General features: G+C 41.9%; 1 protein-coding gene and 1 pseudogene across 1 annotated transcript; both read left to right on the top strand.

The window, feature by feature from the left end:
* Window positions 1-2,822: 2,822 nt before the first annotated feature.
* On the top strand, window positions 2,823-28,653 carry LOC139458924 (uncharacterized; annotated as a pseudogene).
* Window positions 28,654-35,024: 6,371 nt separating this feature from the next.
* On the top strand, window positions 35,025-53,371 carry LOC139471613 (sacsin-like). Its single transcript, XM_071253996.1, has 7 exons — window positions 35,025-35,086; window positions 43,205-43,280; window positions 43,527-43,627; window positions 45,007-45,132; window positions 45,454-45,598; window positions 46,089-47,609; window positions 48,102-53,371. The coding sequence occupies exons 2-7, from the start codon at window positions 43,256-43,258 to the stop codon at window positions 53,027-53,029; spliced, it is 6,846 nt and encodes a 2,281-aa protein (XP_071110097.1). The 5' UTR covers window positions 35,025-35,086; window positions 43,205-43,255; the 3' UTR covers window positions 53,030-53,371.
* Window positions 53,372-60,948: the final 7,577 nt, after the last annotated feature.

Below are 60,948 nucleotides of genomic sequence, written 5' to 3'. Positions count from 1 at the left end.
ATGTCAATCCACCTTCAGGAGCATGTCAATGCATGTTCATGAGCATGCCAATCAATCATCGTTCAGGGGCATGTCAATCCACTTTTACGAGCATATAAAAAAATCCACGTTCAGGAGCATGTCGATCCACGTTCAGGGGTGTGTCAATCCACGTTGGGCGTCTCAATCCGCGTTCAGGAGCATGTCAATCCACGTTCAGGAGAATGTCAATGCATGTTCGTGAGCATGCCAATCAATCATCGTTCAGGGGCATGTCAATCCACTTTTACGCGCATGTCAATAAATCCACGTTCAGGAGAATGTCAATCCATGTCCATGAGCAAGTCAATCCACGTTCAGGAGCATGTCAAACAATCCACGTTCAGGAGCGTGTCAATCCACGTTCAGGAGCATATCAAACAATCATCGTTTAGGGAGATGTCAATCCACAATCATGGGCATGTCAATCCACGTTCATGAGGATGTCAATGCACCTTAACGAGTATGTCAATCCACGTTAAGGAGCATGCCAATGTAAATTCAGGAGCATGTCAATCAATCCACGTTCAGAAGGATGTCAATAAATTATCGTCTAGGGGCATCTCAATGTAACTTTCATGAGCATGTCAATCCACCTTCATGAGCAAGTCAATCCACGTTCAGGAGTATGTCAATACACGTTTACGAGCATACCAATGCACGTTCATGAGCAAGTCAATGCACGTTCAGGAGGATGGCAGTCAATTATCGTCTAGGGGCATGTCAATGTACGTTCATGAGCATGTCAATCCACGTCCATGAGCATGTCAATCCACGTTCATGAGCATGTCAATCCACGTTCATGAGCATGTCAATTCACGTTCGTGAGCATGTCAATCCACGTTCAGGAGAATGTCAATCCACGTTCAGGGGAATGTCAATCCACCTTCAGGAGCATGTCAATGCATGTTCGTGAGCATGCCAATCAATCATCGTTCAGGGGCATGTCAATCCACTTTTACGCGCATATCAATAAATCCACGTTCAGGAGCATGTCGATCCACGTTCATGGGTGTGTCAATCCACGTTGGGTGTCTCAATCTAGGTTCATGAGCATGTCAGTCATCGTTCAGGGTAATGTCAATCCACGTTCATGAGTATGTCAGTCCACGTCCATGAGCATGTCAATCCACGTTCATGAGCATGTCAATCCACGTTCAGGGGTGTGTCAATCCACGTTGGGCGTCTCAATCCACGTTCATGAGCATGTCAATCCACATTCATGAGCATATCAATTCACGTTCGTGAGCATGTCAATGAACGTTCAAGAGCACGCCAATCTGTGTTCAGGAGCATGTCAGTGGGCGTTCAGGAGCATGTAACTCAATCAACGTTCAGGAGAATGTCAATCAATCGTCCTTCAGGGGCATGTCAATGCACGTTCATGAGCATGTCAATGCACGTTCATGAGCATTCCAATCCACGTTCATGAGAATGCCAATCAATCCACGTTCAGGAACTTGTCATTCGACGTTCATGGGCATGTCAATCCACGTCCATGAGCATGCCAATCCACGTTCATGGGCATGTCAATGCACGTCAAGGAGCATGTCAATCCACCTTCGGAGCATGTCAATCAATCCACGTTCATGAGCATGTCAATCGACGTCCAGGAGCAAGTCAATGCACGTTCAATAGCATGTCAATCCACGTTCAGGAGCATGTCAAGCCACGTTCAGGAGCATGTCGATACAGGTAAAGGAGCGTGTCAATCCACGTTAATGAGCATGTCAATCAATCCATGTTCAGGGCCATTCAATCATCGTTCAGCAGTATGTCAATCCACATTCAGGAGCATGTCAATGCACATCAAGCAGTATGTCAATCCATCTCCGGAGTATGTCAATCAATCCACGTTCAGGAGCATGTCAATCATGGTTCATGAGCAAGTTCATGAGCATGTCAATCAAACCACGTTCATGGGCATGTCAATCCACGTTCAGGAGCATGTCAATCCACGTTCAAGAGCGTGGCACATATATTGTCGGTTATAGGAACATCAGTGAATACATAGATGAATCAATATACAGTACGATGTAAAGACACACACACACACACACACACACACACACACACACACACACACACACACACACACACACACACACACACACAAGGGTCCTAACAATACAGCGTCACTTTGAACGTAGCTCGATCAGCATTGTTACTCCCAAGTCATGCTTACAGAGCAGATGATGTTTACTTGAAGCAGTTAAGAGGCGGGAATAAACAACCCATCGACTAATTGAAAACATGTACTGTTAGAGAAGGTAGGCTCGTTAATGATTGCAAACATAGGATAAATACGAACCAGGTTATGAAAATTAAACATTACTCCACAGTGCCGGTGTTATGGAACCCGCCACAGTATAACGCATTGGCAGTTCTACAAAGGCTGCGACTGAAGCCAAGGTCGGGTATTTGTAGGTATGGTAGAACACATGCTGTGTCAATGAAGCGCACCATACAACGCCGCTCTATTCAGTAATCCAATACTCTATTAACAGACGCGTGTGTGACGTGAAGTGTTTACATGTTGCCTTGGTAGCAAACAGCTTGAACGCATCACCGAACTCCTGCTATAATACATAGGTATCTGTAGGGGGAAATCAAGTGTTTCCATTGCTATGGCGACCACGACAGGGACTGGCCGACACGCAAGTCGGGTTAGTTCTGCACGGCGACAGTCACTGTGAGGTACATACACAGACGACATACGACATCGCGCACACGAGCACTGCGCCACACAGCAAAGTGTTCACGCACCTGCACATAGACATATGCGGCTAATCGGATAATGGTGTATGCGATCAAGTATTAACTGTTTGACGCAACTATATCGGACCCTCAAAGGTAAATGTGTTCATGATTTGCTCATAGACACATTTCACGGTTGGTGTGACATCTGTACAATCCCTGCATGCATTGAACCTGAGGCAACATGAAAAGCGCTATATCAGAAATAAATAAATCGATAGTTTGAAAGAATAGTCGATGCCACATCGCACAATAACCCAACCTCTTGTCTCTATAGTACCCCTCCGTTAACCTGCAGTGCATCCGCAATGGTTATTGTAAACTCCAGTTACTAGAAATATTGCCACAGAGTCTGTATAGAGCACCACGCATCATGAGCAGCATGTGAAGTGAACAAATATAATATCCAAATAGTCGGTACACTGTAACACCAGAGTAGATTAAATGTGATAAAATGTGCATGTTTGATCATACTATGTATGCAGACATAGTGAGTTATGAATATTGGAATGTCAGTTCATTATTGTCACGCAGTATGCCTCTCTCTAAAACGTCTTAGACGCCATGCAGCGACAAGTCACGTGTACTCAGGACTAATTACCTTCTTTTGGACCTCTTTACACGAGAGCCTCGTTAAACCGGATATAGAAGTCCTTTTCCGCACATGAGATGATTATGAGGCTTGAAAAGTCAACGCCTGTTGCGCTGTTCTGTGTTTTGTTGGTATAGTATAAACTCGTTAATGGGGGCGTGTAAGGCAACGTGTGTAGAATCTTATCTTTTTAAAGATATTTATCAATACCTGTACAGAATAATTTCGTAAATTGCGAACCTTGTTGATCTGAACGACTAATATGGTATCTTTTCGCTTGAGCATTCATTTTATCTAAACGTCTTCAAACCCAACCTCAACTATTAATAAATCCCACTTCATCGACTAACAAAACCATTTTGATCATCAACAAACCCCACTTCAACCACCCTCAAACCACATCCAACCTGCAACAAACCCCACTTCAACCACCCTCAAACCACATCCAACCTGCAACAAACCCCACTTCAACCACCCTCAAACCACACCCAACCTGCATCAAACCCCACTTCGACCACCCTCAAACCACACCCACCACATCCACAACCAACTTCTCCCAAGCAGTGACCATCAACACACCCACCCGTTCATCCCCTCACCCCCTCTCTGCATCCAGTGATCAGTGACAATCAACACACCCACCCGTTCACTCACTCACCCTTCCCTGCATCCAGTGATCAGTGACCATCAACACACCCACTCGTTCCCCCTCTCACCCACTCCCTGCATCCAGTGATCAGTGACCATCAACACACCAACCCGTTCACCCTCTCACCCACTCCCTGCATCCAGTGATCAGTGACCATCAACACACCCACTCGTTCCCCCTCTCACCCACTCCCTGCATCCAGTGATCAGTGACAATCAACACACCCACCCGTTCCCCCTCTCACCCACTCCCTGCATCCAGTGATCAGTGACCATCAACACACCCACTCGTTCCCCCTCTCACCCACTCCCTGCATCCAGTGATCAGTGACCATCAACACACCAACCCGTTCACCCTCTCACCCACTCCCTGCATCCAGTGATCAGTGACCATCAACACACCCACTCGTTCCCCCTCTCACCCACTCCCTGCATCCAGTGATCAGTGACAATCAACACACCCACCCGTTCCCCCTCTCACCCACTCCCTGCATCCAGTGATCAGTGACAATCAACACACCCACTCGTTCCCCCTCTCACCCACTCCCTGCATCCGGTGATCAGTGACAATCAACACACCAACCCGTTCACCCACTCATCCCATATCTGCATCCAGTGATCAGTGACCATGAACACACCCAATCGTTCACCCTCTCTGCATCCAGTGATCAGTGACCATGAGAACACACTCACCCGTTTACCCACTCCTTGCATCCAGTGATCAGTGACCATCAACACACCCACTCGTTCCCCCTCTCACCCACTCCCTGCATCCAGTGATCAGTGACCATCAACACACCCACCCGTTCCCCCTCTCACCCACTCCTTGCATCCAGTGATCAGTGACCATCAACACACCCACCCGTTCCCCCTCTCACCCACTCCCTGCATCCAGTAATCAGTGACCATCAACACACCCACCCGTTCCCCCTCTCACCCACTCCTTGCATCCAGTGATCAGTGACCATCAACACACCCACCCGTTCCCCCTCTCACCCACTCCCTGCATCCAGTGATCAGTAACCACCAACACACCCACCCGTTCACCCACTCTCTGCATCCAGTGATCAGTGACCATGAGAACACACTCACCCGTTTACCCACTCCTTGCATCCAGTGATCAGTGACCATCAACACACCCACTCGTTCCCCCTCTCACCCACTCCCTGCATCCAGTGATCAGTGACCATCAACACACCCACCCGTTCCCCCTCTCACCCACTCCTTGCATCCAGTGATCAGTGACCATCAACACACCCACCCGTTCCCCCTCTCACCCACTCCCTGCATCCAGTAATCAGTGACAATCAACACACCCACCCGTTCCCCCTCTCCCTGCATCCAGTGATCAGTAACCACCAACACACCCACCCGTTCACCCACTCTCTGCATCCAGTGATCAGTGACAATCAACACACCAACCCGTTCACCCACTCTCTGCATCCAGTGATCAGTGACCATCAACACACCCACCCGTTCACCCACTCAACCCCTCTCTGCATCCAGTGATCAGTGACCATCAACACACCCACCCGTTCACCCACCCACCCCTCTCTGCATCCAGTGATCAGTGACCATTAACACACCCACCCGTTCACCCACTCAACCCCTCTCTGCATCCAGTGATCAGTGACCATCAACACACCCAATCGTTCACCCTCTCTGCATCCAGTGATCAGTGACCATGAGAACACACCCACCCGTTCACCCACCCACCCCTCTCTGCATCCAGTGATCAGTGACCATCAACACACCCACCCGCGGCCATTCCCCAACTCACCCCTCTCTGCATCCAGTGATCAGTGACCATCAACACACCCACCCGCGGCCGTTCACCCACTCCCTGCATCCAGTAATCAGTGACAATCAACAAACCCAGCCGTACACCCACTCCCTGCATCCTGTGATCAGTAACCACCAACACATCCACCCGTTCACCCACTCACCCCTCTCAGTATCCAGTGATAAGTGACCATCAACACACCCACCCGTTCACCAACGCTCTGCATCCAGTGATCAGTGACCATCAACACATCCACCCGTTCACCCACTCACCCCCTCTCTGCATCCAGTGATCAGTGACCATCAACACACCCACTCATCCCATATCTGCATCCAGTGATCAGTGACCATTAACACACCCACCCGTTCACCCACTCAACCCCTCTCTGCATCCAGTGATCAGTGACCATCAACACACCCACCCGTTCACCCACGCTCTGCATCCAGTGATCAGTGACCATCAACACACCAACCCGTTCATCCCCTCACCCCCTCTCTGCATCCGGTGATCAGTGACCATCAACACACCAACCCGTTCACCCCCTCACCCCCTCTCTGCATCCAGTGATCAGTGACAATCAACACACCCACTCATCCCATATCTGCATCCAGTGATCAGTGACCATTAACACACCCACCCGTTCACCCACTCAACCCCTCTCTGCATCCAGTGATCAGTGACCATCAACACACCCAATCGTTCACCCTCTCTGCATCCAGTGATCAGTGACCATGAGAACACACCCACCCGTTCACCCACCCACCCCTCTCTGCATCCAGTTATCAGTGACCATCAACACACCAACCCGTTCACCCACTCAACCCCTCTCTGCATCCAGTGATCAGTGACCATCAACACACCCAATCGTTCACCCTCTCTGCATCCAGTGATCAGTGACCATGAGAACACACCCACCCGTTCCCCCTCTCACGCCCTCTCTGCATCCTGTGATCAGTGACCATCAACACACCAACCCGTTCACCCCCTCACCCCCTCTCTGCATCCAGTGATCAGTGACAATCAACACACCCACTCATCCCATATCTGCATCCAGTGATCAGTGACCATTAACACACCCACCCGTTCACCCACTCAACCCCTCTCTGCATCCAGTGATCAGTGACCATCAACACACCCAATCGTTCACCCTCTCTGCATCCAGTGATCAGTGACCATGAGAACACACCCACCCGTTCACCCACCCACCCCTCTCTGCATCCAGTTATCAGTGACCATCAACACACCCACCCGCGGCCATTCCCCAACTCACCCCTGTCTGCATCCAGTGATCAGTGACCATCAACACACCCACCCGCGGCCGTTCACCCACTCACCCCTCTCTGCATCCACAGTGATCATGGAAGCCCTGGTGAGGAGGTACGACTTCATGACGGCGGACTTCAACGCCCGCCGCGATTTCGGCAAACGCCTGCAGGCGATCTCCCGTGACTTCCAGGCTATGCCAAACGAGCAGGATATGCTGGGTGCGTTCACGGTGCTGAGGGCAGGGGTGTGTCGGCCAGACTTTCCCGGGCAGTTCACTGAGCAGTGTGAATTCGCAGAACTTGTCTTGCACTCCCTGATGACGTGGTCACAGTAAGTCGCTTTTGCATTTTGAATTTTGATCTTGAACGTTTGTTTGTTTGTTTGTTGTTTAACTCCGCAATCAGCAATATTCTAGCTATATGACGACGGTCTTTAAATAATCGAGTCGGGACCAGACAACCCAGTGATTGATATCATGAGCATTTATACACGCATTTGGGATACGATGACTTGCATCAACTAAGTCAGCGAGCCTGACCACCCGATCCCGTTAGTCGCCTCTTACGACAAGCAGGGGTTTCTAAAGCTGATCTTCACGGGTCAATTGAGGTTTCGAACAAAGATGTCATACCTGTTAATATCATTCGAAACCGTAGGCTAAAATCATGATGTAACGTTTATAATATTCCTCTGGTGGAACAATTGATATGCAGGATTATTAAACATCAAGTGTCATTTGAAAATTAACATTCATAATATTTATTTACAATTATCTTAGAATTATGCTTTTCTTTTGCCGCAAATGCAATTGTGCATAATCAGATTGCCAGCCTTTTTATTCACTCTTTTTCTTTTTATCCGAGTTACGTTTTGTGTGGAATTCTATTTCAAAGAGGGTCGTTTTCTATAAATAGGTTCTCCGAAACCGACTTAACCTTAATAGTGTCTTGCACCTTTTAGTTTGTTTAGATGAATAATTCCTAGGTGAGCTTTAAAGGTGATATTGGATAAAGTCGCAGTATAACATGGGTTTAAGTTCACACAGATAACGCGGGCTGGACACAATGTAATTATTGATTTTTATGAAGTAGATACAATGTATGGAAACTTCTTTAATACTGTATCCATTACTTGTGTCTACTCTGTCATCCGTCAACTTCTAAGTAATGCCTTTCAAACAATTGATTTTTATAAACCAAACAACTTTTCAGGAATTTTGCTGGGGCGGGAATGACGACGTCAATGACCAAAATCCACGACTTCTGCCTCGACTTCCTCCATGACATGCTCCAGCAGGGGCCGGGGACGACACACATGGAACTGTGGACCCGGTTGATGAACATCACCAAATTCGGATTTAGTGATTACTATTATGTACGTTCACCTTAACCTGTGACTGTGCGTTATTTGAAGAGAGCACTTGTTCCACCAGTTCATATCCACATACAACCTAGGTCTAGACTTTGGCGTTAATTGTGATATTAAGAAATTCAATCAGTTAATATACAGTACATTTTTTTTTAATACAATTTGAGACTTCGTTAGCTAGAATCCATTTTCTTCAACATATTCTTTTAGACTATGTAAAGACATACACATAAAATTATTATCCTTGTCATATTATTTTTATGACCTAACCATTCCTAGAAATCAAATAGTCCCTTAAGCCCACGATCCCTACATGAACTTAGTAGACGCGAAGATGGTACGCCTTAATAATAATGATTATCCGATCGGGTGTTCTCGGTGGTCGAGATAAGCATGACCTACATGGATGCAAAACATATAGATTTGGGTTCCTGTTGCAGAACCTGACGGGAGACAAACTCAAGAGTCACATACGAATGTTTATGAGAGAATTCTGGAACTCGGAATCCAATTTTGAGACAACGTTTATGTCAGCTATCAGATGTCTGATCAGCAAAGACTGCTTCAGGTAAGTTGGTTGGTTTGTTGTTTAACGCCGTACTCAGCAATATTCCAGCTATATGACGGCGGTGTGTAAATAATCGAGTCTGGACCAGACAATCCAGTGATTAATATCATGAGCATCGATCCACGCAATTGGGATCGATGACATGCATCAACCAAGTCAGTGAGCCTGACCACCCGATCCTGTTAGTCGCCTTTTACGACAAGCATAGTCACCTTTTACGGCAAGCATGGGTTGCTGAAGACCTATTCTACCCCGGATCTTCACGGGTAGCCTCATTTACGTGTACATCACATCATACTCCACGACTCAACTACGTTACTCCGGGCCATACTAACACAAATAACCGTTGATCTCGCTCTTGAGTGATGGCGAGTCCCCTGGCCCCTGGCCAGCATTCAAAGCTGTTCGGTCCCAGATTCGTCCTCTGTGTGATTGTTGCTTTGGCAGCACCACCCGTGTTGGTGTGTTTCATCAGAATGGTAAACGTCTTCAATATGAAAACTCACAGATTTATCCCTACTCAGCTGACGCGCCGTGATGTTTGTTTGTTGTTTGTTGTTTAACGTCGCACTCAGCAGTATTCCAGCTATATGACAGCGGTCTGTAAATAATCGTGTCTGGACCAAACAATCAAGTGATTGATATCATGAGCATTTATCGCTGCATTTGAGATACGATGACATGCATCAACCAAGTCGTCGAGTCTGACCACCCGATCCCGTTAATTGCCTCTTACGACAAGCATAGTCGCCTTTTACGGCAAGCAGGGGTTGCTGAAGACCTATTCTAAACTCACATAGGGGCGAGAAGTCTATCCTGGATAATTCCTTATGTACCAGAATGAATAGAATGTCAGTCATTGTAGTGCGCTAATTAATAAAATATTGATAAGATATTATTTTTCTACAATGTTTTGAAATATTTTGTTAAGACAACCCATCTTCATCATCTTCATGTTCAGCATGCACTACGTTTTCACCCTCGTAAACCTACCCAGTAGAATCAAGATCTCGCAAAACTGTAGTTCCGTAGATGGAATGATCATGGTCGGTGACTCTAGGACATACAAGGGTCAACGTTTTGGTAAAATCAAAAGCATGCGGACTCAAAGTATCAAACAAACCTTTTCGAAACTATCTCATATAAAGTTTCCCTGGTCTAGGATACACGTCAAATGATAAACGCACTGATTCACTGACTTGTTTACTACATTTTATATCTAGCATAGCAATAGACCCATACCATGCCATCGCTGGGCGTGTGATACTGCTTCATCTTTGATTGGTCCATACATGCCATTCACGCGCCATCCAGGAGCCCGTATAATTAGATTTCGTTAGCGCTAGTACATGTGTTCAAAGACACAACACTGGCTGATGCTTACAACATATGCTTAGTAAAAAAATGGAAAAGGTATCAAAGTCAATCTACGAAAACGATACGAAGTGGTGACAATTATTCAACACGCATATGTTTGGTTTTCCGGTGGGAGTACGGCAAGGATGTATACTCACTACCTTCTTGTCTACCCTTTCATCAAATGAATAAGTTCATATAATTCTTTCGAGGTGCAAACGTGAAATTCAGCTATATTCAGATATTACTGAATTGGTTATCATACTATTTGCTGATGTTTGTCGTGCCTCTCAATGATACGGCTATTGGACTGCGATTAATTTGAAGAAATAAAACATTCTTGGAGGACATTTATCGAAATTGAGAAATGGACAGGTTACAGGTTACATGTTATTTCGTATATCTGTCTTGGACTAAACTTGGTCATGCAGTTCTTTTGCTCGTGAATATTATAACTAGTTAGTCGACAATGAGTGTTGTTATGAGTGAGTGAGTTTGGTTTAACGCCACTTTTAGCAATATTCCAGCAATATCACGGCGACACCAGAAATGGGCTTCACACATTGTACCCATGTCGGGATTCGAACCCGGGTCTTCGGCGTGACGAGCGAACGCTTTAACCACTAGGCTACCCGACCGCCCCGTGGTGTTAGGAACCAACCCATATCGTTCATGCAGCCTGGTGCAACGTTTGCTTGAATCGGATATGAAGACGATAATTGATAGTGATTCATTAACAAATGCTTGATACACTCCGAACCGTACTATAGATTTGGAGATTCCTCGTACTCATGTAAAGGATTTGTCGCTTTTATTGCCAGACCGTTTAGTGCTGTCTGGCATCACATGACATCGGAAGGATGTGGCAACCACTAAATTGTAACTTTATTTATGTTACATTCGCTTATAATTATGATGTGACACGTTCTGTCGATTCTGTTGACTGGGCACTTATTCTGCCCTGAACTCCACACGAGGTCGATAGGCTGGACGATGACAAACAGTTAAAGCTTCATTAGTTATGAAAATGTGTGAAACTTGAATTATATGTCCTTAATTGCAGAGAGCAGGCTTTCAAGGAGGCCCAGGCTGAGTTCGTAGAGCTGTACACATACACAACCGTGACTAACTTGAACCTTCCCGAGCATATACGGAACATTCACAAGTACATTTCAGACGCAATTTCGTACATATACGACGGAAATGTACTCAAGGTGGGACATTTTGTTTTTTTTATGTTAATCATAATAAGACAGCGAAGTTTGAAGAATATATAAAAGAAACTGAAAGCGGCATGTCTGATATGCGATATGAATCTGAGCGTACCTGGCAACGCATTGTTGATGGTCCTACCATTCTTCCTCGGGGGACGGGGGGGGGGGGGGGGGGGGGGGGGGACGGGTGGCTTTTGAAAAACGTCCTTTTAGAAGCATTTTGAAGTTGTAGTAAGTGGAGTAAAGAAGTTGTTCTTCTAATATATTATGCTTACTCCCTTTGTAAAGACCAACAATATATGTTAAAGAAGAAAACCTTTTTACCAGATGATGCATGAAAGTCATATTTAAAGACATATATGAATTGCTTCTCAGAAAACCGGATGGCCCAGTCGTCTAAGGCGCCGCGATTCGCTGTGCAGAGTTGCGTCCCTTGGGCACGCCAGAAACCTATGATTGTGGGTTCGAATCCCGGTTCGCCCCGATTATGTTTCTAGGTTTGTCAGCACCATACCCGTGCTCGTGGGTTTCACCGAAGTGGTAAACGTCTGAGACCTGCATCGGGCTTTCCTCCCACATTAAGCTGACACGCCGCGATATAACTGGAACACTGTTAAAAGCGGCGTTAAAACCCAACTCACTTACTCACTCAGTCTTCCTCAGGGCATGGATGACTCTGAGATGATGAAACAGTCACTGAAGCGTCATGAAAGGGACATCCTCCGTCTCAGTCTAACCACGAAGGACTCCAAAAAGGTCGTGGAGAAAATGTCGAGTGGTCTCCATGTGGTGTTGAATGGTATCAAGTGAGTTGACCCTGTTTCTTCAGTCCGTCCGACACATGGTGTCCACTGACCACATCATGCGAAGCCAGTTTTATAGTGTTACTTGTCAAACCAGTACTCAATTGACCAAGAACCTCTCGTCAAATACTATTCATGAATTCTATAGCTCCACTGAAAATCTTCATCACCTAAAATGACTTCATGCCTATTCCATGCTGTTTCTTGTTCATAGTTGTTATCTCATTAAATAATGCATTTACTTCACTTTGAACAAGAAACAGTCAGTTTCCATTCCACAGGAGTTTGGCATTACAGAAAATAATGTATACAAAAATATACATTTACTGTCAAATGTTTGTACGAGTACTTGTTAACGAGGGTCGGCCTTTTTCTTATTCTGGCTGCTCGACAGATATGCTGTTTCATATCTGTAACCTACATCGCTATCTATGTGTTGTTTATCTATGTAATGTACATACTCCTGCTACTCATACATCTACCCTTCAGGTACTGATTGTCTATCTAGTGAGTGCCTCCTAACTAAACACCCGCTCCGTGGTGTAGTGGAAAGAGCCTTCCCGGGGAGGAAACGCCGGTGGTTCGATCCCATCGCCGCGTCCCACCAGAATACATTAGAATATAGTACATGTACCTGTAATTACCCTTCCTGACGCTCGGCATTATGGGGATATAACGATGACTTGCCAGATAATGTGTCTGCGTTGGGTATGGCATCTCCGTGGGCTGGCACTATAAAACCAAAGGGGTAGCAATACACAGCGTTATCCCCTCTGCCATCAGTGTCTTCAACCCCACCTAATCCTCTGACCACTCCCCTTCCAGCAATGCGTTCCTGTTTCACAAGGTGTACGTGGAGATCATGGACTTCGTGACTGTGATCTGCTACAAGAAGGCAGGCAGCCCTATCCATCCTATTGTAAAGGCTGTAGGCGATTTCCTCTATCACGTCAAAGAAAAGGAGGGGACTCAGACCATCACGGTAATGATACAACCGGTTATTTGTTATGTATCTCGATACTGTAAGTAAAAAGAATCATGTTCTGTAGTACATGCCTGTACCGCGAGACAAGGTATCTCCAATAAAACCCTGCTTTGGCCGAAGGGCTCTAGCTGTTGGTCCCATATAACGGTTTATTGAAATAACCGATATTTTAACATTTAATATTTTTTCTAGGTGATTCAATATACTTAACAAAATGTCATACTCTTCAAGGGCAACTCCGAGCTGTTCACTGTGATGACGAAGAAGTTGATTACATTTTTGAACAACCTGGAGGACCACACCCTGATGAGGGTTACATTTGTTGATGCAGCTGTAGGCAATGTGCTCACGAAGAGCATGAACAAGTAGGTGACTACACTAATGTGCTACTGAGTCTCCGCCACCTGTCTCCGTCATCTTGTACCATCATGTACCATCTTGTACTATCTTGTACCATCTTGTACCACCACATACCCTCATGTACCCTCTTGTACCATATTGTACCCCCTTGAACCATCATGTACCCTCTTGAACCATCATGTACCATCTTGTACCATCATGTACCATCTTGAACCATCATGTACTATCTAGTACCATCATGTAACCTCATGTACCATCTTGTACCCTCATGTACCATCTTGTACCCTCATGTACCATCTTGTACCATCATGTACCATCTTGTACCATCATGTACAATCTTGTACCATCTTGTCTCACCATGTACCATCTTGTACCCTCATGTACCATTTTGTACCATCATGTACCATCTTGTATCATCAGATGTAGTGGATGTCATTCACAGGTTTGGGAAGACGCATGTTGACGATTCTTGAAAGGTGCAGATGCGATTTTGTGAACGTCTTCAGTAAACAGCGAAGAAAGGGAGTGGTTTGGTTTTAGGTGTGGTAAGTTTGGTTTGGATGGAAGATTGGGAAAGTGGGGTATATGAAGTGCTATGTGTGGTTCGTGTGGAAGACGGAATAGGGATTGGGTTAGAGATGTTCAGTTGGGTTGGGGTAGATTGGGGAGGTGAGTGCTAGATTTGGGAGGTAATAAGTTGGTGTAGCTAGTGATTTTGAGTTAGGAGTGAGGTAGAATTGGGAGGTAAGTGCTTGATGTGGCTAGGGTTGGGATGGGTTAGGGTAGAATTGGGAGGTGAGTGCTTGATGTGGCTAGGGTTGAGATGGGTTAGGGTAGAATTGGGAGGTGAGTACTTGATGTGGCTAGGGTTCAGATGGGTTAGGGTAGAATTGTGAGGTGAGTGCTTGATGTGGATAGGGTTCAATAGGTTAGGGTAGAATTGGGAGGTGAGTGCTTGATGTGGCTAGTGTTCAGATGGGTTAGAGTAGAATTGGGAGGTAAGTGCTTGATGTGGCTAGGGTTGAGATGGGTTAGGGTAGAATTGGGAGGTGAGTGCTTGGTGTGGCTAGGGTTGAGATGGGTTAGGGTAGAATTGGGAGGTGAGTGCTTGGTGTGGCTAGGGTTGAGATGGGTTAGGGTAGAATTGGGAGGTGAGTGCTTGGTGTGGCTAGGGTTGAGATGGGTTAGGGTAGAATTGGGAGATGAGTGCTTGGTGTGGCTAGTGTTGAGATGGGTTAGGGTAGAATTGGGAGGTGAGTGCTTGATGTGCCTAGGGTTGAAATGGGTTAGGGTAGAATTGGGAGATGAGTGCTTTATGTGGCTAGTGTTGAGATGGGTTAGGGTAGAATTGGGAGGTGAGTGCTTGATGTGGCTAGGGTTCAGATGGGTTAGGGTAGAATTGGGAGGTGAGTGCTTGGTGTGGCTAGGGTTGAGATGGGTTAGGGTAGAATTGGGAGGTGAGTGCTTGATGTGGCAAGGGTTCAGATGGGTTAGAGTAGAATTGGGAGGTGAGTGCTTGATGTGCCTAGGGTTGAGATGGGTTAGGGTAGAATTGGGAGGTGAGTGCTTGATGTGGCTAGGGTTCAGATGGGTTAGGGTAGTATTGGGAGGTGAGTGCTTGATGTGCCTAGGGTTGAGATGGGTTAGGGTAGAATTGGGAGGTGAGTGCTTGATGTGGCTAGGGTTGAGATGGGTTAGGGTAGAATTGGGAGGTGAGTGCTTGATGTGCCTAGGGTTGAGATGAGTTAGGGTAGAATTGGGAGGTGAGTGCTTGATGTGGCTAGGGTTCAGATGGGTTAGGGTAGTATTGGGAGGTGAGTGCTTGATGTGGCAAGGGTTCAGATGGGATAGGGTAGAATTGGGAGTTGAGTGCTTTATGTGGCTATGGTTGAGATGGGTTATAGTGGGTGGAGCCGGTGGGGTAGGTGAGACGCACCTGTCTCTGTTACAGTCCAGGTTGCCGATGTACAAAGCGATCTTAGCGATAAGGTGATCGTGACCATATCTTAAGAAAGACTTAGGACAGTCGCAGCGCTTAGGCTGTATTGTTCAATGTCACCCTGATAATCAACTCCGTGGACCGGTTTTGCAAAGTCTGTTAATGGCACGGCTGCTCCTAACCTCGACCTGACCTTGATCCAGAAGCCCTGAACACTGCCAGCTGATGATGGACCTGATCAAAGCCTGTCTGAGGATCCACCAGCTCGAGACGGCCAGGGCGATCTACAGTGCCGCCAAGGAGATAGGGAAGCTGCTCAAGTGGAAGGTACACCCTTAACCATGACAAAATCAGATGTTTTTTTCTGCGGCAATGATTGGACTTATACGCGTATGTTGACGATTATCGTTTATCTGAACGATAAAACCACCTAACAGTAATTAAATAAACAGGGAAACCTCGTCCGATATTCGCTTTCGACAATATCACTTTATGAACCCGAAACGTCTTCATTGCACTATGATTCCCGTTTGCACAAAACGACAGATTTTCGATTTTCCAAAGACGAAGAGGAAACATTATTTTAGTGAAGTTTAGAAAGGCAATGCTATACACAAACTTTCACCATATGCGGATGTTTAATCCCATTTTTTTCAGGAGCACGTGAAAGATGCACGTGAGATACTAGACCTCTTGATGAAAGTGCGATTATTTGGGAGTAAAGAACAGACCAGACAACCGGCTGCTTTTTACATCAACTTCGCCTCGGATTTCGCTAATCAAATGCAGTAAGGCCCATGTTGCTTCTAGGGACTGTCAGCAGTCTCTCAAGAACACACGACCCGTAAAGATCCGGGTTAGAATAGGTCTTCAGCAACCCATACTTGTCATAAGAAGCGACTATGCTTGTCGTCAGAGGCGACCAACGGGATCTGGTGGTCAGGCTCGCTTACTGGGTTTATGAATATCATCGTTTCCCGATTGCGTAGATCGATGCTCATGCTCATATCATAAACTGGTCCAGAGTCGATTATTTACAGACCGCTGTCATACAGCTGGAATATTGCTGAGTGCGGTGTTAAGTAACTATCACACAAAAAAACAAACAAAATGGGAGTTCATCAATGCAAAAACACCTTTAATGTTATGAGAATCAGTAACAAAATCGTGTACCTGTCTAGCATTATCGTAATGTATTCCCCTTCTTTTCAAGACGGGACCGCATTCTTCCTGATATGGTTGAAAAAATGGTAGAATGTTCTTTGATAATTCTCGAGAGAAGAGAAACAGCGCTGTTCCAGGTCTCGTATGCAATGGCGACTTTTGTATGCTTTAATGGAAAAGTAAGTGTTCGAGCCTGAAAGAATTGTTCCTTACGTTCCTTGTAGTTCAACTAAGGACAAACATAAATCATTGTCAGTGTCAATAATGTAATATAAGGTCATAAAAATAATATCATCATGACATATAGATTGAGTGTACCAAAATAATGTATTGTGAATTTACAAAATGTGTTATTGGTCGGATGTGATACATTAGACTAAAGTATTTAAAGTGTCTTACCAATCCGTGTACTGAACTGAAGCAATAACCGGAACCAGATCAGCTTTTTGTTTACCATGACCGTATATGTATCTGGTATTTACCTCTAGAATTGTATGTTACCAGAAACACAAAGGCCTGATCATGTCGACCTTGTCCACCATACTAATGTTCCTCAAGGACTCCGCATATCCCTGGGACAAGGGCACTTCCGGGAGCTCGAACGTGGCCGTTTACAGACTGGCAGAGCTGGGAATGGATGCTTTGTGAGTAGACTGACAGATTCACAGACACACAAAGACAATTACAACAGACGTTGTAGGTATCTGTATACAAGACATGCAGAGACATACACATTCAAATACACATGTAAATCGGCCTTGCACGCAGGTAGACACAGTCAAAGATCCCGACAACACCCAAAACAGATAAAATAGACTGGCAGACAACCAACACAGATTCAAGACACTGACGAACAACCACCATAACTTAAATATACTCTAGAAAAAAAGAAACGCAATACGGATATTTTTAGCCATAAAAGCAAAATTAGCGGACCAAGAGGTTTTATAGTGTCAATGGCAAATTCCCGGATCAAAATGATCACAACATGGACATGCAATCCATCAGTCGCGAAACCCCGTGCATTAACAAAGAGATCATGGAGTTACACGCACTGCACGTGCAGCAGCACTATGAAAGGTATAACAGTACAGGCATATGAGCGCCTGGCATCTGCGTCAATCAAACAGTGACAGTTCAACAACATGTCAAAATTAACAGAACTGCAAAGAAACAACGTCATAGGCCGGTTGCAGGCAGGGGAATCCCGATCAGCTGTAGCCAGGGTTTTCAATGTAGAGCCCAGCACCATCACAAAGCTATGGGATCGGTTTCAACAGCATGGGTCAACACGTGATCGACCAAGATCGGGGCGACCAAGAGTAAACGACCCCGCCCAAGATCGCTACATCCGATTGTGCCACCTGCATGAAAACACGACCTCAACCATATCAACCGCATCCCAAATACCCAGACTGTGCACAATCTCCGACCAGACCGTACGAAACCGTTTAAGAGCAACAGGTCTACGAGCAAGACGTCCTGTTCGACGCGTCATATTGAATCGACAACATCGTCAACAACGACTACATTGGCGTCGTCAACACAGGGAATGGCATCAACTGCGATGGAGAGATGTCTGATTCAGCGACGAATCAAGACTTCACCTCCGTCGAGGGGATGGAAGAGCACGGGTCCACATACGTCGGGGAGAACATTATGCCGGAAATTGCGTACAGGAAGTGGACAGTTTTGGTAGGGGTAGCGTTAAGATGTGGGCGGATATCTCTCAACATGGCAGGACAGGTTTGGTCCATATCCTCCCAATTGCAGACAACGGCAACGGTGTATTCCAACAGGACAGCGCTCGACCGCTTACAACACGGATCCCCAGAACCTGTTTACACAACAACAACGTTGATGTTCTCCCCTGGCCCTCCAGATCCCCGTATTTGAACCCGATAGAGCACCTGTAGGATGAATTGGATAGACGGCTGCGCCGACGTCAACTACACTATCAGACGTTGCAGCAGTTGGCTTTTGCATTGCAGCGTGGGCTACCATTCCCCAGGAAGTGATTTGCATACTCGTCTCTTCCATGGTCAGGAGACCTCATACCATTCTGGCTCAATACCTTGGACGGTTCCTCGTATAAATGTATTTTCCTTCCTCACACAAATCTGGTATCCACTGATAGACACCCAGATTAAAGACAATGTTGGAGGACCAGCATTGAGTAAAGACAGGCAACCAACATAGATAAGGCACACTAACAGACAACCAACACAGATAAAACACTGACAGACAACCAACACAGATAAAACACACTGACAGACAACCAACACAGATAAAACACACTGACAGACAACCAACACAGATAAAACACACTGACAGACAACCAACACAGATAAAACACACTGACAGACAACCAACACAGATAAAAAACACTGACAGACAACCAACATAGAAAAAAACACACTGACAGACAACCAACACAGATATAACACACTGACAGACAACCAACACAGATAAAACACACTGACAGACAACCAACACAGATAAAACACACTGACAGACAACCAACACAGATAAAAAATACTGACAGACAACCAACACAGATATAACACACTGACAGACAACCAACACAGATATAACACACTGACAGACAACCAACACAGATATAACACACTGACAGACAACCAACTCAGATAAAACACACTGACAGACAACCAACTCAGATAAAACACACTGACAGACAACCAACACAGATAAAAAACACTAACAGACAACCAACACAGATAAAACACACTGACAGACAACCAACACAGATAAAAAATACTGACGGACAACCAACGGATTAAAGACATGAACAGACGAGCAACACAGATAAAAACACTGACAGACAGCCAACAGTTTTGATCATGATCTGAACGTTTGATACAGGTATTTTAATAGTTTTGGCCAGGGCTGCGGTAAAACAATTCCCAATCAGACATTTTGTTCCCAACTCTTCAGACCTGCAGTGGGTATCCGGGTAGGGTCGGGTAATAGGGGGACAGGTACCCGGGTAGTAAAGTTGGACTCGTCCCAGCACTAGCGACGGGCTTGCATGCATGTTAGACTGCTGATGCTTTTATTCAGGTAATGAGGCCACCGGCCCATTATACACGTGCAGAGCATGATGGCATACAAATATGACAGAGCGCTGAATTATAAGATTTACAATGCAGTGTTCAAACCTTTAATATTGGGGTTAATTATATGACACAGGTATTCCCTTGAAAATGGAATTACGTTTCTTACCAGCAAGAAATACATATTTTGCTAAATTGTTGCAAATACTTTGATTAGTAGAGCTGAATAATAAGAACATTTTCTCACGACTTGAAAACATGTGATAATAATTGGGTATGAGATTAGACCGCAGATCAAGATAGAACGGACAGACCATACAAAAGTGGAACTCATCTTCGATAGCACTTACAACACAGAGGGGACAGAAACGTTCATGTCTTGGTATATTATGATATCTGCCTGTTTCAACCATAAGACGATGATTGGATCCGAGAAAATTCAAGATATTAATTCGAAATAATGTTACATCAATTAATCGAATCCAGTTATTATACTGCTTGTACTGGTGCCAGCCGACTGAGATACCATGCCCCAGTGGATGGATAGCCTACCACTCAGACACGGTATACTGACTCCGAGCCGACCAGTCCTTGCATTATCGCCTTAACGCCGAGGGCCAGGCAGGGTAACAACAAATCACAATGCCTCCAGTGGTCAGCACCCAACAACGGACAGACGCTCTTCCACACATGATTTATAAGTTATGGACATATTTCAATAAATAGATAACTGTTAACTGATACCATCACAACACAGTAGTTCTATCCCGTTCTAAAAAAATATTAGGCTGTGATTACGGTAGAACACGTAGTTTGGCGTAACATACGATGCTAGTTCGTTCATAAGCAGTCCTCAATACGTCTATCGCGTCCTTATCTCGTTCTTGGCCAGTCTTCAGTCCGTTTGTGTCCCGTTCAGATTGTGTAAAAGTGCCCGTTCACCTAATGCCGACAACGTTTCGAAGCAGTTCGAGCATGTGCGTAGCCGTTCTCAACCCGTTCTTAACCAGTTCAACTTCCTTCTACCGCGTTCACAATACGTCCAAGCCAGTTATAACTAATTCTTAACCCGACCAACTCGTTCGCAGTACGTCCTCATCTCGTCAATAAAGTGTGTGTATTCGCGTCCTGGCCCGTCCTGTCCTATGAATACCGAGCGCGTTGTGGCCAGTCTTCATTTAAGTTCAGGGCTCCGAGCTGTACACATCATGCCTCCAAAGAGAAGTCGACCCGTTCGGTGTGCAAACACATACTGAAATTTATGTCCGACTGCACCACGTCGAAACACGTCCCTAGTAGGTTCGACGTACTGCAATTCCGTTCGTAGTATGTCTTTCTCGTTTTAAGTACGTTGTCAATCCGACTAATTTCAGAACGGCATAAAATTGTGAGCAGACTCATAGTTCCTGAGCACCCTTACCGTCCAAGCCCGTCCATGAAGTTCGTAAAAAGACTGTCAATAGTTGCTACTACGTCCACTACGTCCACTACGTTCATACACAACATCAGAGCTCCAGATAAGCTTTTGGTGTTGTGGGTATTATACCCATGCATTTTAAAATCATTGGGTATCAGTAATTCTATCTGGGTATTCAAATTTCTGTTACCCACTAGTTTTTACACAATTGTGGGTATTTCAGTTAAATATTTAAAAACACCATTCATCTAGTCCCTGCAAACTGGTGTTGTGTGGGTTCGAGAGCTTTATAGGACTCAAAAATACCATGACACTTCCACAAGAAAGTGTGATGGCAAATGATCATGATGTAACTGCTATCGTGGAGTTTGGCAAGGTTGACGGAATGCCCTTTTATAATTTCAAAATAAGTTGCTGATTTGCCAATCGAATACGCAGGGTTACTTGACAATATTTTGATGATACGCACAAGTTTTATTTTCGTAGCGTATCTGTAATGTTCGTTGCGTATTTAATACGCTGGAATATTATTTTACTGCGTATTTGTGCATTTCTGATGCGTATTTTACGCAGATACGCAGCTTATCTGGAGCTCTGCAACATTTCACGAACATATTGAGAACCGGTTTGGTGTGATGGGGGTATAACTGATAAATGCCGCTGCTGCAGGGACGCCAAGACTGTTACCGAAAAGGACCTAAGCGCTCTGTCCTACTTCATGAAGACAGTGATGAAGGGAGACTTTGTTCTGGACGAGGAGGAATCTAACAAGCCTGACACGGTCTTCTTTGCACTGTACGGAAGCTTGGGGACAAGGTTTCTCCGACTTGTAAGTAGTTCGAGGCGTTATTGTTATAGGGGGATGAACCTCTAGTCAACCTGCAGCTTTAACTCTTCTCTGTAGGATTCCCTTGGGACAGTTGAGGTATAGAAGACCACGACTGGTGTCCACGCTGATGAAGCTGGATTATTGCAAAAAGTAACGTAAAACCCAACCGTTTGTCTGTTGTGGTTTAAAGCAGTAATAATCCAGCTGTATAAGGGAGGTCTATACATAACCGAGTCTGGACCAAACAATTCAGCGCTGGATGTTACGATCACTGATCTGGGATACGATGACATGCATCGACCAAGTCAGCGAACCTGACCACCTGATCCCGGCGGTCGCCTCTTAGGACAAGAATAGGTTGCTGGAGATCAGTTCTCATCTTCACGGGACCAACCCTTTTGGTTCAGGAGGTATTCAATGCTTCCTAATTCGTTCCTACTTCAGGGATACAATGTGCACAATGCTGTTGTCTGTATATGTATATATTCATTTGCCTTCTTAACACTCTGCTGTCAGTTTGTAACTCATCGTTACAACTGTTGTAGAAACTAGAATAACATTAATTATTCCTTTACCACTTTCTCCAGCTGGACGACCAGGAAAAGACACAGAGAGCTATCCTGGTGGTGAGGGAAAGTGTCAACCTACTGTCCAGCCAGCATACAGGGGTCTCAGAGCTCGCACTGTCACAAGTTTCAACACTGATCCTGAATGGAGCAAGGGTCATGGCACCATTCTTCCCCCAAATCATGGACTTGTACATGGACACAGAAAGCCCAAGATTACTGAATAAGTCTTAACCATAATATAAACTCGTTATGCCAACAAAACAATAAACTCTAAAGGCAACAACTTCTCCAGTAGTGAGTGAATGAGTTCGCGCGTCGTTCACTAATATTGGGCTTAAGTTAATGTCATAATTCCGGGCATTTTACGATGGGGAACATCAGAACTAGGCTTCACGCAATGTAATCACTTTGGGAATCGAATCTCTGATGTGTCAAGCGAACACTTCAGCCACTAGGCTACCACCACAACGTCTCAAGGATAAGCTGGATTATAAACAATGTCTAGACAAAATGATGCATCATTGCGTATTCACATAGTGGTCTTCAGTGGATATGCTATAACCGTCAGGTATTACAATGCATACTGAAGTAGGGGCGGTTAGGTAGTTTAGTGGTTAAAGCGTTAGAAAGCCAAGTCGAAGTTCCGGGTTCGATTCCCCCCTTGGTACAGTCTGTAAAGCATATTATCAGTATCTTCCACTAGGATATGATGGCAGCAATACTAAAAGAGGCATTAATATTCACTCACTCACTAACTCACTTCATTGAAGGATATCGGGACAGATTAGTTTTCACACGACAAGCCCTGGCAAACAGCCTTCATGGTATGGAGGATAAATCTTTTTTGAGTGCTACCCCTTTCGAGAATACCTGGTGTCATCATTGATTTTCAGTGATCCATTCGCATATTTTTCAACGCTACTTTGCCGTTTAAACCCAACTTGATATGTTTCGTCTGAAAATCGAGACTAATTATTTCCTGGCGTTGACGTTTTATATTTGCCTGTTCAGTTGTTCCATGTCTGTCTGGAACCTTGACTCTGAGACGACCTATGCTCTTTTCTACAGCCATCGTCAGTGCAATCTACCCATACTACCCAGAGCTTGAGGAGAAGCAGTTCCAGGCTCTCTTTGACTTGATAGAAACACACGATCGATCGTATGTTTTACCATGGTTTACACACATTGCCAAGAATCAACCATCTGTAAGTTACAGCCTTGCACTCATAAATCGTGGATCATTAATTACTGTTAGACGCATGTAATATTAATCGTAAAGTTTACGAGAAATACTTATCAGATTAAGATGCAGTTGCTTTTTCCCAGGTGTTCAGGATTCAAGAGTGAACATCTTTTGTTTTTGTTTACAGTAAACTACGCTTATAACGAACACGCTTATAACGAACTGATCGATATAACGAACTTACTTTCTAGTCCAAGCCATTGGTGGTGTATATGCTGTATATATGCTTATAACGAACTACGGTTATTACGAACTAAAATTAGTGATCCCTTTGAGTTCGTTATAACCGTAGTTTACTGTATTATGTTCCCACCAGGGAAGTTAGTGCTTCATGGTTTAGCCGACTGAAAAACAATTTTGACAGGTACATTGAAGATAGAGGTGGTTCTATAGTCATACATACCTTGATGATATGGGCAATTATTCACCAATGCATAGAAACAATTGACCTGTTAAACTGTCTTATCAAAATACAATGAGAACTGTTTATCACTTTCAGCTATTCACTGAGAGAAACCTTAAGAAGCTGATTGCAGAGATGTTCGAAGGCGATGACAAACTTTACATTATGTATCTGACGATCATGGACCAACTCTCCAAGACGATGCCCAAGTCGTTTATACCTCACCTGCAAACCATGATGCAAGATGACATGGAAACTCAGCCTCATGCCAAGATCCAGCTGTTCACACTCCTGAAGAACGTAGCCACCAGGAGCGAAGATCAGGTACCGTTGTTCTTACCTTTGAACATTGCAATTCACTTTATAACTAAACTCTGAGGCGTCAATGAATACTCTTTTCATACTGTTACTGTCACATACTTGAAACAACATATCATCATTCATGTTAATGCGTAAAATATGCATTCTCGCTGACAAAACTGGACGGAAGTTTTAAAACACAAAATGGCTTATTGTTATGTAATGTGTAGGCAAGGCAAATTAATATAGTTCGATATTTATATCAGCGTAGTGTACATCTAGTGGGATAAATCAAATCACGATCATCATGCTTGTAACACAGGCTGCCGCAGAGGAAGTGATGGCATACCTAGAAAAGGTCCTTCGAGGTCCTGAAGATGAGCTTGTGACTCCATTCTGTCTTGGCGCCATGCGTGCTATAGGAGGTGTATACCGACCAGTGTTGGAGCGTCGTAAGCCCGCCATAGAGGACTTGAGGAAACGATCTACTGTCCAGACAACAAAGGATCATTGTATCTTTATTGTGGATGTGCTAGAAGGCAGAAGGTGAGAATATTATGGCACTGACCATGCTTATGTGCGTTAAGGTAGTGTCGAAACCCCTTACGTTAATGATTAAATTCATTGTCCAGAACGCTTGTCTTAGTGCTTAAACTTACTGTCTACCAAAATATATTCTTCATACGTGTGTTAAAATCTCATATTGCACAAAACAATATCCATGAAACCACAAACTTCCTATTCACCCTCGTAGTTGTATGACTTGATTCGGTGATTTGAGAGTTTAAGCTGTTGTTGTGGTGAGATTTAAGCACCACTATGGCTTCTGCTACCATAATAACGATAAGGTTATTTATGTTACCAATACATGTCTCACCAGCATGAAATCCCTGATCGACGAGATGAAGGGGGACATAGCCAAACTGGACACACGAGTGACCAGAACCGAGGTGGGCCTGGTGCTGCTGCACCAAGATGTGGATGAACAGAGGATGGAGCTGGATGGCGTCAAGGTTGATGTGAAGAAACAGGGGAATAAGATGGTCAACCTGGAGAAGACGGTGAAAAAGACCAAGGCTAAAGTGGAGGAACTTGACGGAAAGGTAGTCTGTTGTTTTGCTTGTCTCTGGGAAACAAAGGGTGGTGGTACTGGGTGAGAGGTTGAGCAATAAATCAATCCTGATTGACAAGAAATAATGGGTCATGTCTTACATGACGTTACTGAATATGATTTGTTTAGATTATTACATGCAAATGATATATTCAATATCATTAATTTCTTAACTTATATTCATACTCATCATTCGCACAGACATTGAGTCATGCTCCCTTCTGGGCAAGAGACGTGGCCAAACTACTCAACCCTGAAGACCTTCTGGACTGGACGCTTCTCTCTAGTCGACTTGGCTACACCAATGATGACATCAGGAGCTGGGCTCAGATGCACGACCCATGTATGGCCATGCTGAATGAATGGTACGCCACTCGGAAGACAAGGGAAGCCACATATGCTGTGCTGACAGCACTGCAAGAGATGGATGCTGCTGTCATAGTGGAGAATGCGATGAAAAGGACACGTACATACATGTATATATTTCACCACATGTACCTATATATTAATCCTCTGACAAGCGTAATTGATTATGAATGATTCTTCTAATATTGACAACTTGATTTATGAAGAAATCTCTCCAATGGCCCTAGTTTATGGAAGGAATTGTTCCTTCGCTTATTTAAATATTTTCAGGAAAGACATTATTTGTATACATGTGTATAACACATTATCTGATTATTAACGTTAATGTTATGAAAAAATAATTTTCCATAGTCTGATAAAGGTATTGTCTGTTTCTTTTCAGAAGCTGTAGTCGAGGACGAAGAGTTTGAGTACCCGGGGCCTCCAGAGGTGTTCATCAGCTACCAGTGGGGAATCCAGAACGAGGTGAATCTTCTGAAGCTGCACCTGGAGAAGGCGGGCTTCACATGCTGGATGGACATTGGTCAGATGGGAGGTGGAGACAAGCTGTTCGAGAAGATTGACAGATCGTCATCTGTTGTGTCACTGGGAAATATGCCAAGTCTCCAAACTGCAATAGAGAGGTAAACACTGAAACAGTTTAACCTTGTACAAGTGTCAACGTTTCTATGAGGACAATAACTATGTCATTCCTGTGTGCACAGGTTCTAAGTGTATGGGTTTCGATATTGAAAGTAAGTAATGTAAAGTAATACCCTGCAATACCTGTATTGACCCTCCTTAAGATGCAATAGGACTGAGAAGGAGCAATGATGATATTGAGAAAAAAATTGCCATATCCGTTCTGAATACGGTTTCATTTGAATCGTCAGGGAGAAATGGTTCAAATGAAACTTACTTTAGAACATACTCAGAGTTGCGTAATGTTTCACATTGCAAATATATTTGTCTGAACACAAGAATTGCAAATAATGAGTCATGTGTAGTTGGGGACTTGTATATGTTTACGATTTCAGGTGAACCTCTCAGTAAGCCTGGGTAAGCCCATCATCCCTCTGTTGATGGAGAAACTGTCTTGGCCACCACCAGGCTCAATGGGGCCAATCTTCAGTGAGTATCTGTTCATCCGATTCTTCACCCGGCCTGGGGAGGAGACTGGTGACATCAGCTACTGGTCAGCAGCCAAGTTCCAGGAACTTCTGATGCAGGTCAACTACAACAACGTCAAGCCGGAGGAACAGAAGGTTGAAAAAGGTATAACTCAAATATGCAATTTCCAAGTGTAGAGAAATCATGAGTAATATGCCACTTGCCAAGAACTGGTGATGCCAGTAGGGCAGGTCATGTTTATTATAATAGCGTACGTCTGGTTTCATCACTGATTTTCAGTGATCCATTCATATAATTTTCACATCTATTTTGCCTTTTAGGCGCAATGGAATCTGATTTGGAGGATAATCGAGACTGGATATTATCTGTCGTATATTTCCAAAGTGGTTGATATGTTTCAGAACAGTTTTGTCTGTTATTTTAAAACTTAATTGATTATGTTTATCCTAATCCAATAGACTTGGTATCACATACTTTCGTGTACATAGAATACAAGAACTGGTGGTGTCCTGTGGCTGAAGTCATCAAGATAGAGAAGAAGGACGTGAAGGCGATGACGGCCGCCAGTCAGCAGAAGCAGGCGGAGGTTGAGGTAGGTTATCTGCACCAACCCAGAAAAACCAGACATGAAAGATGTACTCATAATTAAAGTGACAATTGATGAGATAAATCTACCTTCGATGTGTGAACATTTATAAACAAAAATATGTTTCTTACAGCGGGGATCAGCCTCTCCTGATATATTCATCTCCTACCAGTGGGGAAAACAGAAGCAGATTCAACTCATGTACAAGCGTCTTACTGAGATGGGCTTCACCGTCTGGATGGACATCTACCAAATGGGAGGTGGGGACTCCCTCTATGACAAAATTGACAAGGGTGTGCGAGGGGCAAAGATCGTGCTCACGTGTGTCACCTCAAAATATTCCCTGTCGGCCAACTGCAGGAGGGAAGTCAGTCTCGCTGATGCCCTCAAGAAGCCAATAGTGCCTCTGTTGCTGGAGAAGATGACATGGCCGCCATCTGGTCAGATGAGCATGGTGTTCACTCAGCTTTTGTACATCAACTTTGGGAAGGATGAATCTGTTCAGGAAAGATGGGATGGAGAAAAGTTTGATGAATTGTTGACCTCAATAGATCAATATGTGCCGAATATTATAATATTGGGAAAGGAAAATACTGGTTCCCAATCGATATCTCGACCGCCACAACCACAAAGGCATCAGCAACAACCTCAACAGCAGCAACCATATCAACAACCCTATCATCACCAGCAAGTACAACCTCAACGATACCCCCAATACAATCAACCTCAAAAAAGTTCGTCCTGTATAATTTTGTAGAATCTACGGGTACACTCATGCGAAGCAACTGTGATACTGTGATGGTAATGTTTTTTTCTTGGACTTATTTGTGAGGATAATTTTATTTATTTCAGAGTAGATTTCCACACCTATGCTGTGTATGATAAGTCATGCAATGTTCTGTGTATTGTCTCAGATTTAGTACTAAATGATAACTGAAGGCTAATGGTAACTGTTTTACACTGGCGTTATTTTTGGTTGGCTGACGTTAATGTTCTGGCTATTTTGTATGATGATCTTCACAATTTAATTTGTAGGGATACTTTAAAAGCATCTATGTTATTTAAATGCACCTGGGTTACGTGCTTTAAACGAGTGATCAAACCATTTACCTCTGCACATGAGAAAGACATTCAAAGACACACTGGACTATCAAACACCTGAACTATTATGTAAGGGAAAATATTGGATGAATGACAATGTCAGATGTATAATCGCAGTTTGCTTTTAGCCTTCGTAATATAGTGTGAAAGACGGTATAGAAGAGTCCCTACCTTTCCCAAGGACTGTGACAATCACGCGGGTCTTACTGCTGGTGAGATGTACTGATGGCCTTAAACGTTGACACAATCGTCATCGTTTACCACTTTCATATAGGTAGAAATTATATATTTATGTTCATTTCTCTTTTGGTTCTTGTGAGGGTTGACCCCAACCTATATGATGGCTTGGAATAAGCATCTTGGATGAGCCTGGTGAAGAACTGACTCACCGATCTGATTGATTGATCTATTGGTCGAAAATATTTAGTGCTCATGATACACTGCTTTTGACAATGTGGTAGCGTAATGTTCCAGGACTCATTGGGATGAAGAGACAGAGGAACACCGTCGTTATTTGCTGCTGGCGAGGGCTGTGACAGATGGTGACGTGTTAGGGAAACTGTGCAGTCGGCAGTATCGTGAAGGAGTTGTTTGCTCATTGAGATCAGTATGTGCTGGATACCATTGTTTTTAAGGATAATTTCCCGATCACATTTATCTCATCCGCTTAACACCAATAATAAAACCCCATCGCCCTTCAGTGTAGCCAAGCTCCACAGGAATATGATGCCAAAGGGCAACCCGATGTATGAAATATGTTTTTCATGTTGTCATCAACCATTTTTATGTATCTTTTAAAAAGCAAACTGTGATGGATTTGGGATGTTATGATCTGCAACATTCTTGCAATTTCTGTTTTCCAGTGCACGTGTTGTTGTTATTGCCGTGATCACGTGTTCATGTTTGTATTTACTTGTGTTGAGTAGGTGAAATGCGCAAGTAAGAAGTCTTTCTTATATCTGTATGGTGTTTAACAGTGCATGATACACACTTTCTTATATCTGTATGGTGTTTAATAGTGCATGATACACACTTCCTTATATCTGTATGGTGTTTAACAGTGCATGATACACACTTTCTTATATCTGTATGGTGTTTAACAGTGCATGATACACACTTTCTTATATCTGTATGGTGTTTAACAGTGCATGATACACACTTTCTTATATCTGTATGGTGTTTAACAGTGCATGATACACACTTCCTTATATCTGTATGGTGTTTAACAGTGCATGATACACACTTTCTTATATCTGTATGGTGTTTAACAGTGCATGATACACACTTTCTTATATCTGTATGGTGTTTAACAGTGCATGATACACACTTTCTTATATCTGTATGGTGTTTAACAGTGCATGATACACACTTTCTTATATCTGTATGGTGTTTAACAGTGCATGATACACACTTTCTTATATCTGTATGGTGTTTAACAGTGCATGATACACACTTTCTTATATCTGTATGGTGTTTAACAGTGCATGATACACACTTCCTTATATCTGTATGGTGTTTAACAGTGCATGATACACACTTTCTTATATCTGTATGGTGTTTAACAGTGCATGATACACACTTTCTTATATCTGTATGGTGTTTAACAGTGCATGATACACACTTTCTTATATCTGTATGGTGTTTAATAGTGCATGATACACACTTTCTTATATCTGTATGGTGTTTAACAGTGCATGATACACACTTTCTTATATCTGTATGGTGTTTAATAGTGCATGATACACACTTTCTTATATCTGTATGGTGTTTAACAGTGCATGATACACACTTTCTTATATCTGTATGGTGTTTAATAGTGCATGATACACACTTTCTTATATCTGTATGGTGTTTAATAGTGCATGATACACACTTTCTTATATCTGTATGGTGTTTAATAGTGCATGATACACACTTTCTTATATCTGTATGGTGTTTAATAGTGCATGATACACACTTTCTTATATCTGTATGGTGTTTAACAGTGCATGATACACACTTTCTTATATCTGTATGGTGTTTAATAGTGCATGATACACACTTTCTTATATCTGTATGGTGTTTAACAGTGCATGATACACACTTTCTTATATCTGTATGGTGTTTAATAGTGCATGATACACACTTTCTTATATCTGTATGGTGTTTAATAGTGCATGATACACACTTTCTTATATCTGTATGGTGTTTAACAGTGCATGATACACACTTTCTTATATCTGTATGGTGTTTAATAGTGCATGATACACACTTTCTTATATCTGTATGGTGTTTAATAGTGCATGATACACACTTTCTTATATCTGTATGGTGTTTAATAGTGCATGATACACACTTTCTTATATCTGTATGGTGTTTAATAGTGCATGATACACACTTTCTTATATCTGTATGGTGTTTAATAGTGCATGATACACACTTTCTTATATCTGTATGGTGTTTAACAGTGCATGATACACACTTTCTTATATCTGTATGGTGTTTAACAGTGCATGATACACACTTTCTTATATCTGTATGGTGTTTAATAGTGCATGATACACACTTTCTTATATCTGTATGGTGTTTAACAGTGCATGATACACACTTTCTTATATCTGTATGGTGTTTAATAGTGCATGATACACACTTTCTGAAGGAAGATCATATAAAGTACTCATGCTCTGAGCACACAGAATGATTTGTTGACTCCTATACTATCTATTTGTTAAATAATCAATAAATCAATTTTTAAATACTCAATACTTAATTTTGAATGAATAATGCTATAAATGAAGTTTTTAAAAATTCTTTTCCTGGAAGGAGAGCCTGTAATTGTGTCATCTGTCTGTACTATATTGTATATTGTATGTAGTTTATAATGAAATGAAAAGCAGAAATGCAAAAAAATGTATATATTATACAAGTGACCTGGCTGAAATGATGCCGATGCGACATTACATTTTAACTCACTCACTCACAAGTAACCTGTTGTCCATAAATCTACATATATACATGTATGTTACATTGCTTTTAAACTGATTATTTTAAATGACTTGAAATAACCTTTAACACCGAAGATTGCTTATTTACTTATTTTTTAACCTTTATAGAAAATAAAAATTGTATGTCTATATATTACATACCTTTAAAAGTGTTTCATTTTAACTGAGATGTCACTGTCACGAAAACAGACATTCAACTCACACACACAGACACACACACGCGCGCGCGCGCACACACACACACACAATTGTAAATGAATACAACTAAGTCTGAACCTCATGCTTTCTTGTTGAATGCCTTATGTATATTTGCAATATGTTAATGTGGACGTTCATTTTCTTAACAAGTGACCATTTAAAAGTCAATCCATAGAATTCGTATCCGACTTAATAAGATCAGTGTTGTGGTATCACGGCAGCCACCTACGACCTAAGTCACATTCCTCACACCCGATGGAGGCTGGTCAGTTTTTGTTTGTTTGTTGTTTAACGCCGCACTCGGCAATAGTCCAGCTTTATGACGGCGGTCCGTAAATAATCGAGTCTGCACCAGACAATCCAGCATCATGACCATCGATCCACGCAATACAAACACGATAATATGCATTAACCAAGTCAGCGAGCCTGACCACCCGATCCCGTTTGTCGCCTTTTACGACAATCATTGTCGCCTTTTACGGCAAGCAGTGGTTGCTGAACACCTAATCTACCCCGGATCTTCACGGGTGTACACTGTATGAAGCCTTTGGTGTCCCCGTCATTATATATTGATAAGAGCGGCGCAAACCACATTATTTCAACTCAGAAAGAATGCTTGGTTTAAGTTACACGCGTCGCAGTTCTGTTCAGTGCACAACATTGATCAGTCGGGCCCCCTCTAGCGTGGAGGAATACGCTTGTAACACGTAACTACGGTAGTTGCATGACATAGACAGCAATCACGCTATAGGTATTTCCCCAGTATGGCGTTCAGGTAAATTGTAAGGGAAGCCGACCGGTTTCAGTTCATATGCTGGAAGACAGCGTGGATCACAGTGTTGAGCTACAGATAGGGAGGTAGCAGAATGTACAAGGTGATTGTAAGTCCCATACTTTAACATAGGGAATAACCCTCACCTTTTAGAAAACACCTGGTATCATCACACATACTAATGATACAGTCGGAATCATACACTGTTTTTTAGCAGAGTTTTCTTTTACCATTATGGAAAGGGTTGTGTCCGTTTTGCCTCAATTCATCTTCTGCTAGCTGCCTCCTCTTCGTTTTCATCTTGCTTATGATCCGTGAAGATCCACAAGATCCGGGGTAGAATAGGTCTTCAGCAACCCATACTTGCCGTAAAAGGCGACTATGCTTGTCGTAAGAGGCGACTAACGGGGTCGGATGGTCAGGTTCGCTGACTTGGTTGATGCACATTTCATCATATCCCAATTGCGTGTATCGATGCTCATGATGCCAATCACTAAATTGTCTGGTCCAGACTCGATTATTTACAGACCGCCGTCATATAGCTGGCATATTGCTGAATGTGGCGTTAAACAACAAGCAAACAACAAAAACATCTTGCTTCTTCCCAATATATTGTACAATTAGCGGCGATTTGATGGGACCCAGCCCAATTAACTTGGACAAACGAATGTCCGGTAGGGCAGGACATGCTTACACCCCTTGTCATCACTGGTTTTTAGTGATCCATTCATGTAATTTTGACCACTAGTTTCGCCCAATTGAACCTGTTTCGGCGGATAATCGATAGTTTTTCTATTTATATATATTTGAGAAAGAAGGAAAGGCTAATGAGAAATATCACGAAACCTCGACTATGCCGCATCCAAGTAGTGATCTTATTATTCTGTGAATTACGGTATCGGATATAATGAAATGATTGTCTACAGGAGTTTGTTATACGTGGGGTTTACTGTAATGTGAATAGTGTTCATTGTTGTGATGAATGCACATCCCATATGGTTGATAATTGTTCATATTTAATACATACATGAGTTGTTTATATTTAGTACATGTCTCGTTTAATACGTATATTGACTGTTTGACAACAAAACACTAATAGACACAGTGTCACATTCTGTTACCCGGAACTGTGATCTATCAGCTTATGTGCATTACACCCACAGCTGACATTCGAAATCGTCTTCCTGATCTCAGTACTGTTAACTTCTGTCCATCGCCATTCTCTATCTGTTCTTTAGTAAACGATCACATTCTACTGTGTTGGAGCTCGAACTGCTGAATGAAAACCGCAGCATGTGTGTTTCTTTGATTACCCTTCACACCTGTCCAGCTGACCAAAAGCCAAACATGGAACAATGCCTCATCTATTGCCTTCAGGCGGGAACAATGTTTCTTAACTTTCGACTGGCCCAGCCTCAAACATACAAACCAACGGCGATGATGAAATTAACATTCCTGAAAAAAATACCGATATACATCACCTCCTTCTTCCGACTTCGCGCTCTGCTAACCACTGATTTCTACGTGTATCTTTGTTCAGACATAACGATCTCGATTCCCCTTGTCATGAGAACGTCCCCCCCCCCACACACACTTTAGAATAAATCATGTGACATCATTTACTCTGCATTTACTTTTTATTAATATATCAAATATACGTGAATCAATACGCAACGAGAGGACAATTCTTTAAGCTATGCCCGTTTGTGCTTACACAGAACCCAGTCATTCGTGACCAACTCGTGTTATTCCGGGACAAGCCGAACAGCGACTCGTGGCCATATGTGCGACCGGGTTCCGTCTTAGCGCAAACGGGCATACCTAAAACAACATTGTCAACTCGTTGCGTAATGGTTCACGCATTTTCCCCATATATTATTTATATTTTAGATGCAATTTAAAGCACATCGGGACGTGCAGAATTATACAGTATGATTGAATACATTAAACTGTGTCTTTGGTATATTTTTAGATGCAAGACATTTGTAAAATCAAAAATTATTTCTGAGGGATTATTTGACGAAGAACTTGAAATCATACGCGCATTCTGATAGGTTTGTCGTATTTTCGCACATAACATTCATCGATAGGGGGACGGGTCTTCTTGCAGCATATGACGTAATTATTACTTCATGGAAAAGGCATACCTTGTGTGGTCCCCATATTCTGTAGGCAGTGCAGACATCTTGCTGGGACGTGAACGTGAGTATGTCTATCTTGGTAAATGTATGATGGTAACATTGTTTTTACAGCAATAATATTTTAAACATTTGCCATATATATTTTTCTGTAAAACAACGTCCAACCATATTCAGCGCATATCGATCTGAAGTGCAAGCCCCAAGCATATGGTGCTATTGTGACGCCATAACATACACGCAACATCAGGCGTGTCAAGCTGACATTGAATGTATAAAAGTCAAGTTGCCTCATTGTCAGGTACCGTTGACAATATGGTTTGCATACAAATGTTTAGTTATCGTCTAAATACAGATTCGGCTCAAGTTGACAACTATAACTCCTTACACGTTTTAACACCATCCATATACACAAGCCATGACAAATATACTCAACAACAGAAATTTCTGTGGCACCAATATTTAAGTGTATTTTTCAAACAAAGTAAAGTTTGGTTTTCAATTATTCAACATTACGAAATGGCCCGCCTGTCCGAAAATGAGTGTCTGCGAGCCATTGATATGCTTGAAGCAGGATCGAGTCAACGTGATGTTGCAAGACAATTTAACGTCCATAGAAACACCATTTGGTGTTTATTTCAACGTTGGCAACAGACGAATGCAGTCAGAGATCATCCTCGGGGTGGCAGGCCACGCGTAACCAATAATCGACAAGACAACTGCAGGGCTCGAAAAATCCACTCGTCCGCTCGTATTGACGAGTGGTAACTGATGTCGGGCAAGCTAAAATTATCAAATACTCGTCCTGACGGACGAGCAGATACTCACAGCAGTTTAATTTATATTTGTTTTGATGTGCGATATATTGACACGGAAATCACGGCCATTCAGCCGATCGATATTTATGTCGCGCATAGTATTAACACATTAGGCTGAGGTTTGTCTCTTGATGTATCTTTGCGCAGGCTTTGCGCTGAAACCAGTCTTTATTTATTGATGTAAGCGGCCGGTTGCTAACTACCGGTGATTCGGTCAAGACACACCCAAATGATATAACTTTTAATGCAAGGATCGTCAAAAATTGTATTTGAAACTATTTTTTTTATCAGGAATAAAAGCCATATATTCCAATATCTTGTTTATTTAGATGCAGCTTTTACTCAACATTTTAAAAATAATAATAACCCTAAGCGAAGCAGCTGATCGCTATTGCCGGGTATTATTTTTTACATGGAACCAGTCTGACCAGTCACCGTCAAGGCTCCCGTGCACGTGATCGCGAGAAATACGTGTTGACATAGAATCGTCCAACAAAAACAAATATGACTTTTAACGAGTCGAAGTATGTCATTTATGATATATGTATCCATTCTCTGTCAACTAAAGTTCGTTTCAAGGCGTCAATAGCGGTAATCTGACCGTGGTTGCTGTTAATAACGGTGAGTTGTGCGATCTTCCGATCGCTTCACACACGATTAAAAGGAATTTTGAATAAAATTAATAAAATAAGTTACAAACATAAGTCCAGATATACAAAGAACACTTTTTACAGCCAGACAGTGTAAATTACATGACTAATTTGCGTACTTCAGTATGGATTTGTTGACATGGTATTTCCGGTGTTCAGTGCTCACGCTCTTTCCATGGGGGAAAAAACATCAAAACTCATTATTTCGTGTAAAATGCGCACCCCCTTCTACACAGCTGTGTTTTTTGGATAAAAAGGTGCGCACTATTCTCAAGAAAATACGGTAAACCAAAATGGCGGAAATGAGAAAGTTTTTCTCGTCGGAGGGTCGTGCTGACAAAAAGTTGACTGCACAGGCGGAGAAACGAAACCTTAGTCAAAAACAATACGATACACAAAAGCGAAAACGTGTTGTACAATCTGCGTGGTTGAGTGAATTTGAATGGGCAAAATTTGACGATGATGACAGCAAGTTGTATTGCACTGTCTGTCGAAAATACCCCAAACTATCTGATCCCAAATGTGGACTCGTAACTGGTTTACATCATAATTTCAGAAAAGAAACTTTGAAATTTCACGCTAAAAGTAGGAAGCATATTCAGTGCTGTGAACATGATAAAAAATTTAACAAACCCCAGACTGCGCAGTTTGCCAAGTCAATGCAAAAAGTTGACGAAAAAACCTGGGAAGTTTATGAAGTGTTATTTTAATTAAAATATATTTTGACGGTGTACCTAAGAGTTATTCCCCTTAGACCGCAAATTTGCATTCTTTGTTCCAAGTGGCTCAGAGTTATCTCCCCCTAGTTATTAGAGGGCGCAGCTGGCAATGCATGGCGTCACGTAAGGCAGAACGACACAGCACGCTTGTTTATTTCCCACCCACCCTCCCAGTAGTATTATTGGTAAGCGGTGTTATACAATGTGCATCGTATGCTGAGAGGAGTTTATTTACTCAATTACTCAACTTTGGCAAATTGGTCACTGCTGTTTGATCAAGCTTTGTATTTTTGTGAATGCATATTAAAGCTTCCAGACTTTTGAAAGTGTTGCGTTTATGCTGTTCATTTTAGCATCTTGATTAGCATTACTCGGGTTCAAGTTAAAAAGCTATTCACAACAGCCTACTATATTGCATTAGAAGGGGAACCATTTTCAAAATTTCCAAGTTTTTGTCAGTTGCAGTCTAAGAAAGGTGTAATACTTGATACAAATTATTTGAATGATCATGCTTGCAAGGCATTCACCCAATCTATAGCAGATGTGTTGAAGAAAGAAACTGCTCAGGATTTGGAAAACAGTAGGCTTGTCAGTATTTTAGCAGATGGTTCAATTTATTTACTTTGTTTTGAGTGGTTACATGGTACATGATATTGTCTGTTCAGCATTGAGCAATAGGGCAAGTGAAAATTTGGCAGGACGAGTACAAAATAAAAAGTACTTGCCCTGCAGGACAAGTAGGGTTGAACAAATTTTTCGAGCCCTGCAACTGGATTCGAACAACACACCTACGAAATCAATTCTAGCCAGCAACTGTGACTGCAAGAAATTTCTTCACAAACCGTACGTCGCCGCCTCAGATGTGCAGGGATTGTCGCCAGAAGACCCGCCAGACGTCCCATTTTGACAGGAAACCACCGTCCAGCACGTCTACAGTGGTGCAGACAGCGCCTACGCTGGGCGGCCATGCAGTGTGGACAAGTTCTATTCACTGACGAGTCGTTTTCACCTCAGCCACAGCGATGGATGGATTAGAATGTACCGTCGTCGAGGTTAACGTTCTGTCAATCATTGTGTCATGGAAGAAGATCGGTTCGGTTGGCAGCGTTATAGTATGGGAAGGAATTACAGCAAGACAGAGGACCCGTTTGATGCTGGTAGAGGGAAATCTCAATGGACAGCACTCATTGAGATCATCGACCCTGTTGTTCTACCGTTTTTACGTCATCATGGACAAGGCATTACCTTTCAATATGACATCGCCCGGCCTCATATTGCTCGACTTGTTCAGGACTCTCTTCAACAAAACAACGTAATTGTATGTCACCCCCTGGCCGGCTCGCTACCCTGATCTCTCACCACTCGAGCACATGAGATGGATTGGCGCCTTCGACGTCAACCACGTGTTCCACAGACACTCCAGGAACTTTGAAACATGATCCAACAGATATGGACAGATATCCCACAGGACTTTGTGCGACGCCTGGTCCATTCCATGAGACGACGATTTTTTTAATGAAATCACACATTTTCTGAAGTCAGTATGGCAAATTAAACCATTTGAACACTAACAGGAGTCTTTTTATCTGTTGCAAACCGAAATTGTTTCAGATTTTGTAAAAAACATAACTTTGCATTAAATCTTATTCAATGTCACAGGAACTTTTTTGTTCAGTATATATGATCTCTGATATAAACCCTTAAAAAAGAAACGCAAAGCCAGATTGGTGTGAGATAGGAAAATACATTTATAAGAGGAACCGTACAAGGTATTCAGCCAAAATGTTGTGGAGAGAACACTTGGTGAGAGTAGTCATCTCAGTCATCGGTACATAGGAAAAGTCCAAGGTGAAGGTGAGCTACCATCAAAAACGCGTATATCCCCCGTTGGAATCGATAGCAGCCTGACATCTCTTGCCCGTGGAAGAGACGACTATGCGAATCACATCCTTGGGAATGGTAGCACACTCAGCCCGCAACGCAAACATCAACGTTGTTGTTGTGTAGACAGGCTCTTGTCATCCGTGTTGTATGCGGTCGAGCGTCGTCCTGCTGGAATACATCGTTGCCGTTTGCTACAATTGGGAGGAAGTGTGGTAGGAGAATTTCGTTGATGTATCTTTGAGCCCTAAGACTGCCATGGATATGGACCAAACCTGTCCTGCCATGATGCGAGACAGATCATTACGTACCTCCCACCAATCCTGTCAACTTCCTGTACTAGTCTGGTCATTTTGGTCGAAATAAATGGCCAACCTCAAGAAAATTGCAACAGAATTAATTCATACTTTATGTTACTTGGTAGCATGTCAGCTTTCAGGAGAAAAAAGTCTACCAAAATCAACTCATGGGAATGACCTTTCTCAAGGTCACAAGATATAGGCCTATATAATTCGTATTTTCGTATTCTTGGATATTTGTAGGAAGGAAGAGATTCAAATTTATTATAGTTTTCTTTCTAATATAACTAAATTAAAGAACAGTCTGGGTATACAACTTTTATTTACTTTATAAAAAATATCACAGGGACCAATTTAATGCATTATAATAGTTCAAGGTCAAATAGAGGACATATATGAAGAGTGGCCGAGAAGTTAAATGTTGCCATAGATTTTCAAATATTGGAATGAAGTCATACATATTATATTCAAATGTAAGATAATATATCATTTTAAGAACTTAATGTACTAATTGTGGAAGAAATCACCTAATTGTGTGGTGTGTGTGTGTGTTGGGGGGGGGGGGGGGGCGGTGTGCGCGCATTCATACAAAGCCATTAATAATTGTAGCCAGTGACAGTCTGAGGTAACAATGTGCAAGCCTCCAAGCCTCCGACTGAAATATTTGCTACTTTATGTTATTTGGACGTTTATATAATTCAAAAGACAATGGATGATTTTGATAAGTCAAGAGTCCTTCAATACAAGTTTTACAATTTCGTACAAGTAATACTATTTTGTCCGTAGAAACAGGTCGTGGCAGAATGTTCCTTTGATTGAGACTCTGCCCGAATTGTGACTCGCGTCAAGGGGAAATGAATATCATATGTTCCAGTATACATGTTTAAGATTTGAAAGAAAATTATTACCAAACTATTGTTGTATAAATCCTCAACTTTTATAAACTCCGATGCTCATTCACAACTCATTCGTTAAGTAAGTATATTGGTTGCATATTTCAGAAGTTAATTTTTTTTTTTTGTATAATGCCGCGCTCAGCAATATTGCAGCTATATGACGGCGGCCAGTAAATAATCGAGTCTGGGCCAGACAATCCAGTGATTGACATCATGAGCATCGATCCACGCAGTTCGGATCGATGACATGCATCAACCAAGTCAGCGATACTGACCACCCGATCCCGTTAGTAGTCACCTTTTACAACAAGTATATATGATACACTGATGTTGTGCTAGATGTAAATAGTATAACGTAGCTGTAGTTTCAAAAGATAATCCAGTAATAAAACAGTTACAGAACAATAATCATCTTTAATGTCAATTATATCATGTATGCTATTTCTCATATTACTTTAATACATTGTAATTTGTATGTGTATCATGTTTGGGAGAGGCATTCAGATAAGCAAAATTTGCTTGTTTGCCAACCCCTCCACTTTATGGAAATAAATCTGTTAATATCATAAAGAACTGGAACTTGGTAACGCAAAGGTAGTTGGCCGACCATAGTCTATTCTGGTGAAAGGGGCCCCGGCGAAACTTATGTCAGCCGGTTATCTATTACTGTCGCTGATACGCTGAGTGAACACAGGCTAAACTGACTATAGATTCATTTATTTTAGTGAGCGAATCTATTCAATTTGAGTATCAGTACAAGATAATCATAGACTATTGCAATATGGCAAACGCTCAAGTGAGTGAGTGAGTCAGTATGGTTTTACGCCGCTCTTAGCAATATTCCAGTTATATCAAGGCGGGGGACACCTGAGTGAGTGAGTTGGGTTTGACGCCGCTTTTGAAATTATTCCAGTTATATCACAATGTGTCAGCTTAATGTGGAAGGAAAGCCCGAAGTGATGCAGGTCTAAGACGTTTACCTCTTTGGTGAAACCCACGAGCACGGGTATGGTGTTGACAAACCTAGAAACGTAATCGGGGCGAACCGGGATTCGAACCCACAATCATAGGTTTCTGGGGTTTCAGCAAATCGCGGCTCCTTAGACGATTGGGCCACCCATGCCCCCGAGAGCAATCTCATTAAAATTAAAATCTCATCAAATACATCCAATTAAAGGAAACAGTCGTAAAATATTCTGTTGCAATTTTCTTGAGGTTAAATTACAGAATAACCAGACTATACGCAGTTTCCGGCGTAAGGCTCCAACGTCTGCAGAGCCGTGCTCTCCATCCCCTCGACGGAGGAGAAATCTTGATTCGGCGCTGAACCAGACATCACTCCATCGCAGTTGAGGCCATACCCTGTGTTTATGACACTAATGCCGTCGTTGTTGACGAAGTTGTCGACTCAGTATGACGCTTTGAACAGGACGTCTTGCTCATAGACCTACCGCTGATCGAGATTCCCCTGCCTGCAAGCGGCCCATGACATTGTTTCTTTGCACTTCTGTTAATCTTGGCATGTTGTTGAACTGTCACTGTTCTACTGACTAAGTTGCCAGGTTAATAAAAAACCCTGCACTTTAATACGGTTCATAGAGCTGCTGCACGTGCAGTACGTGCATCTCCATGGCCCTTTTGTTAATGCACTGGGTGCGTTTTTCCGAATCGTACGTGTTTCCCGACTAATGGTTTGCATGTCCTTGTTAATCATTTTGATCCGGGAAATTTGTCACTGACACAATAACACACTAAACGTTTTCATTTTGCACCTCTTGGTCCTCTAATATTGATTTTTTGGCCAAAGAAATCCGTATTGCTTTTCCTTTTTTGAAGAGTATATTATATACTTCAGTGTCAAAGATTTTTTCTGAAGTTGAGAAAAGGGATATTTTTATTACAGTAAACATAACATTGATATTTCAATGAAGCGAACACAACCTTTGTCTTACAAGAATTAGCAAATCCCCTTTTTTCGTAAGTGTTTACTCAATACACAAACTGTTGACTTCTGTTTTACGTTGACAAGGCAAAATAATGACAGAGGGTCGTTAATGGAGTTAATATCGCTTCTTGGCATATATTATTCGCTTGGGAAACCTAGAACATTGATGCATCCTGTCAATTAGTCATTGAACAAACGCCTGAGGAATAGCCTGCTATTCGCTTGGAAGGTACTGTCCCAATTCCCGTATATTTGCTGGTGGTCCAAGGCTGTTTCTCCCTACCTCGCCCCATGCATGTTCAATCACAGCCGAATCAGGAACTTGGTCACCACCATAACACGATATGGTGCGACGTTACCATCCTGCATTATGGACCTTGATCAAGCTCGCAAAGTGCAGGAAGGAGTCAGGATTGAATAATCTCTTCCAGATACCAGTGACATTAAAGTTTCAATCGACGATTTGAAGAGCCCATACCATCACACTGCCCCCATCTCACCTGACGATGACGTCTGCTATTCTCTCTGTGTGTATCATGTAACATCCGTACGTCACAGTAGCTTGTAGTAAAGCTATGTTGACAATGTATCGATCCTTTGGTGTTGTCATTTGACCCTTAACCTGTTTTCAGTAGTAAATGGATACAATGTAGCCAGGCCAGTATTTGCAATGTGTCTCTTTATAATGGATAATTTTACATAAACATCATAATTGTGTGATAAAACAGTAACCCAACACAGTAAATTAATCCTAGGTTAAGCTTGAGCGCTAACGTAGCGAATCTTGAGACGAGAGTATGCAGACTTTTACTTGTGTGGATCAACTTGTAAGAGTTGTGTTTCCTACTGAGGAGTCATCAGGAGTAGCACCCCAGTATAGACTTCATACTTTGGAGGGTATGCTTAGCCCAGGTCAAGATGAATTATCTGATCCTTTGTCGTCTGAACCTAATCGATTTCTGTTAATGTTTCAGGTGGCCACTGGACATTGTTCGGCATAAAACTTTGGTGACAGTCAGCTAAAGATGGACCATGATACACAGTCAGCTGGTGAGTTACAATTAGTTGAAGCAAATTTAAAATATTAAAAGAACATACATGTAAAAAGTATATTTAAATCTTCTTTTTGTTTGAAATATGAAGTATGCATAATAAAACTTAATACATTAACTATCAATATACATAATTCAATTTGGCTAAAGAAGGGAAAAGAAAGTGTTCATTAGCATGTTTATAAGAAAACTCGAACTATCGAAACAGTGGCAGGGCCCTTTATTGATTATTTTTTTTACAAAGATTCAGACGATGATGGCTACACATGTATGGAGCTGCCAACCCTTGTCAAGCAGTTGCAGGTCGTTCTGGACCAGTACCCTGATGATGGCCAGATACTCAAGGTAAGTCAGCGTTTGACCAGTACCCAAATGGCGGACAGATACTCATGGGCAGTGTTGAACCAAAACCCAGAAGATGGACAGATACTCAAGGTAAGTCAGCGTTGGACCAGTACCCAAATGGCGGACACATACTCATGGGCAGTGTTGGACCAGTACCCTGATGACTGACAGATACTCAAGGTAAGTCAGCGTTGGACCAGTGACAAGATGATGGACAGATACTCAAGGTAAGTCAGTGTTGGACCAGTGACAAGATGATGGACAGATACTCAAGGTAAGTCAGCGTTGGACCAGTGACAAGATGATGGACAGATACTCAAGGTAAGTCAGCGTTTGACCAGTGACAAGATGATGGACAGATACTCAAGGTAAGTCAGTGTTGGACCAGTGACAAGATGATGGACAGATACTCAAGGTAAGTCAGCGTTGGACCAGTGACAAGATGATGGACAGATACTCAAGGTAAGTCAGCGTTTGACCAGTGACAAGATGATGGACAGATACTCAAGGTAAGTCAGTGTTGGACCAGTGACAAGATGATGGCCAGATACTCAAGGTAAGTCAGCGTTGGACCAGTACCAAGGTGATGGGTAGATACTCAAGGTAAGTCAGCGTTGGACCAGTACCAAGGTGATGGGTAGATACTCAAGGTAAATCAGCGTTGGACCAGTACCAAGGTGATGGGTAGATACTCAAGGCAAGTCTGTCTTCGACCAGTACCCAGGTGATAGGCAGATACTGAAGATAAGTTTATGTTGGACCATTTCCCAAGTGTTGGATCAGTACCCAATTGATGGGAGATACTAAATATGAGTCTATGTTGGACCAGTACCCAAGTTATGGACTGACACTCAAAATACGTTTATGTTAGGCCATAACCCACGTGTTGGGTCGATTTCCATAGTAAATCTGTATTAATCTGATGATGGCCAGATACTGAAGGTAAATCTGTTATGAATATGTACCCACGTGTTTGGATCTATTCTCAAGGAGAGTCTATGTTGGACCAGTTCCCTGATAATGGGCAGAGACTCAACGTACGTGACTGATACTCAAGGTAGGTCTGTCTTGTACCAGTACCCGGTACTGAAGGTACATTTGTTATGAGTCAGTACCCAGGTGATGGGCAGATACTTAAGGCAACCCTGTGTTGGAAGAGCACCCACGTGATCGGAAAATACTCAAAGAAAGTCTGTGTAAGACAGTTACCTAACATAAGTCTTGATAATCTTAGAGATTTAATTAGTTTTGGGGGAAAATGGAGACATCAGCTGGCAGTGCTCATCAGTTCTTATAATGAGATATATATTGCTGCTGTAGCTATGATAATATTATATAACTATGATTACATAATAACGTTATGATATAACTCTTTGCAGGAGCTGATACAGAATGCTGAAGATGCTGGAGCTGAAGTTGTCAACATCATGTTTGATGGAAGGAATATTCGTCCTGAAATAGATCCCCAAGAATTGAAACAGAACACTTTCCTGAAATCTTTGCAGGTACATATGCTTATATCACATGGACAGGCAATGTTCTCAGTTAGTGTTTAAATCGGGTTTGAGGTAGAAATGTGTAAATAGCAACAGCCTGAATATAATTGCTTATGTAAATATCTCTTCTTGCCAGTCTTGTTTTTCCCATGTCATTGTAATGTTGGATTTTAGTCTTTAACCATAACTAAATACAATGGGAGAAATGGTCTAATTAAGGGTTGTGTGTTCTTATTCATTCGTGTGTCGCAAGGACAACATGTTCACTGTTACCAATAGGTGTAAATGACTTCATCAAACTTTCAAATAAATTGATCCATTCTTTGGCAGGGTCCTGCGTTGTGTGTCTTCAATGATGCTTTATTCAGGAAGAAGGATTGGGCAGGTATCAGAATGTTGCATACTAGCCTCAAGAATGAGTCACAGAATATAGGACAATTCGGACTTGGTTTCAAATCTGTATTCCATATTACAGGTTAGTACTAGACTTGCGAATCGCAAATGCACATTTCCAAAGCAGCCTGTTTATAATATTTCTTTTCCCTACAGTTTAGAATTTCCTATTTAGGAAATTCAGTCTAGTATTGATTGATTGTCTTTATTTCCTCCAATACTGAAGATTTTGGTGTGCTAACACGAGGAGTTACAACTCAGAAACATATTCACATGAATAGAATTACAACACATAATGTGGTGAGAATTGATGTTGCCATTTGTAGAGATATTTAGAGAGAATTAACGTTCAGTCCTTCAACATATTGAAGGTTAGATGGTCAATATGTCCACCAAGCATAAAGGACAATACAACATCGTTATCATTTGTTGACCCTAAATAGTGCACTTTGTCGTAACATTCCCAGGCACGATCAGCTGCTGGAGGGATCAATCCTCCATCATAAAGGCCATAGCCATGCATGATTAATACAAATGAATCATCCTTTTAAACTTTTTGCTATATATTTCAGATTATCCATGTATCATCAGCGGTGACCACATCCTTTTCATTAATCCAGAAGAAGTAGCACATAAAGTGTGTTTCGCCAAAAAGTTAAAGAATCTAACAGATAGAGTGAAAGATATTTTATGTCAGGTACTGAGTGGTACATTTGGGTTCTCAGACGAGTGTTTGACAGCTGGTTATAACGGAACTCTATTTTGGTTTCCTATGAGGGTTCAAACATCACAACTTTCTGGAAACATATATACAGAAGAGAGTGTAATGGACCTATTTCAGGCACTGAGATCGGAGGCGCCAGTGACACTACTTTTTCTCAATTCCATACACAAAGTTCAATTATTCCAGAAGCATGCAGCTACAGAAGAGGTGATTTTCTGTGTACAGCTTTCAAAAAGCTGTTTAGCATCTGTTAAACGTCAAAGGATGGATTTTGCCTCAAAAGTGAAACGCATTGACTGTGAATTGACATGCCCTTCCATTGAAAACAGACTTACTGTTGAGATAGAAACTGAAGATTTCATAAAGTCACAAAAATTAAGTCAGGAATGGGTAATTATCAATGTGTTCAAAGCAAGAGATATGTCTGAAAGACTACAAAGACTCTGCAAGGAAATGTCACGGTGTCCGCGTGTGGGCCTGGCTGTTCCTCTTGGTAAGAAATGTGAAGGTCATGTGTTCTGTTTCCTCCCTCTTCCCCTGGAGAGTCACAGTCCCACAGGTCTGCAGGTTCATGTAAATGGCTGCTTTGCCTTGAGTCTGAATCGAAGGCATATCAAATGGCCAACAGCAGATCAGCTACAGAATCAGTCTCATACAGACAAGGATATTGAGTGGAACAAGTGTCTTGTGAGTGAAGTGCTACCAGAGGTTTATTGTAATATTCTAAACGAGCTGATTCAGCATTCTCAACAGGAACAGAATCCAGATGACCTGATACAGCAGGTGTACTCCTTGGTTCCAAGTCAAGAAAATGTCAGTGTACATTGGAAACCAATGGTGGATGGAGTTTTAAGAGAACTGCAAAACATTCCAGTCTTGTTCACAGAAAATGATGGAGGATGTTGGATAACAGCCAAATTTGCCACTGTGCTTGATTCCAGCATGGCTATTGATGTCAAAGATGTTGTCAAGGATATTTATCTTCGGTGTAATCAAACCATTGTTGATTTGCCTGGATATGTTTTGGCATTGTTGGAAGACATATTGTGCACATCCTCAACAATGGTTTCTAGTGAACATGTCTGCTCACTTCTGACATCAAATGACTGTTACATAAGATGTCTATCTCCGCCCCAAAAGAGGATTTTGCTGAAGTATATATTATCCGGTGGATGTGGAGCCTTCTTACGTGGATTACACCTTTTGCCTACAATGGATGGATGTTTCACAGAAATTGGAAAGGGACATGTATACATTTGGACGGATGTTATTGATTCAGAGTTTTTGCTTCCTGGCCTTGAATCCATCCTTGTGGACACTGTGGCATCACCTGAACTTGGCCATGTCTTACAAAGTGAAGAGAATCGAGGTAGATAATGTAATATTCTAATGTTAAATCAAAACTTATTAAAGAGAATCATAGTAAAACTCAGATGACAGCACCATATGAACAATAATAATGTATCCTAATCTGTGCATGAACAGAGAAGATTCAGGCAAGCCTCTGAATGATGTTATAAAAATATCACATTACCATCAGGGCAATTCAGTGTTCATGACCAAGTTCAAACTACTTATAACACACAGAGAGAATGTTTCAATGTCATACATGACACCAATGAAATTGTGTCAGCCTGAAATAAATACAAACTCAAGGCCTTTATGAACTAAACAATTCTGAACCGATCAGTGTTTGAATTATCACAACTAAACATTACAAATTCAGAATCAACTTTTGACTTTGCACAATTGTTCAATGTGTTTGCTAGATTCGAATTAGTTTGAATTACGGTGAAATACTTTTTCATGTGCCCATTTGGTAATATTTGAGTATTTAATTGCATTTCATATTGATTTCCAGATCTTCTCAACGTGGGCCTGATAACCAGTGACGTATTTCCAAGTCTTCTGCAGAGATGTGTTGCACAACATTTCGGTGAAAACAACCCCAAATATCTACATCTACCTGTTGATGACACTTGGTTGAGGACAGTGTGGACTTACATCGACAAGAGCTATTCCTGTGACCAGCTTGGTGGTATGTTTGGGTCACTGCCTCTTATTCCAGAATTACAAGAGCAAGGTAAAACACGTGTACATGAACTACAAAAGCCACTAATTGTTGAGATGGTAGATGGCGTGAGTTCACTCCCTAAGCACATGGCTGATTGTCTGAGGAGGCTGGGTGTTGTAGTGTTAAAAAGCATTTCAGACATTACACCCAAGAATATTCTCGGAGTGATAATACAGTACCCGACCCATAGCGGTGTCATGAAAGTACTAGATGCTGTGTCAGAGAATGACAATATACAGACAAAGATCAATCAATTCAACACAGAGGCAACCCATGAGGAACGAAACAGCTTAACTTGTTTTTTGGGAGAAAGTACAACAGACTTCACAAAGTCAAAGGGTATTTTAAGGAGTCTTCAAATGTTCATGGCAACTGATGGGTCGGCAAAGTGTTTAGAAGATGTGAGCATTCTGGCACCTGTTTTAGAACCCCCATTTCCTATCCCCTACTCTGAGGTCTATCTAGTGTCTACCCCAAGAGCTGTAAGGTCGCTAGCTGTGTCTCTAGGGGCATCGCAAATGAAACTGGATGCAGCAGTCATACTCACTTTACAAAGTATCATTGAAGGAAATCCCATTGGAATGGCTGATAGGGATCTTCTTATACTCATGGAGTTCTTGATATTGTCTTGCCCTTATCTGCTTGAAAATGCCGAAGTTGCAAACCTTGCATGTGGAGTGAAATTTCTTTCATCTGAGAAAGGATCAACAACGTTCCAAGCATGCCAGCTGTTTGACCCTGCATCATCTCTTTTGACACAGCTATTCTTAGGTGAGGACAAATTCCCCCACTCAAGACATGTCAGAACCAGGCAGCTGAAGGAAGGTCTAATGCTGTTGGGGTTACGAAGGGAAGAAGAGGTGACAGCTGCAGAACTTGTAACAACAGCAAACATTATACAAAGTTTGAATGCTTCCAGTAAACAGGACGCATTGTTGAAAGCAAGGGGTCTTGTTTTGTTTCTCACTCATCATGTAAAGAAGTTTGACCCAGATTCTCTAACTAACATACAGGGTCTTCAGTGCATCCCATGTATTTCACAGAAGCCAGATTTCTATCCAGGTCGACTTCAGTTTCCGGGAGAAATGACAATGCTTGGAACATCAAACACTGTTTGTAGTTCTAAATACCTGCACGTAGTCGGATCTACCATGAGTGTAGCTGAAGAAATGTCAGAACCATTGGAAGTATTATTTGGGTTGGATGTTCCTCCTCCAGTTACCTCTGTCATTAAACATTTACAGAATCTCTCAGCATCATACAATAGTCAGGCACACCACCTGTACATGACCCTGCTGCACAATGTCTACCAGCATTTGTCATCAGTGAGCTTGTCCAAGGAACACATCCAACTGCTTAGTGGATTCCACTCAGTATGGGTAGGAATAGATGAAAGGTTTCAGCATCCGTCATCTGTATTCATAGATCAGATGACTAAAGACATGGATTTAAAACCTTACCTATTTGCTCTTCCATCTGTATTTCATCACTGGCGCAGTTTGATGTTGACACTTGGGTGTAACCAGGAACTTACACCTCGGTTACTTGCAGGTGTGCTTGAAAAAATCAAATCGAAACATGACACATACAGAGAAGCGAGTGCTTTTAGAGAAGACAATTCCTCCAGACAATCAGAAGTTCAGAAAGATTCACAACTTGTTCTACAAATTGTCAACAGGTTGTCAGAAGAACAAGAAAAGCCCGAAAATATTTTTCTTCCAATCCAACAAGGGGACAACTCGCGTCTGACTCTATTGCATGTTGAAGAATGTACATACAGTGACTGGCTGAACGAGGAGACAGAGTCAGAGGATGGAGGGGCTGGTGTTCACTTTCTTCATAAATCTATTTCCAAAAATACTGCACAAATGCTTGGAGTAAATATCTTGGATGATAGAGACTATGATTATCATCAGTCAGAATCATTAACTAGACGACTGAACTGTTTACTTCATGCATATGTTGATGGGTTGTCCATTCCAAAAGAAATGATTCAAAACGCAGATGATGCTGGTGCCACTGAAGTTTGTTTTCTGTATGATGAGCGACAAAATTGGGATGCAAGATCGTCTCTGATCAAAAGTGAAATGGCTTCATTACAAGGACCTGCACTCTGGTCTTTCAACAATGCTACCTTTAAGGACACAGACTTTAAGAGTTTGATAAAGTTAGGTGGAGCCACAAAACATGCAGACACTTCCACGATAGGGAAATTCGGGTTAGGGTTTATCTCTGTCTACAATCTGACAGATGTTCCAAGTATCATCAGTGGAAATACAATGGTCATTCTTGACCCAAGTGGCTCTTACTTGGAAAAACCAGGATTGAAAGCAAATCTGAAAAGTGCCAGAAACAAAGCTACAATGAGGAATCAATTTAAACCATTCGAGGGTGTGTTTGGTTGTGACTTCAATAGAGAGGTAATCTGCAATGGCACTTTATTCCGATTACCACTTAGGACAGAAGAGCAGGCACGTAAAAGTGACATTAGTAATACTCGTTACACGAGGACAGAGGTAGAGTCTCTCTTCAAAAAGTTTGTTGACGCCTGTGGAAACCTCCTTCTGTTCACACAGAATGTGAAATCTTTGAAGTTTTTGTTTGTGCCCTCTGAAGGAGATCCTCGAGTACCACAACTGTTGGTAGACATAGTAAAGCATGTTGAAATACCACCTGCTATCCTACTACAAGGTGACAAATTAAAAAGTGAAAACATTTTGGCTTATGCGTCAAACAAATGGCAAAGACTAGCACAGCAAAACAAGAGCTTATCAGTAGCTCAAAGGGCTGACATTGAGGTAGATCTTTCAAACAACATAAAAGAGTTGAACCTGGTACACAGTGGGGGGCGAGCGAAGGTGGAGTGGGTTATTGTATGGAACACAGGTGGAAAGGAGTCCAACACGTTTGCATTATCTGGAGTACTGAAAGATTTGCTCCCTCTGGCTGCAGTTGCAATACCGATGACAAAACTGAGCATGTGTCCCTTTGGGTTCTACAGAAAGGGACATCTCTTCACTTTTCTTCCACTACCAATAGAAAATCCATTTCCATTTCATATCAATGCAACATTTGCACTCAATGAAAACAGAAGAGAGTTACTTAAAAGGACGGAGGATGACAAGACCATACATGGAGTTGATTGGAATGACATCTTACTTCGTGATGTTGTGCCCAGAGCATTCATTGCTGCATTGAAATACATAGACTTGAACTCAGTATCAAAAGCAGAGTATTACCAGCTGTGGCCCACCAGTGGAGAACAAATGGACTGTTTTGGATCAAGTTTCTACAAAATGATTGTTGATGAGAAACATGAAGTCTTTGTTGAAGAAAGTACAAAACAAAGATTGCCTCTCAATACCATCTGGTATCTGGATACATCCATAAGAACCCAACCAAACATAGGAGACATTGCCTTAAAAGCTTTGGTAAACTTTTGGAAACGTAGAGGTGTTGTTGTAGACATTCCAAACAATGTCATTGCGTGTCTCATCAAGGAGAGGGGATGTGCCAAGAATCGCTGTGTGGCAAGTCAAACATTCTACTGTGATGTGTTTTTCCCAAATTTTGAGAATGGGTATTGGTTACCAAGAGACAGGGACTCTCTGACCATCTCTGCGATACAATGCAATGACATTGCAACCAATCAGCAAGTGAAGGATACGAAATGCATCCCAACATCTCATAAGGGCACGTTAAGACGACCTCAGGATTGCATTTGTCCATCTGGAGCATGTGCTAGGCTGTTCTCAGAAGTAGATGACATGTTCCCAGACAAACGTTTTAGGACGTGGTCAGTTCTTGATGGTCTGTGTCGAGCTGGAATGATAGAAGATAATTTGCCCTGGAATATATATGTAGAAAGGGCGAGTACAGTGTCTGAATTGTACTTTACAGATTATCAAAAGGCAATTCAAAGGTGTAAGAATCTATTAGAGTATCTAGGACGCCACACAATATGCCCACCAGTTATTCTTCAAAAACTTTTAAAAATCAGGTTTCTGCCAGTGCTTCAACGTCCCAAGACATGGAAGTTCGTTTGGAAGGCTGATGAAGCAGACTCTGGTCTGTCAGTCCCAAATGAAATGTTCAGAGAGGACACAGTGAATTTGGTTGGATGTACTCATCTTATTTTGGATGAATCTGAACTGGATTTTGTCAAAAAGAACAAGATAATCCCTGCTGCTCTTCTGTTGCTACAAGTGAAGAACAGTTGTGAAGTTACCCTTGAAAGTGTTACAGCGCAACTCCTTTATGTTTCGGAGTCAATACAAGAAGGTCTAAGACCATCCGATTGGCAACTGTGCAAAATATGTAGAGACATTTACAGTCACATGAACAAACTATATGAAAATAGTTCCATCCATCAGAAGGATGAGTTCAAAAGATATGTGGAGGAACACTTGCATGGAAAACAGACAATCTTGGTGGGGAACAAACTGGTGAAACCTGAACAGGTAGTCCTCCACAGGCAAAGTAGTGTGGAGCCAGGCATGTATACACTGGAGCACACGTTCAAGGAGTTTCTGCCGCTGTTTGAACTATTTGGCATGAATACAAGAATTCAGCATAATTGTTTGCCAACCAAACGCCCTTCGTCTTTGCCACCCAAACTTCCGTCGTCTTTGCCACCCAAATGCCCCTGGATTAGAATAGGAATTTTAATACTGGCAGTGATTGCGGGTCTTGTGTTGGCATTTTGTACAAAGTAGTATGAAATATGCATGTCACATGCACAGGAATTCACATATGTTTAGATATATATGTACAAGATCCTCTGCCACCAAAGTATGTGATCAGGAACATAGTAACGCTGCTGCAAATAATGTTTAATAGAAATCTTTCATGGGATATGTTAACATATCATCCCTGTGGTGTGTGTCATGGAAACGGTGTTTCATGTTGATTAATGTTGATCCATGCTGAAGCCATACTTGTTTGCCAAGTGGCAGGTTACTATTTCCAACTTTATAAACCTCTAGTGACGTCACTCTATTGTCTTGCCAGGGTCTTCTTTTACCGACTAAACCTCTACTGGTAGTTTACCGGGCATTCCCAGGGTAATTAAGTCCCGGGCTTTCTGCAAGAAATCCCAGGAGATTTTCTACTGAAAGCCTGGTTTTTGTCCCGAAAAATACCCTCTGTATTGAATTACCTTTCTGCATGAAAAAAACCCTACAGAACATGGCTCAACTTTTTATTGATATTAGATGAAATTGAAATTGAGCGTCACAGTTCGATTCAGTTTGTCTTCAGGTCATTGGTCATCTGCTCTTTTCGGATCAGCTTCTTCACGTGATGGCGAGTTCATTTTTTTCAACATACTTAGTATGTCAGAGACCGTTGCCTTTTGGTTGTCAGAAGTTCTCTTTGTAATTTCGAACGGCGTCGCTCCGATGTCCTGAAACAAATTGTTCAGATTACTGAAAGTATTACACATACAGCATACAAATACACTTAAAAACTATTACAGATTCCAAAAACACCAATATTACCATATCTATCATAAATAAAAAAGAGCATCGTACTGGTTTGGAAAAAATATTTCTTTGATATGTTATGACTTTTGCTGAATAACAATTTCTTATTACTGCAGGACTAAAATGTTTATCAACCTACCGGTAATTTCGCAAATCATTTGTTCATCAACGTCACCTTGATACAATCGAGTGGCTGCCGTTGTTCTCAAGGAATGGTTTATCTTCATGCCCTCAATACCAGACGTCTTGCACAGTCTTTTGACGGTAACTTGTAAGGTTATTTCACGCTCGGAGAGTGGCTCTCCTAAACGGAATTTAAAGTCATCACTTTCCTTGTCTTCTTCAGCACAGGATGCGATTCTTTAAAAACTGACTGCGTCAGAAATATATCGTTGTTGTCTGCGTCCATCCTCTTCAGTGGAATTCATTCGACTGGCTTGAACCACGTGCGCTCATTGTTACAACGGGCCTGAATCACGTGCGTCACGTGCATCGCGCGGATGTACTCCCTGCGTATTGCAGTTAAACTCTCAACAGTAAATATCAATGAAGTCATGTTAATACCAATTAGTAAAATTATTTCTAATTCATAGTATTTGATCAGTTCATAAGTGAGATCAAAAACTTGCCCTCGGTTTTGTTTGGGAAGTATCGGCCCTCCCCCCTTTCCCGAGTCCATGGGCATACTTCCCAAACAAAACCTCGGGCGCGGTTTTGATCCTACACATAACAACCTTCCATCAAAGGCCTGCAAACTCCCTGGGAGTACAGATGATGACCATGCAACCACAGGCCAGTGTATGATGTGTTTAGTTTAGTATGATGTGTTTAGTTTAGTATGATGTGTTTAGTTTAGTATGATGTGTTTAGTCTAGTATGATGTGTCCACATGTATATACTCAAAGTTATAAATGACTCTGGTCATATAAATTCATTGAACACTGAAAATTGATATGGTGATGCTGACTACAGCTGAAACAGCAAGACCCCAGCCTGAACTGCAAGGTATTTCACCTGAACATTTTGATGGCAGTAGCCATCTCGACGCCCATCCAAGGTGCCAGCATTTTGAATCATACATAAAAACCAAAAAACACAAGAACAACGATTGTTACAACAGCCACCTGGTACAGTTCGCTGCCCGACCTCACCAAGAGCACTTGGGATATTTTGTCTCAAGCCTTCAAAGACAGGTTTGTTCTCAACCCAGCTGGTCTTGCGAAGGTAAATGTTTTTCTATGACGAAAGCAGCTAACTCACGAATCTGTTGATGACTACATAACAGACATGCGCTGCATGGCAACCAGGGCTTGCCAGGGTGAAAATGCCTTTTTCAATGCAGTTCTGCGATGATTGCATGCAGTCCTGATGAAGGCGCGAGACGACCCAGAAGAGCAAATATGGCTTAATCGCTGGAAGCCTTAACAGCCCTGGCAAAGTACGAGTACACTATGGTGAATGTGGCCACACATCAAGCCAAACAAAGACCGTGATCACCAAGCGTGACCTTCAGACGCCCAAGGTCACCCTCGTCAGCACACAAAACAAAAACATTACAGACCATGATGACGAGGCGATGTCCACAGACAATTTTATCTATGTAGTAAGTGTGATGATCGTTCTTCTGAATGTAGTGCTGTAACCATGATGTCACTGGGGTGTCATTTTGCTTGTGTCATCGTCAAGTGACCCCTCTGCTCCGAAACAGGTCTGCAAAGTCCGGCGGTCATTGTTGTACATGTCATTACATTCTGTGTTAAGGAATTAGTGGCCCAATTATTTCATTCTCTTGTGATCTAATGGCACTCTCAAATCATGTATTCATGTATTGAAAATGTTTTTGTAACTATGATGTTCAAACATTAGGAGTATTTATATGTACTCTCAGATATTTCTCATGTATTTATGTAATTTTTGCCTCATCAATTGTATATAGCTTGTTGTAAATCTTTAATGATACTGTTGGATAGCTTATATTCAGCGCTTTATTTTGATACTTACATCTTCAGTATGGATATAGTAGTTGGTTTGCTTTTTGTGTTTTCAACATGTTTAGAAACACAGTTTGGGTAAGCACCCCAGTCTGTGGTTTTCCTATGCTGCGCAGCATATTCATACTTCTGTCGGGTTCTTGTGTCTTTACCCACCAGGATAAAGACACAGAACTTGTTCTGATTTTTTTCTGGTTGTACTGAACTAAGAACTTAGAAGCTAGAGTTTCCAATGCTCCATTTTTCTAGTAATCCATAGATAACCAACATTCGCGTGATTGTCTAGCTATTTTGGAATTTTAGAATTGCTTTGCTCGGTCAAAGTGACTGAATCTTTAGTTGATCAGACAAGCTTAATTTTCAGACGTACTCGTCAATGTTATAGTTATAGGAGGCTATAAGCAAAATTGTTCACTTCATGGTCGACAGATATCGTTAACATCGTTTACTTTTGTCAGACAGTTTATACTTTCCAAAGAAATTATTTCGATACAATCATCAAGCTTCTGGCTTAAATCAAGCATTTTGTTTAAAACTTCGTGTTATGGCAGATAGTTATAGTAATACCACTGACGTCATTTTTTGTCCTCGTAGACCCTTTTCAACCATGGATCCTACTGTTTACAACCTCTGGATGATAGTCAACCTCCCACAATACAATACTCGTCTATCTCCCTGATTACTTTGCTATCTCACCTGCTAGAGATACATATTGTTATATGTGAGCATTATGTATATTGACCATGTATTGTAATCAAAGAGGTTATTGAGGATACAGTATAGGTGGACCCAAGGTTGACCTGTGATTGATTAGCTTTGCCACTTTGAAGGATTGGTACGCTCACCACATTGAGTAGTAAGGTATGGTGTATTGTTTTAAAGGCTTGTAGACATGTTACTGAGCTAGCAGTCGCCAGATTGTGTATAGCTACCTCCAGGCATTAGAGAGAGTTTTGTTTTTGCGAGCTGAGACGGGTCCAGGATGTCCACACTTACTAGGTCTCTGTATTGACCATGTCGGTCTGTGACATTCCTGCCAGTGAGTCTTGTGATGTATTTGACCATGTCGGACATTTGTGAGAGACAGGAAAGTGGATCCCTGTTAGTCGACACAGACTGAGTCTGTGCACAATCTGTCGTTGGCTAATCAAACTGATCAGAATATGTTTGTTACCAGGATCCGGATTATGTCTGATTTGTAGAGTTTCTGTATCACAATGAGTTTTCACCTATTTTGCTTTGCAATATATATGTTAGTTTGCCAGATTGTAATCAAAATTGTATTAATATTGAATAAATGTAGATTTTGGTAATAATAAATTATTCTTAATAGTGAAACTCAGTTGGGTCCTTCCTTTTGTTACCTGAGACGGTGTCTCACTTGTAAAAATATTTTCCCCAAAGTGAAACGCAATTTAGTTGTTGTCTTGGTAATCGCTTAAAACATTATCCTACATGAACGGCACAAACTTCAGTCAGTAACTCCTCAGGTATTTCGTCCTTGTTTCTTAGCAACGTCAACCCTACACATGAGTGAGTGAGTGAGTGAGTTTGGTTTTACGCCGCTTTTAGCAATATTCCAGCAATATCACAGCGGGGGACACCAGAAATGGGCTTCACACATTGTACCCATGTCAGGAATCGAACCTGGGTCTTCGGCGTGATGAGCGAACGCTTTAACCACTAGGCTACCCGACCGCCCCCCCCCACACATGAAATGTGCAAGTTCAGATATCCTTTATACTCACAGTCAACAGTTCCCCAAGACTGATGCTTGTGTTACATGTATAGTACACTTATCTTGTAACAATGGGCTCATGGCTGACCATTTGTGTCCCTTCTCGAATTAATCATTGCAAAGAACTTACACCCATTACGAAATTATATCCAATCAATTTGTCTGTGTTGCGGCACTTTTTCGAAGCAGAAAAGTTAGCAGCCTCTACTGCTTAGACATTTTTCCAGAAAGAACACTGTTACATGCCGTTTCCCAAATTGAAACAATATGGTAACCCAAACATCTGTAGTAAAAGAGCATAGTGTCAAACCAACAAATGGTTTAAGTAGTATAGGTAATGATGGTTCTGCCGCAACCCCACTGGACATGGATTTATATACCTATACCGCTACTACAGTGGGAATTTTTTATGTGTAAATGATTATGCGATTCAATGATAGTCATGAGACTAAGTTAAATTGGCTCTAGCTCACCAATACCTGGGGCCAATCATTGCTTTAGATGAGCCTAAATGGTAGTAAAAATATTCTTCATTATTTTTATCAATAAAGCAATATTCAACATTTTTATTAAGTTCTTCGTTCATTTTACTAGGAGACCAGACTAAATAACTACACCCTTCTTGTAAATTGATAAGAAACAATTGATAACCGTATTTGGTTGGTTTGACAACAATGATATAATAAAAACCTTGTGGTAATTCTCTCCATTTAATATTTTTTTTGATCTCCATTATTATATATATTTATGTAAGCATTTGTCTAAATGTGATCAAACGATAGTAAGCAATCTATTTTTAATCTCCAACCAGTTCTTTGGTTTTGGCATGGAATAATTGACATGCTTGTTGCCTCCCCTGTTCTATGAACTTTTTTTTCTCATCTTCGCTAATACCACTGGTCTTACGAGATTTTGATCGAATCTCCTGCTTCATTTCATTGTATTTGTTGAGTTCCGGCAGCACTAAATGAAACTCATCCTCGGATATCTTACAATCGACCATTGCTGTCGAAATATGATCCTCAATGCTGTTCAACTTTGCTTCGGCGAGTATCCGAATACTATCGTGTTTTAATGCTTTCTTTTGCAACCTACGAGAAATGACGCTACGCTATTCCTGTCAGTCCCGAGACTCCAGCGCCTATTTCCATGCCGAGCACGATAGGCGAGGCGATTATAGTTGATAGTAAACCGACACCAGCTACACCAAGTCCCACCTATGATTGTGGGTTCGAATCCCGGTTCGCCCCGATTATGTTTCTAGGTTTGTCAGCACCATACCCGTGCTCGTGGGTTTCACCGAAGTGGTAAACGTCTTAGACCTGCATCACTTCGGGCTTGCCTCCCACATTAAGCTGACACGCCGTGATATAACTGGAATACTGTTAAAAGCGGCGTTAAAACACAACTCACTCACTCACTACACCAAGTCCCATGCCAGCCGCTACAAGCGCGGTGTCAACTCCGTCCAGAGCATTCACGGCTCTGCGATACTTTTTATACAATCCAAGTCTCAACTCCCTATCCTTCTCTATTCGATGTTTTATGTCGCTTATTTAATGTAATCGAAATCCATCAACAGTTTCCATCTTTTCAATTGCTTCATCAAGCGCTGGATATAAACTCATAGAGTATATTATGAATATATAATAGTCTTTAGTTGGTCTTGCTTAAATGTTTTGAGAGTATACATCAACCTTATCAAATGTATATTATACGGCAAGAATATCTTAGTAAGAGAAATACTACCACTTTTAATAATTTGGACCCCCTCGAGGGTTGCAACGGGTGATGCTCCGATATGAATAATACTGCAACGTTGACGCTCGTGTTTCTTGAGCCATTTAATCGATAGACCTGGTAATATTTCGAAGGCATCTACCGGTGCATCTCCGAACAAGACTTCAATAATAAGAGTAGAAATATTAGGTATTGCACTCAAGTTAACTTTAATATCATAGAATTCAGCAACCAAATTTAATCTAACATTTTGGACTGCCGGACGACTATATAACATATGACCTGGGTCTTCTGGCAGAAAAGTGACTAACACACTTTTTCGTTTTGATGGGATATAGGCCGCGAGTACGATACCACTATTTATTATCTTAGTTAAATTATGCCCTTACCCATCATAACATAAGGTGGGGTAATGACGATATTCATAGCCACTCGATGTTTGCTTCGACCATAGTCCATTTATTCTCACCGTTGGGACTAATAGTGTACGAAGTGTTTTTAAGGAGACTACTGACGTCGACATCGCTTAAATCTTCTAGATTACCCGTGAATGTAACTTCTTTCCGCTTGTATACATTATCGTGTAAGTGTAAAGCGTATAACTTACCATCGGTACCGGGTTTATCGAATCCTTCTGTGTCTCCGAGATCGGAAAGCGCAATTGTATTACATTGTCTGAGCGTTCCAGGGCCTGATGCATCAACCATTATTTATAATATGGAGTGTTACACTTAAGTATCCTATATGTAAAGGTTGGTGTTTTACATCTAATACAGAAATTTTGAGGTCTGAAATAATACCCCGATTTAAATTTTTTATATTGTAATGACGAGAAAGATACCGTTATACCGCTATTATATTTTTCATTTTTCACTGTAATAGATCAGAGCAGAGTTGAAGGACTTTCTAGTTGAATATTATCCGTCGTGCTTATTTGATCAAGATGGATGCACAACTCTTTATAGGGAACTAAATCGGGAAATTTATCTCCATCAAGTGATGCCTCGATTACTGCTACTTCTCCTCTCCATCCAAGTGTAAATCCTAAGTACATTGAAATCATTACACCCTTTTTTCCAGCGCTTAATTTTATTATCCCATTCGCCTCATTTTGTGTGAGACTAATTCCATTAGGCTTAAAAAATTCATCATTGAGTGAGCATACACTGTAATACCCATCAGGTATAATAATGTATTTGTCATCAAGATTGTGGTGGTTTTCATTTAATATATGAACCTCATTATTCCTTCTCGCAGCTCTTATATTGGTCCACAGCGGGTAATACGTTACGTCACAGATAGCGACTTCGAGTTGTCCATCCGAGTTATCGATAGTATGAAGCAGTTCAATAGATTGACCATTCGTTATTCCCGGGAGTGTAACATACATATTAAATATACAATGATACTATATCATAACTTAAATATGAATGCAACTTACATTACTAATCAGTCGATTATAGTTACTGCCTCTGGTGCTGAGTTTACCGTTAAATTCCCCGATATCTTTAAAAATTACAGGGTCACGGCAACTAGCGATAAAATGGTGCACGATTGGTTTCACAATCCGATGCAATTTTGGCAGAATCAGTTAAACTTTGCCATGTGGTGTGCCACAACAGGATGTGGCGTATCTGTTAATGCCCCAGTATTCAAACTATATAAGTCTGTTATATTATTTC

Source organism: Haliotis cracherodii, unplaced genomic scaffold (assembly GCF_022045235.1).
Source record: "Haliotis cracherodii isolate W230 unplaced genomic scaffold, xgHalCrac1.p SCAF_1, whole genome shotgun sequence".
In the NCBI taxonomy this organism is placed as follows: Eukaryota; Metazoa; Mollusca; class Gastropoda; order Lepetellida; family Haliotidae; genus Haliotis; species Haliotis cracherodii.
This window is presented reverse-complemented; position numbering and strand designations above follow the sequence as displayed.

Excerpts from the sequence above, each read along its gene's own strand:
- LOC139471613 (XM_071253996.1), top strand. The coding sequence starts at position 43,256 with ATGGACCATGATACACAGTCAGCTG. Across the intron at positions 43,281-43,526 it reads CCATGATACACAGTCAGCTG|ATTCAGACGATGATGGCTAC; the intron begins GTGAGTTACAAT and ends TTTTTTACAAAG. Across the intron at positions 45,133-45,453 it reads CTTTCCTGAAATCTTTGCAG|GGTCCTGCGTTGTGTGTCTT; the intron begins GTACATATGCTT and ends ATTCTTTGGCAG.